At 37.3% G+C, this 72,089-nt stretch overlaps 1 non-coding gene across 1 annotated transcript; it reads right to left on the minus strand.

Annotated features, from left to right (window-relative positions):
* Positions 1 to 25,034: 25,034 nt before the first annotated feature.
* Positions 25,035 to 25,138, minus strand: LOC126025223 (U6 spliceosomal RNA). The gene has a single exon (XR_007501264.1). It is a non-coding gene; the product is annotated as a U6 spliceosomal RNA (small nuclear RNA).
* Positions 25,139 to 72,089: the final 46,951 nt, after the last annotated feature.

Raw genomic sequence — 72,089 nt, forward strand, 5'->3', positions numbered from 1 at the left:
CTGCTTTGGTCCCCTTCCTGAAGGTGGTTCTAGAGGGGGCTGTTGGGTGAGCTTGTTGAACCTAGCTCTTTCTCCTCCCCTTTGCTACCTAGAGGTCAGCCTTTCTGCAGTGGGTATTGTTGCTTTTCTGCTCCTTGTTTCTGTCAGCGGTGCAGTTCTGCTCCTGGCCACAATGGTTGCTGGCGCTGTTGAGCCTCTCTATCCTCCCTGCTCTCTCTGGAAGTCAATGGAGCTCCGCCCCCTTCGAACCTCAGCAGAAGAAATTCCCTCAGCCAAACCCTGTCGGCTGCTGCCCTCAGACCTTGGGGAATCCCAGGTCCTCTCTGGGGCTCAGGGGTGTGGACTGCTCTAGGTCACTCAAAGGTCCAGGTGGCCAGACCAATCTCACCCAGTCTAGTGGTCCTAGCGGCGCAGAGTGGGTCAGGTTCAGGTATCTCCTCACACCTCCTACACTCCACTCGGGCTTGGGGTCCCTGGGACAGGTTGCTCAGGGTGCTGGGGCAGCCGCAGGTCTAGGGCACTCACATGGGGGGAAGGGACTCACCCAGTCTGCTCTCTGCTCGGGCTTGGGGCCTCTGACAACTGTTTTGTCATGATACCTTCATTATACCCCCCTCTAGTTGGGAGGCGGGACTAGATAGTTCAAGTTATGTGGTTTTCTTTGAAGAAGAGAAAAGTAATAAACTAGGGTAAAAATCAAATACGCCGAAAATGGGCGGAATCCTTCTAGAATAATGAAAAATTACTTAGCACCCACAAGCCCATTATTTTATTATGTGTAAATAACTGACAATGGAACCCTCTTTTCAGAGTTCTTGGGAACATTAGCAACTATTAATATCCCTCTCTATATGAATAATTACCAACTTTATTAGTTACAGTTACTATAAAATTCTCAGTTCAGCCTTTTGTTTGTTTGTTTGTTTGTTTTTGGGTCACAGCCAGCAGCGCTAAGGGATTACTCCTGGGTCTACACTCAGAAATCGCTCCTAGCAGGCATGGGGGACCATGGGGCTGCTGGAATTTGAACCACCGTCCTTCTACATGCAAAGCAAATGCCCTCCCTTCATGCTATCTCTCCATCCTCAGTTCATCCTTTGACACACTAAATTGTTTATTAAAGGAATTTAAAATTATTAAAAATAAGTAATTATTATTATTAGGAAAATTCACATTTATCCATTAACTCATGTATTTTTCAAATTGTTATTTAGCTCCATTATGGGCCAAGCATTTGAAATTTTATCAAATTTGGATTTTGAAAGGCATAATGTAACATGTTGAGTTTCTGAAAGGATGTGTATATGCATGCATCTATGGGTATATTAGGTATTTAGGAATGAACAATAAAAATGAGTTGTTTAGTTGAAAATAAATATACCACTACCTATTAGGCTGGACTTTAACTTCCTATTAATTTTTCAATATTTTCTAGGTATCATTTGGTTAAAAAATACTATTCTTATTGCTATGTTGTGGGGAGTTATACAAATAGTGTGTGGAGATTTGGTCACACTGTACTTGCAGTGCTTAAAATTAAACTTCACACATGCAAGGTCTTAAGCTCAATCACTTGAGCACAGATGAAAGTTTTATTATCTGTTATATGCCACTTTGTTGCTGTTGTTGTTGTTTTTTGGGTCACACCAGGAGCTTTCAGAGGTTACGCTCAGCTCTGTGCTCAGAATCACTCCTGGCAGGACAGCAGACCTTATCAGATGCCGAGAACTGAACTCAGGTAGGTCCCGAATTAGTTGCATGCAAGGCAAACACTCTAGTTGATGGCCAAAACCTTTAAATGCAACCTGCTTTGTTTCAGCCCTATATGTCACCTTCTTAAAGTTTCTTGTGATGCATTATGAAAAACAAAACAAAACAAAAAACCCAACCAACATAATAGAATCCTCTTTCTTTCTTCCCTTCTTTTCTTTAAAATGTGTTATATATGTATGTATATATACATATATATGTATATATACTTTTTAAGTTCAAAATTTTTTCTGATAAAGACAAACATTTGTGGATCACCATCAATAACATAACAGATTTCATATTTATGCTTATCTTTAAAGTTTGAGTGAATTGCAAGATAAATTTTTTTCAGTGCTGTGGTTTCAGTTTAGGGCTTCCTCACACATGCAAGCCAGTTCCAGTCCAAGGCTCATTTTAAAAATATAATTTAATTATTATTATATTTTGTAATAATAAATGTATTTGGTCTATTTTATTTTTTATAATTGATATCTTTATTTAAGCACTATGATTACAAACATGTTTGTAGTTGGGTTTCAGTCATAAAATAGAACATCCCGAGTGAGTAAGAAATGGCTGACCAGGGGAACTGCCAGGTGAAGTGCTGACTGACTCACTTGCGGAGTCCCCGCCTGGCGGTGCTTCTTCTGAGAAAACTGAGGACCTGAAGGGAGCCCTGCCCTGTTCTTCTCTGTCTTTCCTGAACTCTGGAAGCACTCCTCAGAGCCCTGGGAAGCGAACCCCCAAAATCTGCATTCTGAAACTACCCAGCGAGCAGCCCTCCTCAGAGCCCTGGGAAGTAAACCCCCCAAAAAACTGCATTCTGAAGCTACCCAGCGAGCAATCAAGCGACCCTGCGCTCTTTCTAAGAAAAGAACACCATTGCAACAAGAAGAAAAAATCACACTAAGAACCGTGCTGGATTTCAGAAGCAAACATTTCTCTCTGGACTGTCGTCTCTGCAGCATGCTCAGGCCTAAGATTTGATCCTGTGTGAGGCTTCATCCATGGAAGACTCCCCTCCCTTAGAGGCAAGTTGGCCCATCCAGAAAGGGCAGAGCCAGAGGAATGTGCTTCCTGCATCATATAGCCAATGAATACCACCACAACACGTAGAAAAACCCACAATACAAGTGGGACAATGGGGAAACAACGCAGGCCAGCATCAGACATAGAGAATGAAGAAGACAATTCTGAGGACCAGATAATGACCAACCAACTAATCAACCTCTCAGATAAAGACTTTAGACTAGCAATATGGAAGATGCTCAAAGAACTCAAAGAAACCATGGATCGAGTTGAACAGAACACTAATAAAAACCAAGAAAATATGAAGACAGAAATCACAAAACTCCAAACTGAAATAACATGTCAACTAACAGGTCTGAAAAAGTCAGTAAACGAAGTAAATGACAAAATGGATAAGCTCTGGGACAGGGTATCAGAAGCTGAGAATAGACTTGGTGCTGTGGAAGATGAGATACATAACAATTCCATACAGCAGGAGAGGTTGGAAAAAAAATTAAAGCAAATGAACAGACAATGGAAAAATTAGTCAAAGAATGGGAACAGATGAAGATAGAAGTCTATGATAAGATCAACAGAAACAACTTAAGAATCATTGGAGTCCCAGAGACCCAGGAAGAAAATTTCCAGGAAGAATCAACGGTCAAGAACAACATTAAAGAGAAACTTCCAGAGCTAAAGAACATATGTAATCAAATCCTGCATGCTCGAAGAGTACCAACCAAAAGAGACCCCAGTAAAACCACGCCAAGACACATCCTAGTCACAATGACAAATCCCACAGATAGAGACAGAATTCTGAAAACAGCAAGATCAAAAGAGGAAATTACATTCAAGCAAGCATCCTTGAGATTTACAGCAGACATGTCACCAGAAACACTCAATGCCAGAAAGCGGTGGTGGGACATTGTGACAAGACTGAATGAAATGAATGCTTCACCTAGAATACTGTACCCCGCAAAACTCACTTTCCGGTTTGACAGAAGAATATATGGTTTCACAGACAAAAACAGCTCAGAAACTTTACAGACTCAAAACCAGTCTTAAGAGAAAAACTGAAAGACCTAATTTAAGACAAGACTACCCAAAAGACACACTAAATTTCGATATAAAGATGGCGTTAAATCCCAGGACAATTCTTTCTCTCAACGTCAATGGACTAAATGCACCAGTCAAGAGACACAGAGTGGCTAAATGGATCAAAAAACTCAATCCAACCTTCTGCTGCTTACAAGAAACGCACCTGAGTAGTCAGAACAAACATAGACTCAAAATAAAAGGCTGGAGAAAAATTATCCAAGCAAACAACACTCATAAGAAAGGTGGAGTGGCCATACTAATATCAGATAATGCAAACTTTATACTCAGGAAGGTTGTAAGGGACAAGGATGGACATTTTTTATTAATCAAGGTGTATGTAGAGCAGGAAGACATAACTCTCCTAAACATATATGCACCAAATGAGGGGCCAGCAAAATATTTAATACAACTATTGACAAATCTGAAAAACAATATCAATAACAACACAATAATTGTGGGGGAACTCAACATGGCTTTGTCAACACTGGATAGGTCAACCAGACTGAAACCCAACAAGAATATACTAGACCTGAGGAGAGAAATGGAAGAAAGAGGCCTAGTGGATATATATAGGACACTCCATCCCCAGAAATCTGGGTACACATTCTTCTCCAATGTACATGGGACATTCTCCAGGATAGACTACATGCTGGCACATAAAACATACCTTCATGATATCAAGAGAATATAAATTTTGCAGACTACCTTCACTGACCACAAGGCTCTGAAATTATTTGTGAATTCCAAAGGGACTCAGAAGAAAAATTTTAACACCTGGAAGTTAAACAGCCTCCTACTGAATAACCAGTGGATCCGAGATGAAATCAAGGAGGAAATCAAAAGATTCCTGGAAACAAATGACAATAAAGACACAAACTATCAGAACTTATGGGACACAGCAAAAGCAGTACTGAGAGGAAAATTTATAGCTTTGCAAGCGCACATCAGGAAAGAAGAAGGAGCTTACCTGAGTAGCTTAATGACACAGCTAATGGAACTAGAAAGTGCTCAACAAAAGGATCCAAAAATAGGGAGACAGAAGGAAATAAAAAAGCTGAGAGCAGAAATCAATGAAGTGGAAACCCAAAAAACAATCTGAAAGATCAACGAAAGCAGAAGTTGGTTCTTCGAAAAAATAAACAAGATTGATAGACCACTGGCAAACCTAACAAAGAAAGAGAGAGAGAGAGAAACTTGATAACTCGTATTAGGAATGAAAAAGGAGAGATCACTACAGATATGACAGAGATTCAAAGGGTAATCAGAAACTACTTTGAGAAACTCTATGCCACTAAAAATGAGAACCTGGAAGAAATGGATAAATTCTTGGACTCTTATAATCTTCCACGGTTGAAGGAAGAGGATGTAGCATATCTAAACACCCCCATCTCCATTGATGAAATTAAAACAGTAATCAAATGTCTGCCCAAAAAACAAAAGCCCAGGCCAAGATTGATTCACTAATGAATTCTTTCAAACTTTCCAAGAGGAACTGCTACCAATCCTGGCAACACTCTTTCATGAAATTGAACAAACAGAGACACTTCCAAATAGCTTTTATGAAGCCAACATCACCTTGATACCTAAACCAGACAGAGATGCTACAAAAAAAGAAAATTACAGCCCAATATCGCTGATGAATGCAGATGCAAAGATCCTCAACAAAATCCTGGCAAATAGGATTCAATGCCTCATTAAGAAGATCATCCATTATTATCAAGTAGGTTTCATCCCAGGAATGCAAAGATGGTTTAACATCCGTAAATCTATCAATATAATACACAACATAAACAACAAGAAAAATAAAAACCGCATGATCATATCAATAGATGCAGAGAAAGCATTTGATAAGGTCCAATACCCGTTCTTGATCAAAACTCTCAGCAAGATGGGAATGGAAGGAACCTTTCTCAATATAGTTAAGGCCATCTACCATAAGCCAGTGGCAAACATTATCCTCAATGGAGAAAAACTAAAAGCCTTCCCTCTAAATTCTGCACAAGACAAGGCTGTCCTCTCTCACCACTCCTATTCAACATAGCACTGGACGTACTTGCTATAGCGATTAGGCAAGAAAAAGATATCAAGGGAATCCAGATAGGAAAGGAATACGTCAAGCTCCCACTGTTTGCAGATGACATGATACTCTACTTAGAAACCCTAAAGACTCTACCAAAAAGCTTCTAGAAAAAATTGACTCATATAGCAAGGTGGCAGGCTACAAAATTAACACTCAAAAGTCAATGGCCTTTCTATACACCAATAGCAATAAGGAAGTAATGGACATTAAGAAGACACCCCATTCACAATAGTGCCACACAAACTCAAATATCTTGGAATCAAGTTGACTAAAAAAGTAAAGGACCTATACAAAGAAAACTATAAAACTCTGCTCCAAGAAATAAGAGAGGACACACGGAAATGGAAACGCATACCCTGCTCATGGATTGGCAGGATTATCATCATCAAAATGGCAATACTCCCAAAGGCATTATACACATTTAATGCCATCCCTCTAAAGATACCCATGACATTCTTCAAAGAAGTGAATCAGGCACTTTTGAAATTTGTTTGGAACAATAAACACCCTAGAATAGCTAAAGCAATCATTGGAAAAAAGAATATGGGAGGAATTACTTTCTCCAACTTCAAACTGTACTACAAAGCAATAGTTGTCAAAACAGCATGGTATTGGAATAAGGACAGACCCTCAGATCAGTGGAATAGGCTTGAATACTTAGAAAATATTCCCCAGACATACAGTCACCTAATTTTTGATAAAGGAGCAGGAAATCCTAAATGGAGCAGGGAAAGCCTCTTCAACAAGTGGTGTTGGCACAAATGGATAGCTACTTGCAAAAAATTGAACTTAGACCCCCAGCTAACACCATGTTACGAAGGTAAAATCCAAATGGATTAAAGACCTTGACATCAGACCCAAAACCATAAAATATATTGAACAACACATAGGCAAAACACTCCAAGACATTGAGACTACAGGCATCTTCAAGGAGGAAACTGCACTCTCCAAGCAAGTGAAAGCAGAGATTAACAGATGGGAATATATTAAGCTGAGAAGCTTCTGCACCTCAAAGGAAATAATGCCCAGGATACAAGAGCCACCCACTGAGTGGGAGAAACTATTCACCCAATACTCATCAGATAAGGGGCTAATCTCCAAAATATACAAGGCACTGACAGAACTTTACAAGAAAAAAACATCTAATCCCATCAAAAAATGGGGAGAAGAAATGAACAGATACTTTGACAAAAAAGAAATACAAATGGCCAAAAGACACATGAAAAAATGCTCCACATCACTAATCATCAGGGAGATGCAAATCAAAACAACGATGAGATACCACCTCACACCCCAGAGAATGGCACACATCACAAAAAATGAGAATCAACAGTGTTGGCGGGGATGTGGAGAGAAAGGAACTCTTATCCACTTCTGGTGGGAATGCCGTCTAGTTCAACCTTTATGGAAAGCAATATGGAGATTCCTCCAAAAACTGGAAATCGAGCTCCCATACGATCCAGCTATACCACTCCTAGGAATATACACTAGGAACATAAAAATACAATACAAAAACCCCTTCCTTACACCTATATTCATTGCAGCACTATTTACCATAGCAAGACTCTGGAAACAACCAAGATGCCCCTCAACAGATGAATGGCTAAAGAAGCTGTGGTTATATACACAATGGAATATTATGCAGCTGTCAGGAGAGATGAAGTTATGAAATTTTCCTATACATGGATGTACATGGAATCTATTATGCTGAGTGAAATAAGTCAGAGAGAGAGAGAGAAAAATGCAGAATGGTCTCACTCATCTATGGGTTTTAAGAAAAATGAAAGACATTCTTTCAGTAATAATTTTCAGACACAAAAGAGAAAAGAGCTGGAAGTTCCAGCTCACCTCAGGAAGCTCACCACAAATAGTGATGAGTTTAGTTAGAGAAATAACTACATTTTGAACTGTCCTAATAATGAGAATGTATGAGGGAAATGGAGAGCCTATTTAGAGTACAGGTGGGGGTCGGGTGGGGAGGAGGGAGACATGGGACATTGGTGATCGGAATGTTGCACTGGTTATGGGGGGTGTTCTTTACATGACTGAAACCCAAACACAATCATGTATGTAATCAAGGTGATTAAATAAAATATATATATATTAAAAAAAAGAACATCCCCCCTTCATCACACCAGTGCAACATTCCCACTACCAATACACCCCATCTCCCTCCTCCCCCATCCCCTGACAGAATTCAAGACAGGTATTTACTTCTCTCACTCACTATCATTGGCATGAGACTTGTCAGTGTAGTTTTTTCTCTAACTGAACTCACCACTCTTTGTGGTAGCTTCATATTGTGGGCCATTTCTTATGTGTACATATGATCCATTTCTCGACTACTGATTCTTTCCCACTGATCTATATTCATATATAAGTTTGGGGAGTATTGGGCCACTCCCAGAGGTTCTCAGGATTTATTTCTAGCTCTATGTTTGAGAATCAATACTAAAAGTGCTTAGTGGATTGTATGCAATGCTATGACTTAACCAAGACCTATACTACATACAAGGCAAGTGCTTTGACCCCTGTACTATCCCTGTAGTCCATTGTGTATATAGATAAATATATCACATTTGCTTGATGACCATACCTTTCAGTACAGTTATTTGCAGTTAGGTACTGCTTTCCAACTAATTTCTTTCTAATTACGTTTATATTTAAGAATAATCTGTCAAATTTTCATCAAACAAAACTCGCTGGGACAATTTTCATTGTAAAAATATTTCACTTTTGTTCTCATTCTTTGTGGTGTGCACCAGTCTCTGTGGCATGAGATGGTACCTCATAGTTGTTTTGATTTGCATCTCCCTAATTATTAGTGATGTGGAACAGTGCTGGTGGGGATGTGGAGAGAAATGAACTCTTATTCACTGCTGGTGGGAATGCCATCTAGTCCAACCTTTATGGAAAACGATATGGAGATTCCTCCAAAAACTGGAAATTGAGCTCCCATATGATCCAGCTATACCACTCCTAGGAATATACCTGAGGAACACAAAAATACAATACAAGAAATCCCTTTCTCACACCTATATTCATTGCAGCTCTATTTACAATAGTCAAACTCTGGAAGCAACCAAGATACATTACAACAGATGAATGGCTAAAGAAACTGTGGTACATATACACAATAGAACATTATGCAGCCGTCAGGAGAGATGACATCATGAAATTTTCCTATACATGAATGTACATGGAATCTATTATGCTGAGTGAAATAAGTCAGAGGGAGAGAGATAGACACAGAATAGTCTTACTCATCTATGGGTTCTAAGAAAAATAAAAGACATTTTTGCAATAATCTTCAGAGACAAAGAGAGCAGGGCTGGAAGGTCCAGCTCACGACATGAAGCTCACCACAAAGAGTGGTGAGTACAGTTAGAGAAATAACTACACCGAGAACTTTCATAAGAATGTGAATGAATGAGGAAGTGGAAAGCCTGTACAGGGGAGTGTGGGGTGGGAAGGAGGGAGATTTGGGACATTGGTGGTGGGAATGTTGCACCGGTGAAGGGGGGTGTTCTTACATGACTGAAACCCAACTACAATCATATTTGTAATCAAGGTGTTTAAATAAAGATATTAATTTAAAAATATTTCACATTTTTCATATATTCATTTTTGTTAAAAATTTACCCATGTATTATATACTTAACAATTTAATTATAAATAGCACTTTTAATATATTGTTTCACAATTTTTCATTGCTCACATATATATAATGTAGTACTTATATATAAATTAATATTTGTGACACTTAAATTCACTTTTAAGTTCTTTCTTTATTATACATTCCTATAATATTTTTATTGTGTATTCTCTTACTAAAGTCACTCTTTATGTTAGATATGTGTTTAGTTTGAGTATGCTGGCCAGAACCTCTGGCACAATGCTGAACTAGAAATAGTGCAAATGGACGTTCTGGCCTTGTTACCCATTGCTATAGAAAATGTGCTTAACCCTTTTCTATTAAGTGTGTTATTTCTTATATAGTTTAAAAATATAATTTCACTAAATTTTATAGGAGTTATGTTTTAGTCTTTTCTTGGGGAGATGTCCATGGGGCAGTACTTACGGCTTACTCCTTGTTCTGCAGTCAGGGATTATTTCTCAGGTTTGGAGTACTAGCGATCAGACCTGGATTAGCCATGTGCAAGGCAAGTTTACTATCCACTATATTATTTATTGGCCTCAGGGACAGTTTAAACTTAATAAGATAAAATGTAAAGAAAATACAGAGAAGTACATTTTCTACATGTAGTTCCTCTACTACTTTTAACATTTCGGGCACGTTTGTTAAAATTAATGAATAATCAATATTAACCAAATTTCTTATTTACATTGATTTATTAGTGTTTATGGATTTTTACACACATATAGTCATATATTGACTTCAACTGTATTTAAATATGCTTGACTAGTTTTTGATAGACAACCTTGATCACTTAAGGAAGTCTATTTTATCTTACGTGTGCTGATATAATTACCATGAATGAATATTAAAAGTTATATGGAATATTTTGACACTAATACCATTTTTTTGGTTTTTCGGGCCACACCCATTTGATGCTCAGGGGTTACTCCTGGCTAAGCACTCAGAAATCGCCCCTGGCTGGGGGGGACCATATGGGACGCCAGGGGATCGAACCGCGGTCCTTCCTTGGCTTGTGCTTGCAAGGCAGACACCTTACCTCTAGCACCACCTCGCCAGCCCCGACACTGATACTATTAATGTGGTTTACATTAGTTTATTTCCAATGACAAACCAAAATTTTACTACAGGTAAACCTCACTTGATCATGAATCATTATTGTTTATAAATATTCTTAAATTTAGTTATGTAGCATATTATTTAGAATAATAATGTCTTAGACATAAAGATTTTTGTTTGTTAGTTTCCTATAGAGGTTTTCTTTTATTTTTATTTTTGCTTGGATCTTGCTGTCCACAAAGACCTTCTTTATTTCTATGATTTCTATATTAGAATACTGGGCCAATATAATTATTTGGAAATAGGATGTTATGCACAAGCCTTTGGGTACAGGCCATGAATTCAATCCTCAGTACTATGTGACTCCCAAGCACTCCTGGGTGTGACCCTCCAGAGATGCTAAGAAGATTCACAAACAAATAATCAATTTGGGAAATAACTTCTACTCTACAATTTTAGGAAATATATTGTGTAGGATTGATATAGATACAAAACTTCCACATACCTTTATCATTTTAATGGTTTAATGTTTTTATGTTCCTTCTTTCATATATACACAAAATGTTTTCCTGTGATTTTTTTTTTATTTTTGGCCACACCTGGTGACACTCAGGGGTTACTCTAGCTATGTGCTCAGAAATTGTTCCTGGCTTGGGGGCCCATATGGGACAAACTCCCTACCACTGAGCCACCATTCCAGCCCCCTGAATCTGTTTATTTTGTTAGTTATTTGTAAATGGATTTGAGTCATTGAAAACACATCTAAAGTCAATATTAGTTTATTGAGAATTCTGCCTTTGTATTCTTTGAAGTATTATATCAATTCTGGTCTAACATTAAAATTTTTGACCTATTTGAATTTCTTTTTTGAACTGTGAGGTACAATTTGTTTTTTTTTAATTTTTTTTTATTTTGCTTTTCTACCCTTTCTTTTTCTCCAATTTTCTTAGGAGACTTTTCTTACTCTCCCTTATGCTCTGGTTCTCATCACCTATTAACTCAATATTTCTGATGGTATACTTATAGGCTGTCATTCTTTTCCATTGTTCTTCCACCAAAGTTCAAATTTGTATTTTTTCTATCAGGGAGATTGTTATTTTCTGTTTGGACTGTACTTTTTTGTGTCATAGTTGGTAATGTTCCCAAGAAAGGAAATCCTGGTAAAATGTAGTTCACTTCATATATTTCCTTCTCAAAGTCACAGAGAGATCTAAATAGCACCGTTAGATTTGTTTACAAGTTTGCTATACACTTTTAAATATAATATTTACATATATTTAGTGTGTTTTGGGTTTTTAGAGTCCTTCAAATGGTGCTTCAGGGGCCTAGAGTTCATTCCTCATTATATTTGACCTGGATAGGCTTGATATTTCAGTGCTTTATTCTGGATATATGGTGCTTTTTTTTTTTTTTTGGTTCAAGGGTGCTGGAGGTTATACTTGATGTTGCCTGGGAATTGATGCTGTAGTGGGAATCAAATTCAGGGCATAATACTCTACCTGGAGCTATCACTCTGGTCTTAGTCTTAACTAGAATTTTTAAATAAACCTTTCCATCAGTAGATATTTCATTATTTTTACTACTACAGACAATGCTTCAATAAAAGTTTTCTTTTTTGGCAAAACATGGCTATCCTCAACTTATTCCTGGATCTGTGCTCAGAGAGCAAGTCTGGCAGGTTGTGGGGGACCGTATAGTAGTCCAGAGATCAAATCTAGATGGCTGAGCACAAAGCAAGTGTTCTGCCCACTGTACTATCTCTCTGGTCTCTGCAACCAAGAGGCATTTTATAAGGCATTTTACCTACTTGGGAAAATATATCATACTGATAGGCCACATCAATGGCAATAGATTTAATGGATCAAAAAATTAGAAATTTTACTGTTTATCAACATCATAGAGACATGCTATTTTCATACTTTTCTTTAGTTATTACATGACAATCTTCTAAAGTAAAAGAGATCAAGTGATATACAACCATGATATAAATGAGTATTAGTGGAAACTTTCCAGTAATATTTTAAGCTGTTATTTTAGTCTGAATTCTTCATATGATTTCTCTAGCAGCATCTTTCAGAGTCTGAGACATAGGAACTTAGTAAACAATTACTCAATTCATTTTAATGTACTTGAATTTTGCATTTAAAATGAAGTTAAAGCATTTATATTATTAGTAAGTTTGAAAAAATAAAGTGTTTTGACAAAAAAATAGTTAATCAAAGCAAAGAAGCAGATATTGTTGGTGAGAGCAGATCAGAATAAAGTCCCTTGGAGAATGTCCAATCAACTCACTGGAGTTTCAAAATTTAAACTCATAATATATATATATATATACACACACATATATATACACATATGTATATGTATATGTGTGTATTTAATCACTCTTCCTTGATTATTTATTCCCTTCTATTCAAGTGGTCAGTAATTCTAAGAAATATGTTTTCACAGCTGTTAGGAAATAAGAGATTAGGTGATTTTGATCAAAAACCTCTTCCTGTGATCAAGGGAAGGAAACAGAGATTTTTTTTCAAAACACTAAGTAAGATTAGCCATACAGGTTGGGACTTGTGTGCAAATACAACACCTCTTTCACAGAATTTTTTTTTATGTTCACTCAGTGTTGAATAAATTAAGTGCAGAAATAGAAAAATATAAGTAAGATGGAAAAGAGGTCACAGTTTTTAAATTTTTTTCCAAATAATTGTAACACTATGAATCAACATACAAGCTTATCCCTTATAGTTAATTACTATAAAATATCATCAAGAAAGTCATAAGTTAAAAAAATCGAAAGAATAACATTTATGGAGAACACATGAACACATAAAAAAGATGTCCAAAAGTTGGGCAAAACATTATACTTCTCTGAGTTTTTTTAATTCTTTATGTCTAATTTTAAGAACACTGAACTCCTCCTTAATGGAAAAGAAAATTCCAGATAGATTTTGATCTTATTTTTGAGGGATAAATAAAATATGTTTGTGCAACAAGAAAAAAAAATAATACAGGTGAAAAAAAAGCACTTCATTCCAGAGGATCCTTATTGCCTAGTCAGAGATGATCTCTCTTCCCTACTGGATTTTGGTTATTCCTGATATTGGATCTTATTTGTGTGAATATCTCTACATCTCCAATATGTAATCCTGATAGGTATTTAGCTAGTGAACATGATAATCATGTCATGGTGAAACAAAAGATTATACCTAATGAAGGCTAAATTTACTTTGTTTTAAAAATGTATTCTAAAAGGTCACTAATAAGCATTTAAAGGCAAGATGCAAAAGTTTATTACCTTTATGTAGCTCAATTCTTAAACTTGATGCAATTAATACTACACATGATTTCCTAAAGTAAAACCACCCTCCAATAATAGTCACTTTGTAACTGAGAAAGGAAAAACAGGTATGGGGAAATTATATGAAAATTTATAGAATAGAAAACTGTCAAATTTTCTATTGTAAAAGTGAAATTTTACAATAGAAGCAAGATCATTTGGATGAAGAGGATAAGGTTTAAAGTGACATGGTAGTGACATAAAAATGTTCATGAGTTTATTTGTAAAAAGAATATTAAAATTATGCCCAGGCAGAGAGTTCCAGTGGTAGAGCGTTACTAGCATAAGGGAGGCCTGGAGTTGAATTCCCGAAGTACCACACCCATGAATAGTGGAAATGGTAGGACCATCTGTGAACCTGACTAAGTAGCCCCTTTAAAAAATTATTAAGCAGTAGTTCTTTGGACCAACACTGGTGAGGAGAAGATTTTCTTTCTTTCTTTTTTTTTTTGACAGTGAAACCACAGAGAGAGAAAGAGAGAGAGAGATCCTTGATAAACACAGATGCAACGATTCTCAACAAAATACTAGCAAAAAAAATCCAACGATTTATGAAGGTTGTAAAATTTGCTTATATGTGAATGGATATGAAGAGTAGCACGCTGAGCAAAATGAGTGAGAAAGAAAGCTGCAGACATAAAATAATCGCCCTTCTTTGTGAAATATAAAAGAGATAGTATGGTAATACTATCCAGAGATAATAGAGACAAAGGCCAGGAGGAGCTCTCCAGTCTAGAAAGCTTTCTACAAATAGCAGGCGTGCATTTAGAGCAGAGAAGGGACCACAATGACAATGATAGCTGGAAATGATCAATTTTAGACAAGAACTGGGTGTGGAAAGGAAGTAAAGTGATATGCATAATCATACTTCAGTGATAATAATATTGCAAGCCACAGAGAGAAGAAGAGAGGGGGAGGGAAGAGACAGGATAGAGATTGAGACAGACAGAAAATGAGAGAGAGAGAGAGAGAGAGAGAGAGAGAGAGAGAGAGAGAGAGAGAGAGAGAGAGAGAGAGAGAGAGAGAGAGAGAGAGAGAGAATGTCTGCCCCAGAAACAAGCATGAGAGAGGGCAAGAGGTGGGTGGGAGGGAAACAACTGGGGACATTGGTGGCTGGAAGTGTGCATTGGTGAAGGGTGTTGTTCACTGTATGACTGAAATTTAATCATGAATAACTTAGTAACTGTGAAAAAAATCAACTGTATTATGAACAATCCTTGAAACAGTGTTTAAAGAATTTAAAAATATTTAAAAAATAAAATAATATAGGATAAAAAAGGACAGAACTAAATATTCAAGCTGCAGAGGCAAGAGCAGTGAAATAATGAGACCCAAACTATAACAACCAAACTTAAAATGGTGCCTGTTCTGATTGCAGGATGGAGTGGGGATTGGTGGTATAGGACGGACTCTGGGAACATTGGTTGACACTGGTGGTGGCATTGGTGCTAAAACATAATATTTCTAAAGCTTAGCTATTATTACTTTGTTAATCACAACACTTTACATAAAAAAGTATTAATTTTCTTTTTAGACAGTAGGAAAAAAAGTAAAAAAAGGAAGAATGTCTTGTAGTCATAGCTAAGAGAGCTGAGCAAGTTGATGTCAAACATTAAATCTTATTCATTTTATTTGCTCTGCAACCCCTTACTCCTCAGCGCATCTTAAAGCAAAATTTCAATTTATTTTAGCTGGATGTTTAAATAATCAGTGTCACAATATATGATGAGTATAATAACTACTGAATAATAATATAAGTACACAAAAGAAATAAATAATGTTGAAAAGTGATAAATAAAAATACAAAATTATATATACAAATGTATACAGCTAATTTTATTTATTTATTTATTTATTTATTTATTTATTTATTTATTTATTTATTTATTTATTTATTTATTGTCTAGTGCTTTGAATATATTCCTAGTTCTGCAAGGTAAGTGCTCTATCCTGAGTTAAATGCCCATCTTCATCCAAGTTCAGTTTAAAATGCATGCAGATATAGGCCAGAGATATGATTTAGTATAGAACTCAAGTTTTCCATGCAGAAGGCTTGGAGTTTTTCCTTGGTACTAACTACCAAAGCAAACCTACATAGAGCATTGAGCTGTAGTAGCTGCTGAGCAGAAATAGCGAATGAGGTTCTGTGGTTCAAATACCCCTCCCCTCCAGATTAAAAAAATGTATATTAATAGCCTAGAGTAAAATGATCTCTAATACAAATTTATAATGTTTACAATTTGGTAGAAGAATCTTGATAGTATTTTTATTTATTTTATTGAGAATCTAGATTATTTAAAATATTATAATTTAGGGAATAGGGTTACAACAGTGTATAAAATATAGTACTAATGTAAAATATTGCTGTGTACCACCATCACAAAAATGCTCTCATGACCCTTCTGCATGACCATGTTCCTTACCCCAGAAAATTCTTTGTTGATTAACAGTTACAGTTTTGGAGTTACTACCTCCATTAGACAACATATTCTCCACCTGTTATTTCTAGTCCACCTCATCATCTTCCCTGCTCTCCCTCAATTATGGCATTCCAGGTCTGTAATCCAATGCTCAATATTTATTTTGGTTGATATTTTTCTACCCTTGATATTTTATCCTTTCACCATAGTACAGTTTTAGTACAACATGAAGTTGTTCTCCTGACTATAATTTCCCATTCATTAAACAAGGCATAATGTGAGTACTACCTTAAATATATTAATCTGAGCATAAATTGATAATATGTCAAACACATTTCAAAAGACTAAGTAGATTCTAATAGATCCCAGTAACATTGCAATAGGTGGATAAAGAATTTCACCATTGATGTCTGGAATTCCTATCTAATGACATAATGTTAGCTCTAAATGACATGGGAGGATCTTAATTCCAGGTTTGAGAGAAGAGAGTTGGGTTAGAAGAAATAGGAAATTGCTGGGCCAGCCAGATATGTGAACTGAAAATTCTTTGTAGAATCTAAAGCTGGAATAAACAATAAGTGAAGTCAATATCGAAAATCATTTCTGGGAGAGAATGGACAAAGAAACAAAATAAAATGTGTTTGGGAAGAGATAGTTGTACTTTCACACAAAATCCTAAATATATATTAAGTCCTCAAAAACAGTTGACACAGAAAAATGGAGTCAGAATGTGGTTGGGAGGAAAGTAAAATTAATAGTTGAAAGATACCAAGAATACTTACATAGCGTTTGACTACAGAGGAATGACCAAAATGGGATTATTTTCTGTTTCAAAGACAATTAGGTTATTTACATATAATTCAGAAAAATTTCAGGAAAGTTGTTAAGTATCCCAGAATAAGTAACAGGAAATTTCTATATGCTTTAGAACATTTCTGAGGGTGATCTCGAAGAACACTATTTTTACACATGGTTCAGCTGTGTCTATATACACAGAATTTGAACAATATTCATTCCTGTTACATGGGGACTAAATGTATTTGCTATCCTAGGTATTTTTATATTATTCCGCCTTATTATCCCTTCTCCAATTCTCTGCTCTCTATTCCCTCCCCCCCTCCCCCATTCTCTTTTCTTATACAGTCTTGTTCAGATATGGGCAGTTTTATCCCTCTTACTATCTTCAAGGATTTCCTGGTTTAGTTATGACAATTACCTTTGTCCTTGGACCCTTCTAATTATCATGGAAAATTTGAGACTGATTCTATCCTCTTGCACTATATAACGCTAATACACATCATTGAACAATGTTTCCATAAAGATTCTGTATTAAATTATGGAAGATGATACTTTTGTTTTTGTTGTTTTGGCCACCTTCATGGTCAAGCAGCTCAAGTAAAAGGCAAAAAAATCTAAGAAAGAAGGGACAAGAGTAGTAGTAGGCCCAGAATTTCTATCAGAAAGGATTTATGAATAAACATTTCCTAGAAAACTTGTTCTAAATGGTACTTCTATATTCATATAATAGAATTATATGAGGAGACCTTTTGTGTTGGGAGGCTTGGAAGTGAGATTATTTTAAGATACCTTATGTGAGTCATTGAACACATACCTTATGTAAATAAGCACATTAAGTGAAGTCTTACTGAGATGCAAATCTGAATCAGATCTTTATCTTCTTTCTTCTTTCTTTTTCTTTCTTTCTTCTTTCTTTTCCTTCTTTCTTTTCTTCCCTCCCTCCCTCCCTCCCTTCCTCCCTCCCGTCCTTCCTCCCTCCCTCCCTTCTCCCGCCCTCCCTCCCTCCCTTCCATCCTCCCTTCCTTCCTCCCTCCCTCCCTCCCTCCCTCCCTCCCTTCCTCCCTTCCTTCCTCCCTCCCTCCCTCCCTCCCTCCCTCCCTCCCTCCCTCCCTCCCTCCCTCCCTCCCTCCCTCCCTCCCTTCCTTCCTTCCTTCCTTCCTTCCTTCCTTCCTTCCTTCCTTCCTTCCTTCCTTCCTTCCTTCCTTCCTTCCTTCCTTCCCTTTTCTTTCTTTCCTTTTTTTTTTAGTTTTTGGGCACACCAGGTGGCGCTCAGGGGTTACTCCTGGCTCTGTGCTCAGAAATTAATACTGACAGGCTCGGGGGACCATATGGGGTGCCAGGAATTGAATTACCGTCCATCCTGAATCGGCTGCATGCAAGGCAAATGCCTTACTACTGTGCTATCTCTCTGGCCCCTGAATCAGATATTTTATAGGTATACTTTATCAGACATATCACTGGATTTGCAATATGCTAGCAAGTAGAAATGTCTCAAGGATCTCTTTAAGTGATCACATAATAACTTCAATTTCATGATTTTAAGAATTTACAGATCTAAAATTAAGACAAAACCTAGAATATCAATATTCATAAAAAACTCTTTAGAACCAAAGTTCTATAAGCCCCAAATTAAAAAATATGATATGAATATCCTTCAGCTTATCAGTTGAATGGAAAATGTAATATATCATACAACTGAACTGTAAAAAGTTCTGATAGAGCTACATCATGAATAAACTTGGAGCATATAGTAAGTGAAAAAAGTCTGATACAAAAAGACATATACTGCATATTTCATCTAAATGAAGTGTCAAGAATAGGTACATTTGGGGCCGGCGAGGTGGCGCTAGAGGTAAGGTGTCTGCCTTGCAAGCGCTCGCCAAGGAAGGACCTTGACCGTGGAGTCCCATATGGTCCCCCAAGCCAGGGGCAATTTCTGAGTGCTTAGCCAGGAGTAACCCCTGCACATCAGACGGCTGTGGCCCAAAAAACCAAAATAAAAAAAAAAAGAATAGGTACATTTATAAAGATATAAAGACTTATGTTTATCAAAGATAAAAGAATTGAAAGCTATGGTCAGTTGTTAATGCATAATATTTCACTTTATAATGCTATGACGGTATTTGAACAATAGTAGCTGTTTAAATCTACTTGTGTGCAAACTTTAAAATGCGAGTTTTATATTCTATGAAGTATACTTCAAATACAATAAATACTATCAAGGGAAAAGCATTAGGTGAATTATAGTTATCTATTTTCCACATTATCAGATGATGTGATGTGACTGCCAAGAGGTCTTAAAAAGATTTATGCTCTTACATAGGGTCAATGTGTAAAAATTTATATTAGTCTTTCATTTACCAAGTTGCTACTTAAATACATTAAGCAAATGGAAGAATATTTTTAGTAATGTCAGTTAAAACAGGTGCTTTAATGGTGCTTTATGAAATTGTCAAGAAACAGAGACCAATCAGTCTTGGTTTTCTTTTGAGTCAGATCGAGATGCAGATATTCCTAGTGAGGCTAGGCCTAGAGCCACGATCCGTTCAAGAACAAGAGACCAGCAAGAGAGGCTCTGGGGGCAATGGCTCTTTGAGTGTCTCAGAGTAAAATGTCTGAGCTCAGAAAGCAAAGCCAAGACGCGGGACAGGCAAGCTGCAGAGAGTATGCTCAGCACCTGGCCTCCTAGAGATCAAGATCATTTCCTCTCCCCATCATTTCTCTTCTAACATTCCCAAGGGCCTCAGAATATTTATCCTGCTTGAGAGTTAGATCAACCGATGCACTGAGATTTTTAAGGAGGGTCCTGGAAGTAGAAAAATAAACTATAGTATGAACAAGAAAGAAGGGTTTGTGGTTTTCCTTGGAAAAGATGTTCTCTCGCCTTCCAGGCTCCAGCTAGCTTTGGGGAAGATATGTCATTAAAAGGAAAATTCAAGTTGTTTTTAAAGCATCAGATTTTTATTAGAACTTGTCTAAACTGCAATAGTATGAAGACAAAGGGCTCTTGGATCCTCTTTCTTTCCAGTACAGTGGAAGAGATTGGAGTTTTAAGCAAATTCCAACCAAACCTAATTTAGAAAGCTAAATAATAATTCAGCAATATATCTCTTTCAGAGTTTTTTTCTGCCTTTTCAAAAATAAGGGGAAAATAATTTTTTAAGTTTTGTGGTAATTTTAATGTATAAATTTAAAGAGTTGGATAAGCTTGAATATACTTCTGTCTACTTGAATATCTCTCTAAATCTGTAAAATATTAGACTGGATACAGAATGCGAAAAGAGAAAGTAAAGCATACTTCATGATATTAGCTATCCAATCTTCTAAAACACATCTCCCAAACTTTGTCCCAAGAGCTCATCCATAAAGAAAACAATGTTGTCTAAATTGGCGTGACATGGGGCCAGAGCTACAGCATAGCAGTAGGGGGCGCTTGCCTTGCACGCTGCCGATCTGGATGTAGGACGGACCTTGGTTTGATTCCCCCAGGGTCCCATATGGTCCCCGGAGCCAGGAGCAGTTTCCGAGCACATAGCCAGGAGTAACCCCTGAGCGTCACGGGTGTGGCCCAAAAAGCAAAAATAAATAAATAAAAATAAATTTGCTTGACAAACTCCTCTATCCCAGAGTGATAATACTGGCAAATGTTAAAGACTTGCAATTATTCATGGAAGTAGCAAAGACACACAGACATGCAACTTCAGGAAGGAAAAATATTAACATAGATTTCCGTTTGCATCACCTTCCAATCACCTAGCGCAAGAGACACTAAGTTGCTTTATTAATGCTGTTCAATAAAACTTCGTGTAGTGTTAGAAATATTCTGTCTGTGCATTATAATATGGTTGGTAGTAGTAACAGGAATCCATACAGTACTTAAAATGTGATTAGTATTACTGAGGAACATATTTTTATCCTCATTGTTTTTAATTAAATTTAATAGCCGTTTTGGCTTAAGTGCCAAAATGAGTTCGTAGCTCTATACCAGTACTCTATTTAATGTACCCTTCAATGGAAATTTAAAAATAATATTTTTACATCAAAAGGGGCTGGAAAAATAGTACAATGGGCAAGGCGCTTGTTTACATGGCTGACGCAGGTTCCTTCCCCAGCATCCTACAGGGTCACCTGTACCTGATCCCCTACACCCTCCAGGAGTGAGTCTTGATTTCAGAATCAGGATTAACCTCCAAGTACCAGTGAATGTGGCTCCAAAACCAAAAACAGTTTTTCACACCAAGAGAGAAAAGTTACAGGAACTTTAGAGTTTATGAGACTTTCTACATGATCTTTGAACATTTGCTTATCCAAAGATGACTTTTAAACATCTTTGTAGCTAAATAACCCTTTGGTTTCATTTTAAAGCACTTTCGAATCTCCACATTTACATCCATCTCAATATTTCATGACTCTTAGCGAGAACTGTCCCTCAACAGCTCTCTGGAATTTGTCTCCCATGCCTGGTCTCCTGGTGTGCTGCACACACAAGCATGTTCAGGATTTTCTTCCCACAGAGCAGCCTGGAGGTGGCCAGGGTTCACTGTCAGATCTAGTCAGGCAAAGAACATTATCAAAAGACTTGGTAAAATATTTTGTTTTGCAGATTTTCTTTGACAAAAGGTATTATTTTATTTTATACCCATCTTGTCATTGGAAACATGACTTCTTTACTTTCACGGTTATGAAAAACATTAATTCAATCACATATTTTCAGTTTCAGTGGAATTGGATGTAAAACTGAGAAGGCTAAGAAAATGGCAGCTTTTATTTCTTTATTCCTTTTGCTTATGGTACTTGGCTTTTGAAGTCTTGAGAGGGTTTTAGAATGTTTCCCTATTTTTCACACATTGGCTCCTTTTCAACTTTCCTGCAGACGTCTGGAGCCCATGCCGCTGCCTCCACAGGCTTCATGCTTTTGTAGCTCAGCTTCACTTCCTGTTCACAAAGCCTTTCTGTTTGTCCCACAGATGCCAGGCCCTAGAAGGAGCACCCTACCCAGAAAGGAAAGACTGTGGTGTCTCTAACCTTGATAACACTCAAGGTCTACACTTCCTCCATGAAGCTTGACTTGAGTTCATTAAACTCAACAGAGGATTAATCGATTTCTCTATTCCTTAAATGTACCCAGAGTTTACTATCAACAAAAGTTAGTAAGGCCTTAGTCCCTCCCACCTGTCCTGAATGTGCTTGTGTTTGCAGTTCACCAAAAAGATTGGACCAGTCGACATACCCGCCAGAAGTAAATGAGAGTCCCATTCTCCCTGCATCTGTGCCAGTACTGGATGTTCTTGTTCTTTTCTTCCTTTTTAAAAATTTTTTTTATTTAAACACCGTAGTTATGAGGTTGTTCATAGTAGCTTTTTGTTTTACAGATAAAGTTGTTCATGATTGAGTTCCAGTCATACAATGCACAACAATCTTCACCAGTGTGTATTTCCCACCATCTATATGAATTTGAAGGTGGAAAGAGAAAGATATGCTTTTACATATACCTTGATAATATATTTAGTATTCTTTATATAGGCAATAGCTTTGGAAAGCAATAGCTTTAAGAACATGAGTTTCAGAGCATTATTAACGCAATAGCTGACAACATCACTAGCCTTTTCTAAATTTCTAAAAATCTTTTATGCAGTAATAATCAAGATAACTGTATAGCATGTGTATATGATCAGGGATTAAGTAAGTATGGGTTCTTCATATAGGCTCAGAAAGAACCTATAAAGATAAGAAAATTAACACACAAAATATGAACTTAACAAATAATTTTAGATTGTTCATAGTTTGAATGGTCAATACTTTCTATATTTCTTTAACTATGTATTAATATATATATCAAATATATATCAAATCTTTCAGCAGTGTGAATTTATCTAATTTTTTATATTTTACTTTTTATGTTTTTTTTTCTTATAGCGTTTGCTTTAAGTTAACATCTTACTATCAGCTGTATTCATCAATCATTTGTCTTGTGAGAGAAAAATCCAACTTTTCACCAGGGAGGTGGCGCTAGAGGTAAGGTGTCTGCCTTGCAAGCACTAGCCAAGGATCAGGACCGTAGTTCGATCCCCAGGCGTCCCATATGGTCCCCCCAAGCCAGGGGCAATTTCTGAGCAATTAGCCAGGAATAACCCCTGAGCATCAAATGGGTGTGGCCCGAAAAACCAAAAAAAAAAAAAAAAGAAAAAAAAAAGAAAAGAAAAACACCTAAAAATAAAAAAATGTCTTAAATACTATAATTTTGGGGGGGGCAGAGGGATAGCATGGAGGTAAGGCGTTTGCCTTTCATGCAGAAGGTCATCGGTTTGAATCCCAGTGTCCCATATGGTCCCCCCATGCCTGCCAGGAGCAATTTCTGAACATGGAGCCAGGAGTAACCCCTGAGCACTGCTGGCTGTGACCCAACCCCCCCCCCAAATAAATAAAAATCCAACTTTTCATGTGAATGACCTTGTGAGAGTGGCTATGAAGAGAAGTCTCAGATTATATACATATGAAGGTTGATGAATGTCTTTGGGGTATAAAGAAGAAAGCAACTTTAAAGTAAACTGAGGTTTATGACTTAAGCCTTCATTACTAGATCAATATTCTAGAAACAGGACTTGTAATGACAATGTATGGTTTAAAATATGGCTATAAGGTTTATTTCTTTTAGTGGCAGGAAATTCATCCAAGAATTAATTTGAACATGCCTTGGATTTCAGCTTCAGCAGATAGAGTAAAAGAGTGATTATATTTCAGCTCCAGTATCAGTCCAATTATCAGCTATGTCAAAACACATAATTGACCATTTTTGAGTTACTGCCAATGATTAGCAATAATCTACAATCTTCTTGACATTTGTGAAAAATACCTTATGGTTTCTAAATTACAGTCACTCAACTTCAAGAAACTTAGGTGAAAAGATAATAAAATAGATCTCAGAGAAAAATAGTTTACTTTAGAATTTCATTTCTTAGCCAGCTGGGAAGGGTATGTTAAAATCTTATCTAGCATGGGTTTTGGTTAAGAACAGCATGCTTACTAATCCCTTTGGAATTTAAAGAGAACTATGCTGATCTTAAACATTAGGATTCTAATTTTATATTGCTTAATTGTGAGAGGGTATTAAGACCACTAGTAACTGAAACTACTGTAAATGTTGTCTGATCATTTCCTAACTTATTTATTCCTAATTATTTAAAATATTCACCTTTTTAATTTGGGAAGACATTCCATACACAAATAAGCTCATGTGTCAGACAATAAGTCAAAAGCGTCAACTCTGTTACTTTTCCTGAAATTTGAGTTTTATTTACCCAGGGAAGCTAAAGATGTTACATGGTCAAAAATGCTTCCATCTACTGGTCAAACTCTGGAATACACCAATATTCTGCAGCTTAAAATCAACTAGTTAAACAAACAAAACAATCCAAATCAGACGAAAGTGACATTGAGGTTCAGAATTTCAGAATGCTCTTTTAATATCAAAAGTAAATTAATAATAATTGAAAAGTAGACTATTTAGAGCATGGTAGGGGCAGCAGGTTAATTTTGCTGAGTGTCTTTTTGGGATTTTCTCTACCACCCTAAAAATAGCCAAACAACTGTGACTGTGTTAAAATATTTAGATACAAAAGTGCTTCTCTAGTATTATTTAACTTTCTATGCTATAATATTCTGAATCTGAAAGCTATAAATGAAATAGAGGTAAATTGACTTTTCTCAATATCTTGTAAGATTCTTGTTTTCTTCAGTTTTCGCTCCTTATAAGAATATGTAACTGTTTCCCTTTCTGAAAATCACCAGGAATTGATTGTGATGGTGTGTAGTTGCAAAATAAGACAATGGAATTTGTTTTTCACGAATTTGCGTGTCATCCTTGCACAGGGGCCATGCTAATCTCTGTATCATTTCAATTTTAGTATATGTGCTGCCGAGATGAGCACGGAATTTGTTTTTCATTCCTGGGATAACTTTAAATATAAAATGCCAAATTCCTTGACCTTGGGGTAGGTGCTGTAGTTACTGGTATAGTGGCCAGATCTCCCAGCACCTTTTGTTCCTTTGACAGCAACATTCTGGAGCAGTGATCTAGCTGAATTAATTCTCAGCTGCCAGTTATCAGGACTTCATCTGCATTGTTAGCATTCCTTCTAACCTGCAGCCTCTGTTCATTTAATGGTTATCTGATGGGGACCAATATTAGGTGGAGGAATGCTCAAATCACACTGGTTGTTGGTAGGTAGGAGCTAAAAGAGTAGAACTTTATTGTAAGATGGGAATATTTGTTCACTGATATGAGGCTTTTGATAGAAAAGTTGTCAAACAGGAGGAGAAAGATTCCAGAGAAATATTCTGGCAGAGGGGACTTGAAAAAAATGAGTCTCTGTGACCTTTATTTATATGGTCAAAGACATAAAAATCAAGAAGGTAGTTGAATAATAGGTATGATCAGAACACATTCACCTAAATTGTTTTGATTAATTTTCAGACATAAAGGCATCCAGAAATGAATGGGTGAGATGAAGTATAGGTAGAAATTTTGCAGGAAGCAAAAGCAATGATTATTTATAAAACTGAATGTTCTTAAAAATGCCACATTACATGACATATTGATTTGAAAGCACCTTTCTGTTTAAAGCAGACATTTCTTGACTTGTCTGGTCTACCACTTCTTTGCAGAAGAAAAAATCCCCAAGTGCTCCCCTGAAAATCTGCTTTCATGAAAAGAGCTATCAGAAAGCAGTCCCCACTTGCAACTGGGGGTCCTACTGTCCCCCTAGATCAGTTCAGTAACCCTGATATCATACTCTTTAAGAAACACTCGACTTGCAGCAGATTTACAGGGCTGCAAGGAAGGCACAAAAAATACAGAAGTAAAATACTTCAAAATGCAAAATTAATTAAGATTTATTCAGAAAGAGGTCAAATACATAAAGATCAAAACAAATCACAGTAAGTTTATATCACAGAAGCATCTTATATTTTTCAATATTTGTCTTATACTTGCCAAGAACATATTTTGTCAATATGTTTTTTCCAAGAATATATAATTATGAAAAGGTGAATGGACATTGCTAACGTATATGCTAATTTATAAACACATCAGTGAGGTAAAGGTGTGGTACATGGGTAAATCTAAGACACAGAGCCAAGAAAACCGAAAGAATCATAAAGAATTAGATTCAAACTTAAAAATGTTCTTGTTCAAATGGCAGGCCAGCTGAACTCTGCCAAAGGCCTTTCAAGCCACTGCTACCCTTACCTGCGGCTATGGATTTTGAAGCCAACCCCACTCAGAAGCATCTGAGGAAGCCACGTGATTGGAGGTGAACTTGCACTGCCCAAGAAGAGTAGAGCCTGATCACAGCTGAATGCTGCCCTGAACCGCAGCTGTGGGTTTGGGGACCAACCCCATCCAGAAGCGTCTGTGCAAGCCAGGCGATTGGAGGTGAGCTGGAAACACTCAAGAAGGGTGGAAACAGAGGAGCCCAGCCACTATGCTTTGCATACATCACCTAGTCAATGAACCCTAAACAACATGCAGAAAACATCACACTACAGGTGTGATGGTGGGGAAACAATACAGGCCAACAGCATGCATAGAAAATAAAGATGGCAGCTCTGATGACCTGAAAGGTGTCAACCACCTATTTAGGCTTTCAGATAAAGAGATTAGAGAAGAAATACGGAGGATTCTCATAGAACTCAAAGAAAGCATTGATCGAGCTGAATGAACCACAAATATGAATCAAGTGATATGAAAATAGAAATCAGAAAACTACAAACGGAAATAACAGGACTGAAAAACTTGGTAAGTCAAGTGAAAACATCACTGGAAAACCTCTCCAATAGAATAATAGCAGCTGAGTACTGAATCAGTGAGCTGGAAGACAAAGTACATAACAAATCCCTATAACAGAAGAGATTGGAAAAAGCCTTAAAGCAAAAGATCTGACAATGGAAAAAATCCTAAAAGAATATGAACAGACATAAATAGAAGTCTTTAATAAATTCAACAGAAACAACATAAGAATCATTGGCATCCCAGAGACCCAGAATTAAGTCAACCATCATACAGAGAAACTCCCAGAGCTAAAGACTGCACACAACCAAATCCTTCATGCCTGAACTGTACCTGCTAAAATAAAAGCACCCTAAGACATATCCTAGTAATAACGACGAATCCCACAGATAGGGCTAGAATACTGAAATCAGCAAGATTAAAAACAGAAAATTAAATTCAAATGACCATCGTTAAAATTTACAGCAGGTCTGTCACAAGAAACCCTCAAGTCCAGTAGGCAGTGGTGGGATATAGTGACAAAACTCAATGAAATGAATGCTTCACCTAAATACCCATGACGTTCTTCAAAGAAGTGGCTCAAATACTTCAGAAATTCCTTTGGAACAATAAAAAACCCACAAGTAGGAAAAAGAGGATGAGAGGCATAATCTTCCCCAACTTTAAATTGTGTTACAAAGCAATAGTAATTACAACAGCATGATATTGGGATAAAGACAGACCCTCAGATCAGTGGAATCGACTCAAGTATTCAGAGAATGTTCCCTATAGATATAATCAATTAATCTTTGTAAAAGGGGCAAGAAATGCAAAATGGAGCAAGGAAAACCTCTTCAACAAGTGGTGCTGGGAAAAATGATCAGCCACATGCAAAAAAGCGAACACAGACTCCATCTATAACACCAGGCACAAAGTTCTTTTATTCAAATGGATAAAAGACCTTGATATCAGACCTGAACCCATAATGTATATAGAAGAATGCATAAGTAAAACACTCCATGACTTTGAGACTAATGACATCTTCAAGGAGGAAACAGCACTTTCCAAACAAGCGGATGTGAGGAGAAACAAATGGGACTATGTTTTAAGAAGAGAAGCTTCTGCACCTCAAAATACAAAGGCCACCCACAGAATGGAAGAAACTATTCACCCAATATCCATCAGGTAAAGGGTTAATATATAAGATATATAAGGCACTGACAGAACTTAACAAGAAAAAAAATCTAACCCCCATTGAACAGACAATTCCTTAAAGATGAAATACAAATGGCCAAAAGACATATAAAAATGCTCCATATTAATAATCATTAAGGAAATGCAAATCAAAACAACAATGAGGTACCATCTCAGACCACAGAGACTGGCTCACATAACAAAGAACAAGAACAATCAGTGCTGGTGGGGATGTGGGGAGAAAGGAACTCTCATTTACTGCTGGTGGGAATGCTATCTAGTTCAGCTTTTATAGAAAACAATATGAAGATTCCTAAAAAAACTGGAAATTGAGCTCCCATATGATCCAGCTATACCACTTCTAGGGATATACCCTAGGAACACAAAAACACAATACAAAAAATGACTTCTGCACACCTATATTCATTGCAGCGCTATTTACAATAGTCAGAATATGGAAACAATCCAGATTTCCAACAACAGATGAGTGGCTTTCAAAACTCTGGTACATACACACAATGAAATACTATACAGCTGTCAGAAAAAATTAAGTCATAAAATTTTTCTATACATGGATCGATATGGAAACTATCTGAGTTTATGAGTATATGGAAACTGCTGAGTGAAATATTTCAGAGGAAGAGAGATAGGCACAAAATAGTCTCACTCATGGGTTTAAGAAAAATAAAAGACATTATTGTAATAATACACAGAGACAATAGAGATGAGGGTTGGAAGGACCAGCCCTTGATATGAAGCTTACCAAAAAGTGTGGTGAGTTTATTTAGAGAAATAATTACACTGACAACTATCATGACAATGGTAGTGAGTGAGAGAAATAAAATGCTTGTCTTGAACACAAGTAGGGGGTAGGGAGGTAGGAAATGAGGGGCTTGGTGGTGGGTGAAGGGGTATGTTCTTTTTTTATAACTAAAACCCAACTACAAACATGTTTGTAATCATAGAGCTTAAATAAATATTTTAAATAATATAAATAAATAACATTAATAAAAAATAAAATAAATGGCAGTCCAGGAGGTAGGAGGGAATCTGGGAACACTGTTAGAGGGAAGTGGAGACTAGAGGTTGAATAGATGCTCAAACATCATATGCCTGAAACTCGAATATAAATAATTTTTTAAATCTTGATGCCCCAATAACATATCTATAAGGCTAGTATATGCTTTATAATTGAGACTCATTTAAAAATACTAGGAAAGGCAAATATTCAAATGCAAAAAATAAGACCACATCCTAATACCACTCATAAAATTTATTCAAATTAGATTAAAGACTATAAGAAATAGGGCCAAATATATAGCTCAACCTGCTGGAGCACATGATTTCACATGCAGGAGACCTGACGCTCAATCCTAAGAACTGAATGACCCATTCAGTCATTCAGCACTGCAGAATGACTATCAATCAATGATCTAAGAAGCCCAGGCTTCTCAATGTGTGTTATATGAGATATATATCTATAAAGATATATGTATGCATGCATATATACCTCAGATTTTATATAATAAAATTACTATAAGAAAACAGAAAGAAGACTTCTTACTCTGGGTATGGTAATGGTTTTATGGATATAAATTTCTTAGTTCAAGAAACAAAATAAACAAGAAAGTATAAATCAAACACAAAAGTTCCTACACAGCAATGGGGAGGAGAAACAAAATTAAAAAACTTTATATAAAATGGGATAAAATACATATGTACATCATATATTTTATAAAATATCAGTAATTTAAAAAATACAAGAAAATGATATAGCCCAAGAGCAAAAAAATTTAAAAAAACCTTTCCCTTTTATGTAATGTCTGTCATAGACCTGTATATATGATTTTTAAAATTTTCTACTTCATCATGTTCCCATTTGACTCATCCATCATGTCATTTGTGACAAAACTAGTAGTACTTTTATAGCAGGATTATTTTCAGACAACAGTAGTAGGCAAATCAGAGGCCTTCAAGGTCATGTGAAGAGCAAGATGGAGGCCTCTACTATTGAAGGGATTGGAGATGGTCATTTACCTCTGCAAAAACCCTTTGGAATGGAAATTCCTTAATAGAGAATAAAAGGAAACCTATGTTTCTTAGTGAAGTAAAAATTGTGTGCTTGTTCTTCCTTCCTAGAGAAGTCATGAAATTTAGAGGCTTAACCAATGTTCTAAAAATAGAAAAATAAGTTCTAGTCCTCTAGTCCGGTATAGGACTGAATGTGCTTATGTGATGAAGTTTCCTAGAATACTAGACAAAGAGATGCTAAAACAAATGTAAAATTAACACCTACCAGCTCTGGGACATTGCTGTATAGTTTCTCTGTGCTTAGTTTCTATCTTTTATGTGCTACTGTGTGGTCTGAGAGTGCTAATGTACTTAACAATGATTAGAACAGTCTCTAAATTATTATTATTTATTATTATTATTATTTGCTTTTGGGCCACACCCAGTGATGCTCAGGGATTACTCCTGGCTCTGTGCTCAGAAATCGCTCCTGGCTTGGGGGACTATATGGAACATCGGGGGTTTGAATCACGATTCGTCCTAGGTCAGCCGTATGCAAGGCAAAGACCCTACTGCTGCACCACCGCTCTGGCCCCAGTCTCTAAATTATTTTAAGAGCTCTGTAGAAGATATGATTTGTTACCTATGTGCACCATGACTTTGAGTTAGACTTATCCATCTCTGAAAGATCTCCAACATGCTAATCTTTCTTCCTGTTCCAGCTACCTGATCAACTGCCCCAATGCCCACCTCACATAAAGCCAGAAAGAGGCCAAATAAAGGAATAAATAACAATAAAAAGCATTGGGAAAGTAGCTCCTTTGCTTGGAAAAGATATTGGAGAATCAATATGAAAGGTATTTGGTCTCTAATTATCTGGAAAAAAAAAGTCTCTGCTCTCTTCAACAAACTGCTGTTTTCCTGAGTTTTTATTAAAACCCGTGTTAACACTTTCTTATAATATGACATTTAAAGGTACATTTCTTATTTGCACACAGTCATTTGTAATGGCTTACTAGTAGACTCAAAGAATGCAGCTAATCTAAGCAGTGCAAATGACAGGAACATTCTGGAATCATGCCCACTTTTTATCTCAAGCACAGAATTCTGGAAGCTTATTTGCCTTTGGTAAGTGAAGTTAAGAGCAAGAAATAGAAGATGAGTTATGCAAAAGGATGATTAAGGGAAAGTGAATAAAACTGTTGGGTTATTCATTTCATTTAAAAAAATTCTCAATGATGAACAATTACTTCCATTTCTCTGGAGTGGACATAATATAAATACTGGGGAATTTACTGGGAGAAACTTTTATGACTTTCAATTTGACCAAAGTTCAAACAGTGTCTGGAAATATTGCCAGGAAAGTTCTGTTTAAACTGATCATCTAAGGAATAACTACTTTTAGGAAAAAATGCTATGTGTTATATTTACTTGATGAATCTGTTGTATATGCATATAATACTATTAACATATTAATGTTTTAACCTAATAGCCAATCTCTAAGATTAAAATACTGATAGTATTCCATAGTATGTGCTAAAAAGAACTGGTAGAAATGGTGAAAAAACAGAGGGCATTGTCCACAGATAGCTTACAATCTTGTTGAGAAAAAGTATGATAAAAAAGCACACTGTAATGTACATTTAATCATAAATTAAATGTGAAGACATTGTACAAATAAGGAACTGAAAGACGATCAATATGAACTCAGAGAAGGAGAATAAAGGTGATGATGATGAGGAGGAGGAGGTGGAGACAGTGCAACTCAATTTTTCCCTAATATTTTCCAAATGATCTTGTTTATTATTTTTCTGTAACTTCCTGTCCTATGATTAGGTCATTACTTTAAATTTACAGAAAATATATCCACAAGTATAGAATTCAGTAAAAATGAGAATATTTTTAAATTAAAGGCTAATGTAAACAAACATATAAAAGCACAAGTGTTTTATTGTAACAAAGCGATGTTAATCCTGTTTTTAGCCACACACTTCATGGAATACTCAGGATTTACTCTCGGCTTTGGATTCAGGGATAACTCATGGTGGACTATAATATGTGTTAGGAATCAAAACTGGGTCTGGCACTTGCAAGACAAGTTCTATCTCTATAGCCATATAATGTTGATTTTATGTCAAAATATAATACATTATATATAAGTTTTAAGTGTCTCTATTAATAAGTACAAGAGAACATCTCAATAGATATAAATCACCAGAATAGTTATATAAAGAACATCAGTGATATAGAGGCATGGTATGTATTTAAAGTACAGATCCACAGCACTGAAAGCATGAGATACAAACCATAACAACCAAACTTAAAAATGTGCCTGTAGAGTAATTGGCTTTCACAAAGCTGACCTGGGTTCAATCTCTGGTAGCCTGAGTAGTTCCTCGAGACAAGTTAAGGAGTGATTCCTGAGAATAAAGCTGGGAACAATTCCTGAACACCTCCATTTGTGATGCCCAAAGACTGTGCTAGTTCAGGAGACAGCCTGGAGGTTGTTGGAAGGGAACCTGCAGACACTGAACCTTGGACACTAGTGGGAAGTGGACACTGATGATGGGATTGGTGTTAGAATATTTTATTCCTGAAACTCAACAATGAATAACTTTGCAGAGATTTTTAATAAAATGAAAAGGAAAGAACAAATACATATAACATACAACATTAAGTCATTATTTCAAAGTACAAGCCCTTAGCAAGCAAGCGAGTAATGAACTCATCTTCCTTAAACTGGGAGACAGAAGACAATCATAAGTACCATGAGCAAATGCCATTCTTAAAAGCAAAGTGTTGGGGACTTTCTTTTCTTTTGAAGAAGCTCTTCTAATGTTTCTTCAAAATTGAGTTCAAAACTATGAACTGCCTTAGTTGTTGCTCATCCTCTTTGTATCCTTTATTCAACTCTGAAGAATAATTTAGGTAGAGTATTTTTTGAGATGTTTATGAGGTATTGCGATTTTTTTCTCCCACCATATTCCCCCATTTTTCACTTGGTAAGTACAGTCTCATTTGATAGTTCTACTATGATTCTTATTAGAGTTTATATGTAATTTCCTTCTCTGATCTTCTACTTTACTATATTATGTTTATGCCTTTGGCATTTGTCATTCTGATTACAGTATATCTTAGAGTTTATTTGCATCTGAGGCTCTTTAGGTCTCTTAGATCTTAATAAATGCACTCACTTAATTCTCTGATATGTGGTTCAGTTTTTTTAGATCTTTCCCTATCTTCAGTTGCTTTCTAGAGGTTTCCTACATTTCATATTGGGACTCGTTTAAGCTGCTATTTTGAATGCTATACTGAGTTTTATTCCACCTACCACAATTTTTAGTTCTGTCTCATATGATAGCAGCTTTCTGACTTCTGCAATTCTACTTTCTTGTGGTGACAACCTGCACAATTTGACCTCATTAAAAGTTCTTGCATTGAGTCTAAAGGTATCTTTAAAGAGGAAGTACCACTCTCCAAGCAAGTGGAAGCACAGATAAACAAATGGGACTACATTAAACTAAAAAGCTTCTGCACTTTAATGGAAACAGTAACTGGGTTATAAAGGCTACCTATTGAATGGAGAAACTATTCATCCAATTCCCATATTTCTGATAAAGAGTTACTACGTAAGGTATATAAGGTAATGGTAGAATTTAACAAAAAAACCATCTAGCCCATCAAGAAATAAGGAGAAGTTGGGGCCGGAGAGATAGCATGGAGGTAAGGCGTTTGCCTTTCATGCAGGAGGTCATCGGTTCGAATCCCGGCGCCCCATATGGTCCCCTGTGCCTGCCAGGAGCAATTTCTGAGCCTGGAGCCAGGAATAACCCCTGAGCACTGCCAGGTGTGACCCAAAAACCAAAAAAAAAAAAAAAAAGAAATAAGGAGAAGAAATGAACAGACATTTTCTCAAAAAAGAGATACAGATGCTAAAAGGCACATGAAAAAATGTTTCACATCACTAATAATCAGGAAATATCCAAAACCAAAACAATAAAGAGGCATCATCTCACACCACAGAGACTAGCACTCATCACAAAGAACAAAAACAACCAGTGCTGGTGAAGATGTGGGGAGAAAGAAACTCTCCTTCACTGCTAGTGAGAATGCCGTCTAGTCTAGCCTTTCTGGGGAAAATATGAATATTCCTTAAAAAATTGAAAAGTAAGCTTTCTTATGATACAGCAATACCATACCTAAGGATGTACCCTAGGACCACAAAAACACAACACAAAAATGCTCTCTGCACTCCTATGTTCATTGCAGTGCTATTTACAATAGCCAGAATTTGGAGGCAATTAAGGTGCTTGACAACAGATGAGTGGCTAAAAAAACTGTGGTATATCTACACAATGGAGAACTATTCAGCTTTTAGGAATAATAAACTCATGAAATTTGCTTATACATGGATGGTTATGCTGAATGAAATGAATCAGAGGGAGAGGGATAAACAAAGAATGATTACACTTATTTGTGGGATATAAGAAAAGTAAGATATAGATGTGGCGATGATATCCAGAAACAATAGAGACGAGGACTGGGAGGACCAGTCTATGGTAGGAAGCTTGAGCAGAGAGTGAGTTAGATGGAGTTTACTATGAAAGGTCTATACATGGCATCGCTTCATTAATAGTAGTGCAAACCATACTACTGTAGAAAAAAAATGAAGAGTGAAGTAAAATGCCTTCCCCAGAGACAGGTGGGGGAGGTTGGTGGGATGGTAAAGGGCATCAGGGATGGTGAGATGTGTTGATATTGGTGGTAGGAAATTATCACTGGTGAAGGTTGTTATACATTGTATGCTTGTACCTTAATTATGAACAACTTTGTGGGAAAAAAAAAACCTGGAGTATAAGTAACCTTGTAACTATGGTGTTTAAATTAAAAATATTCTCATCATGGTGTCTCTAGTCATTATCTGACAGGTTACAGTGCTGGTTGGTACTTCCATACTATTAGATTCTCTTGATGAGTGTGGCATGTTTCTACAGGGCTTTCTCATTTTTTATCTGCTGTGCTGTGAGGGTGAATCTCTCTAGTTCACCACTATGAGGACTCTCTGAGGGAATACTGAATGTGCTACTCTTTGCTTTCTCTACTGGTCTTCACTCAGTGTCAGGCACAATAAGTCTGTGTGGTGTGAGATATGGTATTAGATGTCTTATGCTTACATAGTCTCATGTTTCATGGTATGAACACCGGGTGTGAATGCGGGTCTACAGAAATAACAGAAGTCATGTGTGGAAGCTGTCAGGACCCAGGTAAAGAAGAAGGGGGTCTGTTTCCAGTTTTTAAGGAGCCCCAAAGGCATCATCCAGATCGACCTCACCTGGGAAATGAATGTGTAAGCAGTAGTCTGGGGTCTGGATCTGGACCCTCAGACAGCAGAGTGTAGTAATCTCTCAACCAATTATTTTAGCTAGTCATTTGAATATCCTGCTTACTTTTTTTGAATGTTCTTTTGGATACCCTGCTTTCTTTTCTTTCACCCCAATATCATGGGTGCTAGTTCAACTTTCCAGCTTGGGGTCAGGGGTTTACACCCAACAGTTCTTGAGGTCCTTGCTGGAGATTAGACATTGTTGCTGGAGATTGAAGCTGAAATTCCCATATTCAAGGCACATGATCTGGTTCTTTGAAACTTCTTTCTAGCCCATCTGATTACCGTCAATCAAACTTAATTTTCTATGGCTGATGCTGGCAAAAAAATGAAGGATTTTACAGTCATATCTTTTATATTATTGTCATCTGTAAAAGGCTTCTGGCTTCTTATCCCCATTCATTTACTTCTGCTTATAGTGTAAGAATAATTAATTCACTTTTTAAATTTAGTTATACAATAGATTACTTAAATCTATTAGTTTGAGGGGCTGGAGAGATAGCATGGAGGTAGGGCAATTGCCTTGCATGCAGAAGGACGGGTGTTTGAATCCCGGCATCTCATCTGGTCCCCTGTGCCTGCCAAGAGTGATTTCTGAGCATAGAGCCAGGAGTAACTCCTGAGCGCTGCTGGTTGTGACCCCCCAATTTTGTTTTTTTTTAGTTTGATACTCAAATCTGCCTGTCTATTGAAAAGCCCCTTCAAGCCTGATTCTTATGTTCTCCAATCATATGTTGGTCACTCTCTGAATTTTTGTCATTATAAGAACACTTAAAACTCTCTCTGTTTTTCCTGTACCAAGGATAGAATAAGCATATTACCACTAATTCAAAGTAATAAATCAGTAGGTTAGAGAAAAATAAATATGTTTTGATGCCAAGATTTATGTGCTGAGCAATAAGGGTACTAGGAGCACTTTCTCAGGAAGAAATCTATCAGCTATGTTCTACAAAAAGGTTAAATATTCCTGTTGTAGGATTTGGGTACTAGAAGAAAGAAAATATGAAGGAATGGATAATAGTTTTTCTTTCATGTTTGGATAAAACAGACATTAATTTTTAACTTTTAAGAGAATTTTTAAATAAAGTACAAAGTAACAGACAGAAAATGTGAAGAGATGAATTATTTGTAATTAAAAATATAACAAGAAGTAGAAATGTATGCTGTTATTATTGTTTAGTTTCTAAAAGATGAACACAAAGTTGAATAACTATAAAGTTATTCTTTATATGTAAAGTGAAGAATTTTTAGCTGCTGAAATTTCTATAAAAACAGTACTTTTAATGACAGGTCCCTGACTCTGTTTTTTCCTGACTTATGATTTGAAAATGGGTGTTTTGTTTTCTTCTCCATTTCACATTCAGTCTGGAATCTTTTCTCCATTCCTTGGGCTATATTTCAGCACCAAGCAGCTCATTATTACAAAGTTAAAAAGCCATAGCAAGGGCAGTTCATAAAGCAAACTATAATAGAGGCACAGCTATCTTCTTACCATCATAACCACTCTGAATTACTGGGTGGCACCGGAGAACTCACTGGTACCTTGGCATATGGCAGTGGGAATCCAGTAATTTAGAGTAAATATTGGTGTGGAAATGACATGAGGCTGTCATCCAGTTACAAGTGTATGTGTATTATTCTGTGTTATAACAAGAAATGGGAAGAGAACATGAAAGGGAAGAGGAGCAAATTAAATATGTTATATATTCTATTACATTTGTTTAGATGGAATAACCTGGAGGGGTTACATCTCCAAATTTATGGTCTATTGCTTTGAACATCAGCATTCTGCTAACAACTGACCATTCTCTTTGTCCCTTTGCTGAAGTTTACCATTTTCCAATTCTAATTCTTTATTAAAGGAGTATTATGCAAGAAGGAGTGAGGTTTAAATTTCACAATGCATGGGACTTTCAAATAACCAAAGAAAATGATAAGCAAAGGAAAAATTAATACTAGGGTCAGGAGGAAAGATGTGAGAAAGAGTTGCTAGATCTTTACTTATATTTGGTTAACATGTGTGTCCACAAGTTTTTGTTTAAAACCTGAATCTTAACATTTAGCAACTCGTTGAGGGGCTGGAGCGATAGCATGGTGGGCAGGGCATTTTGCCTAGCACTCGGCTGACTGGACTTTTTCCCCTGAATTCCATATGGTTGCCAGAGCCTGCCAGGAGTGATTTCTGAGTTCAGAGCCAGGAGTAACCCCTAAGCTCCAGTGGGCATGCCCTCTCCCCCAAAAAATCCCTCTTGAGGTGTGTAAATATCTAGGGCAAGCATGCAAATAATTTAACTACTTTTCAAATAAAATATGAATGTATAACATGAGAAAAGATGGTACCTGATTTATTCTCAAAGCAGAATGACTGTGGATTCAGACTATGTACCTAATCTTGTAGCCAGGATACAGAAAAGAATTGAACTCAGTCTAAATATTGTCTGTGGTGTAAATGTTAAAAGCTCTAGAGTCCAGTGAACCAAAAATTATAGAGGGAGTAATTTCATGCTTATTTTAAGATATGCAATTTCAAATTTAGTTAATAAAGAGATTCTTTGCAAGAACATGATGATATACCTCCTTCTGGTCTTGAGAACAAAATTCCTATGGTTGTAAAATTCAATAACTTTTTATTGCTTAAATAGAGAAACCTTAGAAACTGGATACATAGTACAAAGGATATGACTCTTGCTTCCTTGTACACAGTCAACCAGGGTTCAATTCCTGTCACCCCATGTGGTGCCCAAGGCCTCCAGGAATGATCCCTGAGCGCAAATAATAAGCCCTCGGGGTCTCTGAGTATGAACCTTCTTGGAGATCAATCCCAAAATTTGCTTTACGAGCAAATCATCCTCTCAATGATAGACTCTTGTATTAAATTGAGAAGCAATTGCCTGGGGGCATAGGAACCCAAGCTGGAATATTGTTGATGTGATACTTGGTGTGATCGTGGTTGATATTGGTGGTTGTGTTATTAGTGATTTCTGTATTTTCTGATGGCTTTGCTAGAAGACTCTGGCCTCCTTCCTACATGTTCTGTCCTATTGAACAAATCATTTCACAGAAAATCTCTATCTGGCCAGAGTCATTCCTATGCCATGACAGGAGGAAGGTATTTGTGTTACAAATCTCACCCCAGAAATCTGTGGACCACTCACATAGGGTATTAATAGTGACATATATGACATGAAAGTGAAGAGGCATCTTATGTCTACAACAGGTTCATCAAGAATTCATCCTGAACAAAGAATCTTAAATTAAATGTAGGTTCAACTCAATTATCTTCCTTCAAGACTTCTGTCCCTGGGATAGTGTGGAGAAAGATATTTTTCCTTGGAGCCTTTCTGACTCAGCTATGCCTCTTATGTCTTTCCTGGCTTCCTTCCTCTCCCATCTTAGTCCATCATTGCATTTTCACATGCCAGTTTGATGACTCCATTATATCTGCAATAACAGTTACTTCACTCAATTACTTCTCTTGTATTGAAAAGTAAGAAAAAAGCTCATCCTAATCTAGAATAAGGCAATAAAAAACTTCTTTGCTGAAAATAAGTCATCTAAATGTGAGATATTCTAATTCAACTTAAAACTAATGATTGTATCCCATAAAAGTGAAACGTCTGCAGCGTGGATGGTAGAAATCAATGTCAAAGAATAGAGGAATGAAGGGAGATTGATGCTAGTTACTCATGCACACAGTTGTGACTATTATAATAAGACTATGCTAAGGAATAGGCTTTTGTATAAAAGAGATCCTTCAGTAATACTTATACAAATTGTGTGCCCTGGCTTTAAGACTGACTGAAAGAGTGTTTGCCTAACTATGAGCCATAAAGATAATATAATAAGCTATATTAAACTCCAATGAAATATGTGTATATAATCTCACCCACTCATAAAACAGGAATTAGTAGTCTTTCTTTGCTCCCCTTGCAACAGTTGTTTCTTAGTAGACCAATTATTCTTGTGACTATTCATTTCATGAACTGCAAGAAGGTCAGATACTTCCTGCAATGATAATAAAAGTATAGACACCTATTGCTGTGCATACTCAAGGTACAGGCACAAATATATCCATGTCAGTATTCTCACAACCTGATAATGATAGCATTATTGTCATTCCCCATATGGAAACTCAAAATGAAATAGTGAATAAATTATGAAGGAAATAAAACTAACAGTAGTTGGCAATTTTCATGGGCCACACTGTCACTAAACTATATTACATCTTAACTCTTAAGCATAAGATAGATATCTACTAATGAAGCCCATTGTAACACTAATCTTGAAATTTTAAAATCTTTTTGATTCTTTAAAATATCTGTGCCATAATGTTTAGCAAAACACATCTATAGGTTAGATAGATGGACAACACTTTATATAAGAGGCCACTAGAATGCCTATAAATTTCCCCCCTTTACTTGCTAAATTACAAGTTTATAGTGGGCTTTAATGTTGAATAACAAAACACAAATTTTGTTATTTGTATTTGTAATACCCTTTATTAATCCTGTCGCTGATGAAAAGTATTTTGACTGAAATAATGAACTATGTATTGGGACTTAAGAGTTTACAAAGTCCATCCATATAAAAAACCATCTACTTTTATTTATTTCATTGGTCTGGGGGCCAAATCCAAGAATACTCAGAAGCTACCCTAAGCTCAATGTTCAGGGCTTGTTCCTGCAATGCCAAGGGAACTAAGATGTAATGGAGATTGATTACAGACCTCCCACATGCATAGAATGTGCTCTAGTGCTCTGAACTATTTTTCCATAGTTCAAAATAATGAAAGCTAATTATTACTATGACAATAAAATGATGAAAGTAGTTTGTTAAGGAGTAATAAATTATTTCCCCAGTCTATTTTTTAATTATACAAACAGTCCATAATTAGGTTGTCATAGATAGTTTCTTTTAGGCTGTGACAGAATAATTTATTCTCAAAATTGTCCTAGTTCAAGGGATTAAATTATAGTATCAATGTACTCCAAAGTATGGAAGTAAATGCAGAGTTTAATTTTCTAAAAGGAAAAATCATAGTTCAGAATATTCTCAGTCAGAAAGGGAGAAATTGCTCCATTTTGTAGTGAAAGACAAGGGGTCAAAGAAAGGCGAGGGACTGAGCTGAGGTCCATGCAGTGAGGCAACCCAGACATTGAATTTGCAGTCAAATGCTCTGTGAGAATTTGGGCATGGTGAAAAAGAAGGTTCAATACTTTTTCAATTCCGGAAAGTCTTTTAAAAGAAGTGTATTATTAGACCAATTTATGATTAGTTATTGCAATAAATGTTTATTTTGCTTTGAATCTACTAAATCACATTCTAATACCTGCTATAATTTTCCATGGAAAGAAAATAACGTTTTGGTTGATTTAATTTCAATATGCTGGGGCTCAGGCTCTTGTTTCAGGTTTAGTTCAGAACCAATGCTGGAAATACAAGTCAGGCTGGGCACTTGAGCCTCTTTAGTGCAGATCAGTACAGTGTAGAAACACTGCAGGAAACAGGAGGCAGAAAGATCGGAGTGGGAGCTTGTCTTACACATCCAAGGACTTGAATTTGATCCTTAGCACTTTGTGGTCATATGGCATGAAAACTGTCACACCATTAAGCTAACGCAGCAGTGCATTATCATTAGATCCAAGCACTGAAATGGCTGGAAACTAGGAGTAGCTCCTGGGTTCTCCCTGAACACTGCTTGGGAATGCCCCCCAATACTCACCAAAAATCAAAATTAGTTTAAAAAACCCAGAAAATAATTAGGAAGTTTTCTATGAAATGCTTCTAAGGGACTGGTGTTGGAATATTATATGTCTAAGTTCAACTATCAGTAACTTTTTAAATCATGGTCCTTTAATAAATATATTTTAGTTTTATTTTATTGAAACCACTATGATTTACAAAGTCTTTCATAGTTGAATTTTAGATATATAATGAATCAGGGCCAATCCCACTACCAGTGCTGACCTTCGTCCACCAATGTTCCCAGTGTATCCTTTAACACTGCCCTTTGCCCCTTGCCTGCCAGTATAACAGGCCCATTTAAAGTTTATATCAGTATGGGGCTCTTTATTTCATTGTTGTTGACTTTGGCTTGGATATTTAGTTTTGTCCTTTTTTTTTTTTATTTTTTTTTTATAATCTCCACGATATACACCTGAAACCACTTGCTCCTTGGCCCCAATCCTTTCTTTTTTTCCCTTCTTAATTTTTTGTTTTTGTTTTGGGGCCATACCCAGTGACCATTCAGGGGTTATTCTTGGCTCTGCGCTCAGAAATCGCTCCTGGCTTGGGGACCATATGGAACACTGGGGATCAAACCCAGGTCTGTCCTACGTCAGCTGAGTGCAAGGTAAACGCCCTATCACTGCGCCACTGCTCCAGCCCCTCCCCTCTTTAATTTTATGGAAAATACAGAAATATGAGGTAAAACAAAGTAATTCCTAAGGTTCTATAAAAAGGGCCAGAAACCCTATTTAAAAGATAAAATAAATGGTGGTAGTTTTTTTTTTTTTTTTTTTTTTTTGCATAGATGCAGCAAAAGTTTGGGAAAATAGAATGAATAAACCTTTGACCTAAAAACAGGGTATCCCTATCAATGAATCATTCTGCCATAAGATCAACTATAGGCTCCAGATATACTAAGTTGTCTAACTCCAAAGTCTTTCTTCATGGTCCCAGAAAAAGTTAATACTCAATCACGGTGGTCACAGTCAGTCTTAATTCGAGTAACTAATTACTCTAATTAATGACAGTCACTAGAGATCTTGATTTTGGTGCAGATCTTATCTCAAAGTCCAAGTGTCACGAAGTGTCTTCTGGCTCCATCTCACCATTCAGTTGTAGGCAGGGAAACCCACCCTGAAAGCAAGTTGTTGCTGTTTGAAAGTCCTCAGAGTATCCTAGGAACCCAGCCTGGAGCAAGTTGTTGCCAGGGCAGCGGTAGGATCTTCCCCAGTAGAAATTCAATTCCTGGTGCTGGTGCAGAAAACTGTGCTGGTTCCAAGAGAGGATCCAAAGTTCAGTTGAATGGCCAATGTCTGATAGATGGAAGCTTCTGTCAAGTCACTATGACACGTGTTCGAAGAAAAATGCAATACAAGTGTCTGTGTTCCTATCTCTATTAGATAAGAACTTCTTTCTATGCATATGATTCTCCCCATTTTAATGTGCCTATGCAAAAAAGGAACAATGTCACAAGATACTACTAGTGCATATGAGGGTAAAAATAATCAGCTAACAGTCCCTAGAACCTGGTTCTAACATGAACTCAGGATCCAAGAGACACTTATCTACTAGAATTTTCTATTAAACAAATCCAGGGAAAAGGAGTGGGGAAAGCTGCATCCACATAAGAAAATACATAATAAGAATTTATATCTATTAAGGAAATATACATATACCCTTTAAGTCTTTTGAAATAGTTGGGGGGATATAATCTGGAACACATCTTCAGCCTGTGACCTGGTCTTTTAGGGACTGAAGAAAAATTAAATTTAATTTAAAAATGCCTTGCAACAGTCACAGATCAAAAAATCTCTCAAGCTGAGGGTTTCTACAAAGCTAATCCTTTTTTTTTTTGTTGTTGTTTTTGCTTGTTTATTTGTTTTTGGGCCATACCCTGTGAAGCTCAGGGCTTACTCCTAGCTATGCGCTCAGAAATTTCTCCTGGCTTCAAGGACATATGAGACACCGGAGGCTTGAACCTCAATCTGTCCTAGGCTAGCATGGGCAAGGCAGACACCTAACTGCTTGCACCACTGCTCTGGCCCCTTAAAAGCTAATTCTTTTTTTTTTTTTTGTGGTTTTTGGGTCACACCCGCAGTGCTCAGGGGTTATTCCTGGCTCCAGGCTCAGAAATTGCTCCTGGCAGGCACGGGGGACCATATGGGGCACCGGGATTCGAACCAATGACCTCCTGCATGAAAGGCAAACGCCTTACCTCCATGCTATTTCTCCGACCCCTAAAAAGCTAATTCTTGTAGCTAGCAATAGTCCACAGTGAAGGGAGGTGGGAGTAAAGGGATCTCTGAGAGTAAATCAGCAAGAGCTTGAAATATTATATGCCTAAAGTTCAATTATCAGAAACTCAGAAAATTCTTAAATCAAGATACTTTAATAAATGATTTTTTAATGAAATGTTGGGGCTGGAGAGATAGCACAGTGATAGGGCATTTGTCTTGCACTGGGCCGACCCTGGATAGACCCAGATTCAATCCCCGTTATCCTATATGGTCTCCCAACCCTGCCAGGAACGATTTCTGAGTGTTGAGCCAGGAGTATCCCCTAAGCCCCACTGGGTGTGGCCCCCAAAATAAACAAACAAAAAAGAAATGCTTCAGCAATTCCACATTATATATATAATGGACTACTACATAGATGTAAGGAATAATACAATCATGGAAGATATAATATTAAACGAAGTAAGCCTGAAGAAGAATACAGGATGATATCACTTGTATGTGGTTTTCCATGAAAGAATGTAATGGTTTAAAAAGGGTTGCCTAGAATATTCTAGGCCCCAGACTATAGAGGAGAAAGACAGAAATTGCATGGAGAGAAGAGAGACAGATATGGAAAAATGGGGGACAGGAGCCAAAGGTGCACTGATGTAAATAAAGGGTAGAACTAAATATCTAAGCCACAGACTCAACAGCAGTAAAATCATGAGACATAACCTGTTAACAACCAACTTAAAAAACAAACTGTTCTGATGGCAGGCTGGGGCAGGGGTGAAGAAGGTCTGAGTGAAATGATATGACCTTTGGGGTCTTTGGTGGAGGGAAGTTGATGCTGGTGCTGCAGTTGGTGCTGAAGCATTGCATGCCTAAACTTTAACTATGAATAATTTTTTAAATCATAATGCTTTAAATAAAAAATAAAAAAGAAATGCTTCCCAGGTTAGCTGGTAAAATCTGGGTGTACTTCTTGAAAGAGAAAGCTAAAAAAATACGTTTTTGAGTTACTTTTAAATACTTAAGAGAAAAAAAGAAAGACGAGAGCAGAGTAGTTGAGAATGGATAGAGAGCAGAAGAATTAAAATTTCTCCTTTTTGGTTTGTTTTTATTTTGTTTGGGGGCCACATCCAGTGATCCTCAGGGGTTATCCTGGCTCTGCACTCAGGAATTACTCCTTGTGGTATTCAGGGGACTATATGGGGTGCCAGGGATTGATCTCACGTTGGCTGTGTACAAGGCAGATGCCTTACCCACTATACTATCTTCTGGGCCCCAAATGTTTCCTTTATCAACTTCTCAAGGGTCAGAGGTATTCCTTCTTCACATTTCTCCTTGACCAGTGCCATTAATGAAGAGAGGTGTTCTTTTTATCACTAAAACCCAACTACAGATATGTTTGTAATCATGGTTCTTAAAGATATTATTTAAAAAATTTCAGCTTGATACATTATAAAAGCTTAGTAAAGGATAAATGAATAAATAAGTGAATAGATGGTGTATTACTGAATCACAATTGGGGGGCATTTACTATAACAGCACACACAGCAGCCATGGTGAGTTTAGAATGTTGTTTGTGACCTTCACTTTCCCCTGGAACTCATGATAGTACTGCAGACCATTTTGTCACCTGCAAATCATGCTTGCTTTTGTTTTTTGGAGGAAAGACAGCAGTTAACAGTTAAACTTATTTTAAATTTAGCAACAGTGGGCAAGAATAGAAATGTTCTAACCCTGTCTCCTCCTACGGAATGTGAGTTGTGGTCACAATAATATTTTTTTGCCTTCTGTGATTTAGATCAAATTTCCCAGGCCAGACAGGGCGTAGGGAGCTCAGCTCAGCAGCCAGTCACCCTGGTAAACAGTGTCACACCTCCCTTGGACCGCCCAAGGCACCATGTGTGCCCTGGCTTTAGACAACTCACCCTGGCCAGTCTGCTCTCCAGGCCTTATTTCTCTGCCCAGTGTTCATGTGGCATTTGGCTTCCTTCCTTAGAATCAAGTAATTCAATGATGTACAGGTGTGAATGGTCCACACACATGTACAGAGCAAAGGATGCCCTACCCAAGACCTAAATTTGACTCTGAGGCACGTCTCCATTCTCCATGTCACTGCTTCTAAAACCTCTAACATGGGAGTCTGAATGTCTACTTTATGATGATGCTATCTAGTAGCAGCTCTGATTCTGAAAGTCAGAGAAAGGATAATTAAAGAAGGGCATGTTTGCAAGTAAATACAGTTTCAAAATCTGCCTTCTGTCAAAGATACTAAGGAAATAAGACCCTGCTATCTGCATTGAACACTATTATATCCCTAACTTTTTGAGTTCAGTTTGCTTTGAAGCAAATGGCTCACCGCACCCATTGTGTTTTGGCTCTGTCAAACATGTTTCTTGCTACAACTTTTAATATTAACCGTGGAAAATAATTCGTAAAGAAGGGCTACATAAACTATACATTTTTTATTATAGGAAATAATTTGACTATAGTTCAAGTTGATTTGGAGTCTCTAAAAACACAAAATTATAATACTAGTAATGGTGTTAACTAGGATCATCTGCTCTCATCATGATTTTCTTTTTCTTTTTCTTTCTTCCTTTCTTCCTTTCTTTTTTTTTCTTTTCTTTCTTTCTTTTTTTCTTTCTTTCTTTCTTTCTTTCTTTTTTCTTTCTTTCTTTCTTCTTCTTTCTTTCTTTTCTTTCTTTCTTTCTTTCTTCTTTCTTTCTTTCTTTCTTTCTTTTTTCTTCTTTCTTTCTCTTTCTTTCTTTTCTTTTCTTTCTTCTTTCTTTCTTTTCTTTTTCTCTTCTTCTTTCTTTCTTTCTTCTTCTTTCTTTCTTTCTTCTTTCTTTCTTTTCTCTATTTTTTTTTTCTTTCTTTCTTCTTTTTCTTTCTTTCTTTTTTCTTTCTTTCTTCTTTTCTTTCTTTCATCTTCTTTCTTTCTCATTTTTTCTTTCTTTCTTTCTTTTTTTCTTTCTTATTTGTTCATTCTTTCTTCTTTCATTCTATTTTGTTCTCCCTTCCTTCCTTCCTTCCTTCCTTCCTTCCTTCCTTCCTTCCTTCCTTCCTTCCTTCCTTCCTTCCTTCCTTCCTTCCTTCCTCCTTCCTTCCTTCCTCCTTCCTTCCTTCCTTCCTTCCTTCCTTCCTTCCTTCCTCCTTCCTTCCTTCCTCCTTCCTTCCTTCCTTCCTTCCTTCCTTCCTTCCTTCCTTCCTTCCTTCCTTCCTTCCTTCCTTCCTTCCTTCCTTCCTTCCTTTCCTTCCTCCTCCTTCCTTCCTTCCTTCCTTCCTTCCTTCCTTCCTTCCTTCCTTCCTTCCTTCCTTCCTTCCTTCCTTCCTTCCTTCCTTCCTTCCTTCCTTCCTTCCTTCCCTTTTTCTTTCTTCTTTCTTTAACCACACCTGGTGACACTCAGGGGTAACTTCTGGCTATGTGCTCAGAAATCGCTCCTGGCTTGGGGGAGCATATGGGATGCCAGGGATTGAATCCAGGCTTGTCCTGGGTCAGCTATATGCAAGGCAAGTGCCCTACCAATGTGCTCCAGCTCCAATAATTTTCTTTCTTATGTGTTCCTACTTAAAACCTACCTTCAGTAAAATGGCTATTAAGGTAACCTGTATAATGACTTACAAAAAAAACAGAGAAAAGCATTTTTTTCTTTTCGTTTTTTCGAGCCACACCCGTTTGATGCTCAGAGGTTACTCCTGGCTAAGCGCTCAGAAATTGCCCCTGGCTTGGGGGAACCATATGGGACGCCAAGGGATCGAACTGCAGTCCTTCCTTGGCTAGCGCTTGCAAGGCAGACACCTTACCTCTAGCGCCACCTCACTGGTCCCAAGAAAAGCATTTCTATTGTAATATAATGTAATACACAAATACAAAATATGTAGGCATAAACTCAATAGTAGAACATGAGGCATCAATATGGGGCAGCAGATAGAGGAAACTACTAATGGCCTTAAATCATGTAATTTTAGATTATGCTTAAAGCTTATATCTTGCTAAAGCTAAATATACTGTCACTAAAAGGATTATGGTTCTTAAACAAATAAATAAATAAATACTTGGTTACAGGCTAATGACATAGAAAATACAAGGGCCTAAGAGACTTTATCATAAAAAAAGGTTTCAAAGAATGATAGAAAAATGTCAGGTATTTGCCAGCTTGCATCAGTCCTCAGTCATCAAATCTGGGACAGCTGGTGTTAATATATTTTAAGGGGATTACTGGTTTTTATTACATAGTTACTTTATTAGATGTGAGCATGCATAAGTATATCACGTATTTTATACATACATATATACACAAATTCATACAAGTTGTGAGAATATTAGAGCATTAACATGAGATCATCTGTGATCAAATCTAGGCATTGACACCTATAAGTCATCTGCTCTACAAATTGAATCACATCCCTAGCCTCCTCCTCCTATCTTTTTTATCTCTTCTTATTTTCTCTTCTCTTCTTATTATTTTTCTGCCTCCTCCTCTTCTTCCTCTTCTTCTCATCCTCTTCCTCCACCTCTTCCACCTCTTCCTCTTCCACCTCTTCCTCCTCCTCCTCCTCCTCCTCCTCCTCCTCCTCCTCCTCCTCCTTCTTCTTCTTCTTCTTCTTCTTCTTCTTCTTCTTCTTCTTCTTCTTCTTCTTCTTCTTCTCACTCTTCCTCTAACTTCTCTTATTATTATTCTCTTCCTGGGTGTCTGGGACTTGAATGATTCTTATGTTGTTTCTGTTGAGTTTATAAAATACTTCTATTTTCATTCGTTCACATTCTTTGAGTAGTTTTTTCATTGTCTGATCATTTGCTTTAAGGTTCTTTTCCAATCTCTTCAGTTGTATGGAGTTGTCCTGCATTTTGTCTTCCAGCTCATTGAGTATATCTTCAGCTGCTGTTACTCTGCTCAAGAGGCTTTTCATTGAGGTTTTCCTTTTATCTACCAAGATTTTCAGTCTTGCTGTTTCAGAATGGAGTTTTCTGATTTCTATCTTTGTGATCTGTTCCACTCGATCTATGCTTTCCTTGAATTTTCTGAACATCCTTCATATTTCTACTCTAAACTACCTATCTGAGGGGCTAACCAGGTGGTTGGTAAATTTTGGGTCATCAGAGCTGCCATCTTCATTCTCTACGCATGGTGTTGTCTTCTGTAGTTTCCCCACTGCCACGCTTATAGTGTGGTTTTTACTATGAGTTGTTGTGGTGTTCATGGGCTAGAAGATGTGCCAAGGCACATTGCAGGAATCAGCCTCCACCCTTATTAGGTACAAACAGCTTACTGGGTATTGGTCCCTAAAGAGATCATATTTGCTGTTGTCTTCTTGGCTGCCTCGCACAGGAAAGCAGCAGGGATTTCTGTTAATGTATCTTTAAGGGGTTATAACACCCCCCTGTAATGGCAATTGGACTGAGGAATGCCCCCTGTAATGGCCAACTGCCCAGATTTAAAAGAGGAAGCACGTCATTTAGAAAAGGGACCATGAAGAAGAGCTGTGGGCCAGTGCCCAGAGGCCCAAGTCTCCTGGCCAAGTCAGACTTAATAAGCATCAGTATTAACAAGATGTCAAGATGTAGCTTGCTCTGCCTTTCTCTCTCTTTCCCTCACATGAAGTATAGCAGTACATCCCTCTAGAGCTACAGGCCTCCTACAACTAGAACTCTTACTGGGTTTCTCTCTTCTCTCTCTCTCTCTTTCTCTCTCTCTCTCTCCCCTCCCCTGTTGGACTGCTTATGCTATGTTTCAGGTTGCTACAAACTAGTAAATAAATATGAAGATAAGGAAAACTACAAGCAAATATGGAAAATATTAGCATTTGAGAAGTTTGATGAAAGTTTATATAAAATTTGGGGTCATATTCACAATTTTTCTAAAGAGAAAATATTGCAAAATTAAAAGTTGCATCTGTGAAACACATATATGGAACAATACATGAAACACTGATTTGATAAAACTGGATATTGTTAAATTCAAGTTAAATTTGTATTGGTGATAGAGACAATACTATTTTTCTTATTGTATGCACATTGAATAGTTTTTACTAATAAAATGAGAAAAACAAGAGTATTTGTCATTTTAGTTTAATAAGGTTTCTAAGTCTCATGGTACCATGGTCCTCATGCATTATTTCATGGTGTTAACATCGCCTTATATTCACATCTTTAGCCTTAATTCTTCCTGGGAACTATATGAATGGTACACCCTGCCTACTTATAATATGAGGATGGTCCACCTCCTTATTCATTATCAACAGAAAGACAGTCTTTCCAAAATATTTTATTTCCCTTATAGCACACATAAATTTTTAAATTGCTTTAATTAAGAACCATGGTTACAAAATTGTTCATTGTTAGGTTTCAGTCATAGAATTTACAACCCTTCAGTGCACACTTCTCACCAACAGTGTCTCCCATTTTCCTTCCACTCCTCAGCCCAACCTGTCTCTGGGCTAGCAATTTGCTTCTCTGTCTGTCTGTCTTTCCTTTATGACACTGTTGTTTACACTATTGCTAATGATGTCTTGCATCCCCTTTCAGTATCGAGTTCTTGCCTAGAGTGATCAGTTTCAACTATCCTTCTCGTAGTAGTTTCTTCTCTACTTTAAATGCACTCACCACTCTTTTTTTTAATACATTTTTATTTAAACACCTTGATTACATACATGATTGTGTTTGAGTTTCAGTCATGTAAAGAACACCACCCATCACCAATGCAACATTCCCATCACCCAATGTCCCAAGTCTCCCTCCTCCCCACCCGACCCACGCCTGTACTCTAAACAGGCTCTCCATTTCCCTCATACATTCTCATTTTTAGGACAGTTCAAAATGTAGTTATTTCTCTTACTAAACTCATCACTCTTTGTGGTGAGCTTCCTGAGGTGAGCTGGAACTTCCAGCTCTTTTCTCTTTTGTGTCTGAAAATTATTATTGCAAGCATGTCTTTCATTTTTCTTAAAACTCATAGATGAGTGAGACCATTATGCGTTTTTCTCTCTCTCTCTCTGACTTATTTCACTCAGCATAATAGATTCCGTGTACATCCATGTATAGGAAAATTTCATGACTTCATCTCTCCTGACAGCTGCATAATATTCCATTGTGTATATTACCACAGATTCTTTAGGAATTCGTCTGTTGAAGGGCATCTTGGTTGTTTCCAGAGTCATGCTATGGTAAATAGTGCTGCAATGAATATAGGTGTAAGGAAGGGGTTTTTGTATTGTATTTTTGTGTTCCTAGGGTATATTCCTAGGAGTGGTATAGCTGGATTGTATGGGAGCTCGATTTCAAGTTTTTGGAGGAATCTCCATATCGCTTTCCATAAAGGTTGTACAAGACGGCATTCCCACCAGCAGTGGATAAGAGTTCCTTTCTCTCCACATCCCCGCCAACACTGTTTGTTCTCATTCTTTGTGATGTGTGCCATTATCTGTGGTGTGAGGTGGTATCTCATAGTTGTTGTGATTTGCATCTCCCTGATGATTAGTGATGTGGAGCATTTTTTCATGTGTCTTTTGGCCATTTGTATTTCTTCTTTGTCAAAGTGTGTTCATTTCTTCTCCCCATTTTTTGATGGGATTAGATGTTTTTTTTTCTTGTAAAGTTCTGTCAGTGCCTTGTATATTTTGGAGATTAGCTCCTTATCTGATGGGTATTGGGTGAATAGTTTCTCCCACTCAGTGGGTGGCTCTTGTATCCTGGGCACTATTTCCTTTGAGGTGCAGAAGCTTCTCAGCTTAATATATTCCCATTTGTTAATTTCTGCTTTTACTTGCTTGGAGAGTGCAGTTTCCTCCTTGAATATGCCTGTAATGTCCTGGAGTGTTTTGCCTATGTGTTGTTCTATATATCTTATGGTTTTGGGTCTGATATCGAGGTCTTTAATCCATTTGGATTTTACCTTCATACATGATGCTAGCTGGGGGTTTAAGTTCAATTTTTTGCAAGTGGCTATCCAATTGTGCCAACACCACTTGTTGAAGAGGCTTTCCCTGCTTCATTTAGGATTTCCTGCTCCTTTATCAAAAATTAGGTGATTGTATGTCTGGGGAACATTTTCTGAGTATTCAAGCCTATTCCAATGATCTGAGGGTCTGTCCTTATTCCAATACCATGCTGTTTTGATAACTATTGCTTTGTAGTACAGTTTAAAGTTGGGGAAAGTAATTCCTCCCATAATCTTTTCCCCAATGATTGCTTTAGCTATTCTAGGTTGTTTATTGTTCCAAATGAATTTCAAAAGTGCCTGATCCACTTCTTTGAAGAATGTCATGGGTATCTTTAGAGGGATAGCATTAAATCTATTTAATGCCTTGGGGAGTATTGCCATTTTGATGATGTTAATCCTGCCAATCCATGAGCAGGGTATGCGTTTCCATTTTCACGTGTCCTCTCATTTATTTGAGCAGAGTTTTATAATTTTCTTTGTATAGGTCCTTCACATTTTTGGTCAAGTTGATTCCAAGATATTTGAGTTTGTTTGGCACTGTTGTGAATGGGGTTGTTTTCTTAATGTCCATTTCATCCTTATTACTAGTGGTGTATAGAAAGGCCATTGATTTTTGTGTGTTAATTTTGTAGCCTGCCACCTTGCTATATGAGTCTATTGTTTCTAGAAGCTTTTTGGTAGAGTCTTTAGGGTTTTCTAAGTAGAGTATCATGTCATCTGCAAACAGTGAGAGCTTGACTTCTTCCTTTCCTATCTGGATTCCCTTGATATCCTTTTCTTGCCTAATCGCTATAGCAAGTACTTCCAGTGCTATGTTGAATAGGAGTGGTGAGAGAGGACAGCCTTGTCTTGTGCCAGAATTTAGAGGGAAGGCTTTTAGTTTTTCTCCATTGAGGATAATATTTGCCACTGGCTTGTGGTAGATGGCCTTAACTATATCGTGAAAGGTTCCTTCCATTCCCATCTTGCTGAGAGTTTTGATCAAGAATGGGTGTTGGATCTTATCAAATGCTTTCTCTGCATCTATTGATATGATCATGTGATTTTTCTTTTTCTTATTATTGATGTTGTGTATGATGTTGATAGATTTACGGATGTTAAACCAGCCTTGCATTCCTGGGATGAAACCTACATGGTCATAGTGGATGATCTTCTTAATGAGGCATTGAATCCTATTTGCCAGGATTTTGTTGAGGATCTTTGCATCTGCATTCATCAGCGATATTGGGCTGTAATTTTCTTTTTTTGTAGCATCTCTGTCTGGTTTAGGTATCAAGGTGATGTTGGCTTCATAAAAGCTATTTGGAAGTGTTTCCGTTTGTTCAATTTCATGAAAGAGTCTTGCCAGTATTGGTAGTAGTTCCTCTTGGAAAGTTTGAAAGAATTCATTAGTGAATCTATCTGGGCCTGGGCTTTTGTTTTTCGGCAAACATTTGATTACCATTTTAATTTCATCAATGGTGATAGGGGTGTATAGATATGCTACATCCTCTTCCTTCAACCGTGGAAGATTATAAGAGTCCAAGAATTTATCCATTTCTTCCAGGTTCTCATTTTTAGTGGCGTAGAGTTTCTCAAAGTAGTTTCTGATTACCCTTTGAAACTCTGTCATATCAGTAGTGATCTCTCCTTTTTCATTCCTAATAGAGTTATCAAGTTTCTCTCTCTCTTTTTCTTTGTTAGGTTTGCCAGTGGTCTATCAATGTTGTTTATTTTTTCAAAGAACCAACTTCTGCTTTTGTTGATCTTTTGATTGTTTTTTTGGTTTCCACTTTGTTGATTTTTGCTCTCAGCTTTGTTATTTCCTTCTGTCTTCCTATTTTTGGGTCCTTTTGTTGAGCACTTTCTAGTTCTATTAGCTGTGTCATTAAGCTACTCAGGTAAGCTCCTTCTTCCTTCCTGATGTGTGCTTGCAAAGCTATAAATTTTCCTCTCAGTATTGCATTTGCTGTGTCCCATAAGTTCTGATAGTTTATGTCTTTATTGTCATTTGTTTCCAGGAGCCTTTTGATTTCCTCCTTGCTTTCACCTCGACCCATTGGTTATTGAGTATGAGGCTGTTTATTTCTATCCTCTTGATATTATGGAGGTATGTTTTATGTGCCAGTATGTAGTCTATCCTGGAGAATGTCCCATGTACATTGGAGAAGCATGTGTATCCAGGTTTCTGGGGATGGAGTGTCCTATATATATCCACTAGGCCTCTTTCTTCCATATCTCTCCTCAGGTCTAGTATATTCTTGTTAGGTTTCAGTCTGGTTGAGCTATCCATTGTTGACAAAGCCATGTTGAGGTCCCCCACAATTATTGTGTTGTTATTGATATTATTTTTCAGATTTGTCAACAGTTGTATTAAATATTTTGCTGGCCCCTCATTTGGTGCATATATGTTTTGGAGAGCTATTTCTTTTTGCTCTACATACCCCTTGATTAATATAAAATGTCCATCTTTGTCCCTTACAACCTTCCTGAGTACAAAGTTTGCATTATCTGATATTAGTATGGCCACTCCAGCTTTTTTATGGGTGTTATTTGCTTGGATAATTTTCCTCCAGCCTTTTATTTTGAGTCTATGTTTGTTCTGACTATTCAGTTGCATTTCTAGTAAGCAGCAGAAGGTTGGATTGAGTTTTTTGATCCATTTAGCCACTCTGTGTCTCTTAACTGGTGCATTTAGTCCATTGACATTGAGAGAAAGAATTGTCCTGGGATTTAATGCCATCTTTATATCAAAATTTGGTGTGTCTTTTGGTTAGTCTTGTCTTAAATTAGGTCTTTCAGTTTTTCTCTTAAGACTGGTTTTGAGTCTGTAAAGTTTCTGAGCTGTTTTTTGTCTGTGAACCATGTATTTTTCCATCAAACCCGAAAGTGAGTTTTGCTGGGTATAGTATTCTAGGTGAAGCATTCATTTCATTCAGTCTTGTCACAATATCCCACCATTGCTTTCTGGCATTGAGTGTCTCTGGTGACATGTCTGCTGTAAATCTCAAGGATGCTTGCTTGAACGTAATTTCCCCTTTTGATCTTGTTGTTTTCAGAATTCTGTCTCTATCTGTGTGATTTGTCATTGTGACTAGGATGTGTCTTGGGGTGGTTTTTCTGGGGTCTCTTTTGGTTGGTACTCTTCGAGCATGCAGGATTTGATCACATATATTCTTTAGCTCTGGAATTTTCTCTTTAATGTTGTTCTTGACCGTTGATTTTTCTGGAAATTTTCTTCCTGGGCCTCTGGGTATCCAATGATTCTTAAGTTGTTTCCTTTGATCTTATCATAGATTTCTATTTTCATCTGTTCCCATTATTTGACTAATTTTTCCATTGTCTGTTCATTTGCTTTAAGTTTTTTTCCAATCTCTCCTGCTTTATGGAATTTTTATGTATCTCATCTTCCACAGCACCAAGTTTATTCTCAGCTTCTGATACCCTGTCCCAAAGCTTATCCATTTTGTCATTCACTTCGTTTACTGACTTTTTCAGGCCTGTTAGTTGACATGTTATTTCAGTTTTGAGTTTTGTGATTTCTGTCTTCATATTTTCTTGGTTCTTATTAGTGTTCTGTTCAACTTGATCCATGTTTTTTTTGAGTTCGTTGAGCATCTTCCATATTACTAGTCTAAAGTCCTTATGTGAGAGGTTGATTAGTTGGTTGGTCATTATCTGGTCATCAGAATTTTCATCTTCTTTCTCTATGTGTGATGCTGGCCTGCGTTGTTTCCCCATTGTCACACTTGTATTGTGGGCTTTTCTACGTGTTTTGGTGGTATTCATTGGCTATATGATGCAGGGAGCACACTCCTCTGGCTCCGCCCTTTCTGAATGGGTTGACTTTCCTCTAAGGGAAGGGAGTCCTCCGTGAATGAAGCCTCACACTGGATCAAATCTTAGGCCCGAGCATTCAACAAAGAAGACAGTCCAGAGAGAAATACTTGCTTCTGTGATCCAGCACAGTTCTTCATGTGATTTTTTCTTCTTGTTGCAATGGTGTTCTTTTCTTAGAAAGAGCGCATGGCTGCGAAGCGAAGCGGCCGTGCTCTGCTGGAGCCTCTTTTCGGCCCACTCCCGAGACGTTCACGCAGTAGGACAGTAGACAGACATACACAGGTGATCTCACAGTATTTCACAGTCGAGCCCCACTGGGCAGGCGTAGTTTTATGGATTTTCCCAGCCTGATGTCACAAAGAGGGGACCCGGCTTCTGCAAAATCTAGCCGGTTTTTATGTTCTGGAGTCCTGCCCTGAAAATGGTCTCTGGGAGAGTGAGTTTTCTGGAGCTCTTTTTGGCCCACTCCCAAGAGGTTCACGCAGGAGGACAGTAGATAGACATACACAGGTAGATCTCACAGTATTTCACAGTCGGGCCCCACTGGGCAGGCGTTGTTTCGTGGATTTTCCCAGCCTGATGTCACAAACAGGGGACCCGGCTTCTGTAAAGTCTAGCCGGTTTTTATGTTCTGACTCACCACTCTTTCTGTTAAGTTTCCTACACTGAACTGGATCATCTAACTCCTCCTCTTGATTGTCTCTGGGTATTATAACCATACTGTCTCTTGTTTTTCTTATATTCCACAAATGAATGAGGTTATTTTATCATTTTCCCCCTGACTCATTTCACTTGACATAAGCTCTACATCACTCCATGTTATAAGCAAATTTCATGACTGCATAGTATTTCATTATGTATATGTGCCACAGTTTCTTTAGCCACAACTCTTTTGTTGGGTACCTGGGTTGCTTACCGATTATGGCTATGGTAAATAAAGTTGTGATGAATATAAGAGTGCAGCGGGCATTTTTGTATTGTGTTTTGAGGTATATCCCTTGAAGTGGTATTATTAGATCATATGAGTGCCCAATTTCCAGATTTTTGAGGAATGTCCATATTGTTTTCCAAAAAGACTGAACCAGTAGACATTCCTACTAGCAGTAAATGAGAATCCCTTTCTGCATCCACACCAGCACTGGCTGTTCTTGTTCTTGTGATGTGTGCTAGTCTTTGTGATGTGAGATGATAACACATTAATTTGCATCTTCCTGAAGATTATTGGTGTGGATCATCTTTTTCTTGTGCCTTTTGGTATCTATATTTCTTATTTGAGGAAATGTTTGTTCATTCTTCTCTCTATTTTTTATGGGGTTAGTTATTTTTTTCTTGCAAAGTTCCATCAGTGCCTTGTATATTTTAGACAGTTACTCCTTATGATAGGTATTAGCTGAACTCCCATTCCACGGATAGCCTTTGTGGAAAATGTAGGCAGAACAGTCTATGACATTGAAGCTAAAGATATCTTCAATGGGGGCTGGAGCTATAGTGCAACAGAAGGGCATTTGCCTTGCACATGGCTGATCCAGGATGGCCCTGGGTTCGATCCCCGGCGCTCCATATGGTCCCCAAGCCAGGAGCTATTTCTAAGCTCATAACCTGAAGCAACTCCTAAGTGTCACCGGGTGTGGCCCCCAAATCAAATATATATATATGAATGTATATATGGATGAAACATCACTGCCCAAACAAGTGGAGGCAAAGACAAACAAGTAGGACTACATTATACTGAGAAGCTTCTACACTTCCAAAGAAATAGCACACCGAATTCTTACTCCCCATTCAAGGGGAAAATTCCTTAGCTTTCATTTCTAAGCTTTCAAGATTATTTATAATTAGGTCCTGCATACTTTCACAACTTCATCTTCTAAATTTATGATATGTATATCCTTCATTAAACACTGTTTTCCTTGTTCTGTCTTAAGGGCTCTATGGTCTAGAAATATGCCCACAAGTTTCTATTTTTCAAATATTTAATATTCATTAGGGTGACTGATAAGGTTCAGGATTATTTTAAAGGATTAGAACATGACTTTTACCTACTAGAACTGACTGGTCATTTATTTTGTAGGATTATAGCCTTGGAATTGGATCTTTGAATCTGCTGGAGGTCCATAAAAAGGCAGAGTTAGATTTGCTGGGGTTGTATTTAATAATTGCAATTGTTTGTAAGAGTCTAGGTACCCTATTCAACAGTTATTCATTAGAGAAGTTTTACTTACTGTAAAACATTCCATTTTTAATCCTATAACTTTAATTTTTCCTCAACAACTGTCTGTTTTACTGAACTGTCTTTCAAGAGTCTGAGACATACATCGTCATTGGTTAGATTAGATATTGTTAGCATGCCAATATTTGGAAGGTACCTTCTTTCTTCTATTTGGTTTTCATCTAGTGATGCTGTTTCAATTCACTTGGTAATAATTTTAAAAGTAGAGATATTATGAGTGGCATATAAAGCTTGTTATAGTTATTTCACACCTCAAAGCAAATGTTTGTATAATTAGATGTTCAAATATTTAATGAATGATCTACGCACAGTAGATAATTTATTCATAAATGTTTTCAATCACATTTCCCTACTGCAAAAAAATGCTGAAAACCACAAAGTGAACCAGTGAAGGAAAGAATAACCCTAAAAAAGCTCATTTATATATATATATATATATATATATACATATCTTCACATTTTTGATGATTTCAAAATGCCTTAACATCATGTTCTCTTCAGCACCTCAATATTTTCTTTTAATGCTAATTTTGATTCGATTATCATTGGACAATTTTCAAAGCATGTGAATTCAAAAGTAGTTTTAATAACCCTAAACTCCTCTTTATATACAACTTTGGGATACATATTATAAGGAAGTTTGCCCAGTTGACAATTTCTCAGTTTCTTTAACATAATTAATGTATTATCCATGATGCAAAATTTTTAACACTCTCTTGGAAGTCCTCTAAATTAATAATCATTGTTAATCTTAGGGAACGTTTATTTTACTATGCTACATGAATGTCACAGTAAAAAATATATATGCATGCTTACCATGTGCCAAACCTATTCTACATGTTCTACCTGAATTAATAAATTTAAGTTAATTTTTTTTTGTCTATCAACTAACTAGCCTCTAAGCTAAATCCTCAGAAACATTTTAGGCAGCTCTTAAAGAATCCTTTGCCAGAAATTCTAGCACAAGCTAGAATTGGAAATATATCGAGCCAAGTCTGTGGTTTGGTAGAATAGTCATTTGTGATTAAAAAATTTAAAGAAATGCTATTTATATTATAAAAACTATTTTTATTAAGGTCCAAAGAAAAAGCCAACATCCCAATATATTTTGGTGATTGGAAAATAGAAAGTAGAAATGATTTTTTAAAAAATAGGTAGATACATCTTCAAATTGGTACTTTTAAATGAAAAGAATATCAGATGGACTTGGATACAGGGCAAGCGTCTCATCTCAAACACTTTCAGTTCTGTGGTCTCAAAATACCTCCAGAAAAAGCGTCTTCAGAACATGGTTTGATACTAAATAAATACTACACATTTTATGGTTTCAGATCTAAGCCCTAGGAAACAGATTAAGCAGTGGCACAAGTTTGTGGGCTGGGAAGTTTGGATTCACTATCAAACTACAGCTCCCCAATGTTGACTACTGAATAAAGTAGTTAACTGTAGGAAGAATCACCTTAGAGCTGTTTTCCTGTGTTCCACTAGACTATAATGTTTCTTGATCAATGAGGTCTCTGGTTTCATGATATCCCATGATTTACTTGTCCCACTTAGTACTTGGCCTCCTTCCTTTCTAATACCACTGGGTCTGTGTCTGCTTGATTTATTTTCTCCATATTCCTAAGAGTTGAGTTTGAACCCCATGCTTTTAAATCATGTCTCTAACTTGCATGTAGTATGCAAATCTTTATTCCTAGTTTCTATTATTTGTCCTATGAAAGTAACTCATAATTCATCATTCCAAATCTTGATTATCTCCTTAATTCTACTCTTAAGTGTCTTTTCTCTTAGATTTTATAAAAATCAATTTAAATCCTGATCAATAGTTGGTCTTGTTTATTCTACCATGAACCAGGAATTGTAATAGGCATTTTATATTTTTACTAACTTTTTTATTAAATAATATAATTTTTATTTTGATCATAGTGGCTTACATATTGTTGACAATAATATTTTAGCTTATGCTAACTTAATATCGGGAGATTCCCATCACTGAATTGTTCTCCCCACCCCTCCATTCCCATCCTACCTCCCATATCTTTTTTCCTCATCCTGGGGCCACAAGAATGCATGGTCTCTTCTGTGCCTAGCATGCTACTTAATGGTCTTACACCTGTTTGGTCTTGGTACCTCCCTTATTTACTCCTGTAACTGGGAGGCGGGACTAGATAGATCAAGTTACATGGTTTTTTTTTGAAGAAGAGAAAAGTAATAAACTGAGGTAAAAATTAAATACGCCGAAAATGGGCGGAATCCTTTTAGAGGCTCTCATCATCAGTTTGAGAGACGAAGGGGAAAAAGGTGAATCACCCCAACAGTACAAAAAATAAGTGTCAAATAAAATATCCAGTGAGCACTCCAACAGTAAAGGTAAGCACCACATAAAAGCCATAATCTTGAGATAAAAAACATGGCAGAGCACATAAAGAAAAGAAAGAAAGAAAATAAATAAATGAATATAAATGAAGACAACAGCTTCAATAACCACACCAAAACCAAGAAATCGACAATAACTAGATAGATAAAGAAAAAATTGTTTTGTGCTTTTTTTCCCCTCCTGCACAGGCACAGTAAATATTGGGGTCATTCGAAAAGGAATTCCCTTGGCCTAAGAGATACAGGGTTTCTCCCCCCTTGGAGTATATTGTCATGGGATTAACTATAGACTCCGTACAGGTTCATTTACTCTTCCCTTGGTGCTTTCGTGCCTTTTGGAAGATTTCTGCTCCATCCTGGGTGATAAAGTCAGACCTCTGTATTTAAAGATCTCGGTATCTGCATAGGTCAAGGTGTGGAACTTATGATGAAGTCTTTCTTTGTGGTTTTAGAAGTTCTGCTCCCTCAGAGTCATTTTAATTCGTCTTCTGTGGTTGGTGGTCTTGGACCTTTGGAACTGGAGATAATGCTTGTTGTGCAGGCCATAGCTCAAATTCTAAGCTAGGGCTTTTTTATTGGCCCCAGAATGCATATAGTCCGGTCATGGTTCTGTCAGCCAGTCATCTGTAGATCGCTATATTGGCTTTTGGACAGACCAAAGGTTGACAAGTCTTCTGATTTTGTCTTATCATTAGCTGGTGGGGTAGGATAACCTGCTCTTAGGTCAATTTGTTCCCATTTTCCTTTTTTTTTTTTTTTTTTTTGGGTCACACCCGGCGGTGCTCAGGCGTTACTCCTGGCTGTCTGCTCAGAAATAGCTCCTGGCAGGCACGGGGGACCATATGGGACACCGGGATTCGAACCAACCACCTTTGGTCCTGGATCGGCTGCTTGCAAGGCAAACGCCTCTCTCCGGCCCCCCCCCCCCATTTTCCTTGTTATCAGGATAACATATTAGAGCTGGCACTTGATGGTGTCCCAGCAGTATTAAGGATGTCCCAGATGGGATTTGTTTCCTGTAGCTGTTGTGAAGAACTGTATTATTTCTATGTCTGGGATCCAGGGTTCAAGCATAGATAAATGATGTCTAATCACCTGGGGTCTAAGTTGGGTCCACGTGACATATTTTCAAGGTGGGAGATGCCCCTGTATTGTAATCAAGTATGTGTTCTTATCCCTAGTAGATAAGAGCTTGTTTTATATGTAAGATTTTCCCTTTCTTTAGTGTGTCTTTGCAGGGGGAAATGGTACTACATTATATTGCCAGTGCATTTGGGGGTGGAAAGAGAAGAAAATAGAAATATGTCACACACTCAAAAAATATAAAAAAATAGAAATAAAACTATATGTGCTCACATAAATATATAAAAAACAAAGATTAAAAATAATGAAATAACAAGGTAATTAAAGGAACAAAATCATGCGATAGACTATCTTACATTTGGAGGAAAAGCAGGTAAAGAGGTACTGTATACAGGTCTTATACTTATGATGGAAGTGTAGGTTTTCCCATTGTCTTTTGGAATTTTCTTGTGGTGTAAGGGTTCCCAAGTGCCTTTTCATCACATACCCTGACCTTCTTCAGATTGGTAAGAGAATCGCGGCAGGAAGGTCTTGGGAAGAGTTCTTGAATTGGGGGTACTTTTAGATCTAAGTCAGTTTTCAAGTAACAGTCCATGTTAGGAAGAGTTGGTAAGGAGGGACGCTCAGCATAAGTCAGCAGGGGAGTTGGTTGGCTCTTCTTGCTGGGGACAAGGTGTGGGTTTGACTGGGTGTCCCTTCGCTTGGGTGCTGGGTACTGGTTCGTTGGGGTAGGAGGTCAGTCTTGATGCCTAATGGATTAAGAACTGAGGGTGAAGAGTTTTAATAAAGTGGAAAATCTGATGGGATTGAGAGGTGCAGGGATAGTCAGATTTCCAAAGGAGGGCAAGGGGAAAGTATATAGGAGGGGCAAGAAAGAAGGAAAGAGAAAATACATTAAAAGGAAAAGGAGAAGAGAAAAAAAGAAGAAGAAAGAAAGTGGTGAGGAGAGAGGAGAAAAGAGCAAGGGAATTCTAGTTTGCTTGAGTGTGTTCAATAAGTAGGGCCTGTAGTATAAGTCTGTAGGTTACTGCTGCTGCTTCGGTGGTCTGGCTAGTCACGTGCTTCAAGTCCTAAAAGAAGGTATAACCTAGAGATAAAGTGTATGTTAAAGAGTTTTCTCGGGACATTCTCGTAGTGCAAGCTGGGTATGGTATCTCGTGTGACTGATCCCCGAGATGCCATCTTAGTTTGTCCATCCTTTGTATCCAAAAATGCCTGTGGACAGAAAAGCTGAGAGGTTATTTTAAATATAGTAAGATTAAGGCATTAAAACATATTGTTATGAGATGTTTCTTTTGGAGTCAGTGATTTCCCGTGATTGTATCATTTCTGACTGCCATGTAGTATTCCATTGTGTATAGATACCACATCTTACTGATCTATTCATCTGTTGTTGGACATGTAGGTTGGTTCCAAGACTTGCTATTATACTTAGTGCTGCTATAAATAGTGGGGTGCACACATATTTTGGGATGAATGTCCTTCCGACTTGGGGGTAGATACCTAGGAGAGCAAATGTGTCAAATGGCAGTTCAATTCTGAGTTTCTTGAGCACTCTCCAGACTGTTCTCCATAGGGGTTGGACTAGGGGGCATTCCCACCAGCAGTGGATGAGAGTGCCTTTCATGTCATGCTGCATCCCCGCCAACAGAGGCTGTTCCCATTATTTTTGATGTGAGCCATTCTCACTGGTGTGAGGTGGTACCTCATTGTTGTTTTGATTTGGATTTCTCTGATGATAAGTGAAGGTGAGCATGTTTTCATGTGTTTGTTGACCATCTTTTGGTCTTCTTCAGAGAAATGTCTATTCATTTTGTCTTCCCATTTTTTTATGGCTTTATTTGGTTTTGGGGGGCTCAGCTTTCTGAGTGCTTTGTATATTCTGGATATCAGCCCTTTATCTGATATGTTGAGTGAAAAGATTTTTTCCCAGTCAGTTAACTGTCTTCTTGTGTTAAAGAGGGTTTCTTTTGCCATGCAGAAGCTTTTTAGTTTGATGTAGTCCCACTTGTTTATGTTTGACGCTAAAGTTCTTGTCATTGGTGCTCCATCCTTGAAGACCTTTTTGATATATAGGTCTTCGACTGTTCTAGCTATTTTTCTCAATAGACTTTATAGATTGGGGTCTGATTTCAAGTTCTTTTATCCATTTTGAGTTGACTTTTATATGAGGAGTGAGGTATGGGTCAATTTTCAAATTCTTACATGTGGTTTTCCAGTTGTACCAACACCATTTGTTGAAGAGACTTTCTTTGTTCCATTTCAAGTCCTTGGCTCTTTTGAGAATATTGGTTGACTGTATATTTGTGGGTTTATGTCTGGAAGTTCTGTTCTAACACACTGGTCTGAGGTCCTGTCTTTGTTCCAGTACCATGCTGTTTTGATCACTATGGCTTTATAGTATAGTTTCAAGATAGGTAAAGAGATGCCACCCAGCTTCTTGTTTTTCAATATGTGTTTGGCTATCCTGGGTCTTTTGTAGTTCCAGATGAATGTTATGATTGATTGTTCTAATTCTTTAAAGAATGATGTCTAAATTTGGACTGGGATTGCATTAAATCTATATAGTAGCTTGGGTATAATAGTCATTTTGACTATGTTGATTCTATCTACCCATGAGCATGGGATGTTCTTCTATTTCCTTAGATTGTCTTCAATTTCTTTCTGGATTGTTTTGAAATTTCCCTGGTATAGATCCTTCACTTCCCTTGTAAGATTGATTCCTAGGTACTTTATAATTTTTGATACTATTTTAAATGGAGTTGTATTTTTTGATATCTCTCTCCTCAACTTTGTTATTTGTATAGAAAAAACACTAAAGTCTTTTGTATAATGATTTTGTAGCCAAACACTTTGCTGTATTGGTTAATTGTTTCTGGAGTTTTACTGTGGAATCTTTAGGGTTTTTGATGTATATCATCATATCATCTGCAAAAAGAGATAGTTTGAGTTCTTCTTTTCCAATTTGGATTCCTTTGATTCCTTTCTCCTGTCTGATTGCTATTGCTAGGACTTCTAATATTATGTTGAATAAGAGTGGAGAGAGTGGGCCGCCTTGCCTAGTTCCTGACTTTAGTGGAAATGCTTCTAGTTTTTCTCCATTAAGTATAATGTTGGCTGTGGGCTTTTCATAGATAGCTGAAACTATATTGAGGAAGGTTCCTTCTAACCCTTTTTTGCTGGGTGTTTTCAACATGAAAGGGTGTTGGATTTTGTCAAACACCTTCTCTGCATCGACTGTTATGATCATGTGGTTTTTGTCTTTCTTGTTGTTGATGGGATGTATGATGTTGATTGATTTGCGTATGTTGAACCAACCTTGCATTCCTGGGATGAAACCCACTTGGTCATGATGTATGATCTTTTTGATGAAGCACTAGATTCAGTTTGCTAAAATTTTGTTGAGAAGCTTTGCATCTATGTTCATTAGTGAAATTGGTCTGTAGTTTTCTTTCTTGGTGGTGTCCTTGCCATCTTTGGAAATGAGTGTGATATTAGCCTCATAAAATTAGTTGGGAAGGATTCCTCTTTCTTCAATGGTTTGGAGAGCCTGTGGAAAGTGGTAGTAAGTCTTCTCGAAATGTTTGATAAAATTCGCCTGTAAATCCATCTGGACCTGGACTTTTGTTCTTAGGGAGTTTCTTAATTACATCTTTAATTTCCTCTGAAATGATTGGTCTGTTTAGGCTTTCTAAGTCTTCCTTATTCAGTCTCGGAAGATGGTATTTTTCTAGGAATCTATCAATTTCTACTGGGTTTCTAGCCTTACTGAGTATAGTTGTTCATAATATGATCTCATGATATGTTGTATTTCTTGGGGTTCTGTTGTAATCCATCCCCTTTTATTTGTGATCCTACTGATTTGGGTGTTTTCACTATTATTTTTGGTGAGTTTTTCCAATGATTTTTCTATCTTGTTTATTTTTTCAAAAAAAAAAAAAAAACAACTCCTGGTCTCTTTGGTTTTTTGTATTGTTTTCTTAGTTTCTATGTTGTTTATTTCTGCTCTGGTTTTTATTATTTCTTGCCTTCTGGTTGTGGTTGGGTTTCTTTGCTGTTGTTCCATTTCCTTGAGGTGATCCTTTAAACTGTTTGTTTTGTCATTTTCCTGTTTCTTGACATAGGCCTGTATTGCTAATCCCCCTAATTACTGCTTTTTCTGTGTTCCAGATTTTGACAGGTTGTCTCTTCATTATCATTTGTCTCAAGGAATCTTTTTATTTCTTCCTTGATTTTCTCTTTGATCCAGCTCTTGTTGAGCAGAATGTTGTTTAATCTCCAGTTATTAGTTTTTCTCCATTGCTTCTTCTTGAAGTCAATTTGACCTCTGTTGCATAGTGATCTGATAGGGTGCTTCTAATGATCCTTACATTTGTGGTCTTATATAGGTTAGATTTGTATCCTAGGACATGGTCTATTCTGAGAAGGTTCTATGTGGGCTTGAGAAGATTTTGTGTTATGCTTTCTGGGGATGGGGAGATCCTATATAAGTCTATTAGCCATAGATCTTCAATTTTTTTCATTTAGGGCTCTTATTTCTCTGCTGTTTTTATGTCTGGTGGATTTATGCAGTGGTGATACTGGACTATTGAAATCTCCTACAATTATCACATTTCCCTTCATGTGTTTCTCCAGGCTTGTGAGCATTTGTCTCACATATTTTGCTGGCTCTACATTAGGTGCATAAATATTGACTAGAGTTAATACTTCTTGGTCTAGTGTTTCCTTGATCAGTGCATAATGTTCCCTGTGTCCCTGATCACTTTATTGAGGTTGAATGGAATTTAGTCTGATATAAGGATAGCTGTCCCTGCTCTTTTTGTTTTCTATTAGCCTGAATAATTAATTTCCATCCTTTTATTCTAAGCCTGTTTTTGTCCTGTAGTTGTAGGTGTGTTTCTTGCAGGCAGCAGAAGTCTGGTTTATGTTTTCTAATCCAGTTCTCTACTGTGTCTCTTGAATGGGAGAGTTTAGTCCGTTAACATTTAGGGAGATTATTGACAGAGAGGACTGTTGTGCAGTTGTGTTATGTTGGGTGGTTGTTGTTATAATCGGGGGTTTAGAGTGTGTAAATCGTCTCTGAGTAGGTCGTTTAGATCGGTTTTGTTTGCGCAAATAATGCAAGATCGTTTTTGTTTGAGAATGTTTTTAGTCTGCCCTCCCATGTGAATGAGAGTTTTGCTGGATATTGGACTCTAGGTTGTAAATTTCTTTCATTCAGGCATTCTACTGTCTTCTTGCTTGAATTATTTCAAATGGGAGATCTGGTTTGATTCTTATGTCCCTTCCTTTGTATTTGAGGATTTTTTTCCCTCCCTTATTGCTTTAAAGAGATCATCTTTCTCTTTTTTTTTGTCATTTGGATTACTATATGTCTTGGTGTTGGTTTATTGGGGTCTATTTTTTTAGGGATTCTCTTCACTTCCTGGATTTGGACTGGATTTTCTTTTCAGAGGGTGGGAAAGTTTTCTTTTATTACTTCTCTGACTACTTGTTCTTCCCCTTTTCCTGTTTTCTTCCCTTCTGGTATACCCACAATTCTTAGCTTATTTCTTTTGTCCTTGTTCATTAGATACTGGAATTCATCTAATGCTTTGCCCTTTATTTCCTTGCTGGATTCTTGGTCAGTTTTTGTTTGCAGTTTTTCTTCAAGTTCTTCAATGTGCGTCTCCATCTGTGTGATCATGCTCATTTGGCTTGTTATGGTGTCTTTTAACTCCTTTATTTCCCTTTGTATGAAATCTTTGATAGTTCTTTTTTAATTTGGCTGACTTGTTCCTTCATGGATTTCTTGTATTCGTTGGCTAGCGTTTCCTTCATTTCTTTTTTTTTTTTTTTTTTTTTTTTTTAGTTTTTGGGTCACACCCGGCGGTGCTCAGGGGTTACTCCTGGCTGTCTGCTCAGAAATAGCTCCTGGCAGGCACGGGCGACCATATGGGACACCGGGATTCGAACCAACCACCTTTGGTCCTGGATCGGCTGCTTGCAAGGCAAACGCCGCTGTGCTATCTCTCCGGGCCCTCCTTCATTTCTTTTTATCAATTCTTGCATTTCCTTTCTCATGGCTGCTTTCAGGTCTTCTTCCAATGGATCTGTGTGCTTTGGTGGACTTCAAAACTTGCTAGGGTTTGTTTTCGTGTCTCCAGATGTTAGGGTTCTCCTTGATTTACCCATATTTCTTTGCATTTATTGGTGTGGCTTGGAGTGCAGCGCCTTAGAAATTCAGCCTGCTTTAGTCCCCTGTTACGTGGGGATGGGTCCCCCTCCCTGAGCGTGGTTCTAGAGGGGGCTGTTGGGTGAGCTCACTGAGGTTTGGGTCCTCCTGTGATCTCTATGTGGTCTGATCTGTTGCTTTTACCTTTTGTTGCCGGCTAGTGCCACACACACACACACGCACGCACACACACACACACACACACACACACACACACACACACACACACACACACACACACACACACACACACACACACACACACACCGTCCTCTACCTAGAAGTCAGCCTTACCAGTGGGTCTGGTCACTTCCCTTCTTATTTCTGCCAGCTGGTGCAGTTCTGCTCCTGGCCACAATGGTTGAGGGCGCTGTTGAGCCTAGCTCTCTGTCCTCCCTCCCCTATCTGGAAGTCAATGGAGCTCCGCCCCCTCCGAGCCTCAGCCCAAGAAATTCCCTAGCCAAACCCACTCGGTTGCTGCCCTCACCCCTTGGGGGGGGTCTCAGGTCCACTCTGGGGCTCAGGGGGGTAGGCTGCTCTAGGTCACCCAAAGGTCCAGGTGGCAGGCCCAATCTCACCCATCCAATGGTCCTAGCCTGTCCCTGTGGCACAGAGTGAGTCAGGTGCAGGGTTCTCCTCACCCCTCCTACACTCTGCTCGGGCTTGGGCACTCTGGAGAGGGGCACAAGGGCTGGTGGTGGGTGCGGGTCTCGGTCACCCACGTGGGGAGTGTGGGACTCACCCAGTCCACTCTTAGCTCGGGCTTCTAACGTTTTTGTTTTATTTATTTATTTTTTGTTTGTTTGTTTTTCGGCCACACCCAGTGACGCTCAGGGGTCACTCCTAGCTATGCGCTCAGAAATTGCTCCTGGCTTGGGGGGACCACATAGGACACCAGGGGATCTAACTGCAGTCCATCCTAGGCTAACGCATGCAAAGCAGACACAACTTACTGCTTGCTCCCAAGCTTTTGTTTTATTAATTAACATTCTGACTATACACTTGCATTTTATTTTTAAATATAAAAAATTTATATGAAAATGTAGGAACATATATAAACTTAATTTATTTCACAGACTATTAGATATAATTCCTAGAAATCTAAATTCATAATAACCTAAAATTATTATTAATTCATTTTCTTGTTTTTAATAATATGGCTTCTCTTAGTCCTGGTGCTTGTACGGGACTTTGGAGGTAATAAAATTTAAAGTAGTTTCTCCTTCAGAAGTCTGGAAGAAAAGGAACGGCATGTAAAAAACTACATTTCTCTTTAGCCTTAAGGTAGTAGGAGGAAAGGGAGGACATTATTAAATATTTGTTTTGTTCAGGAATCATCAGACTAAGGTGGTTCTTGATTAGAGTGTGGATAACCAGTGGTTTCTCCAGGAGCAATCATGACATGAAATTCTGTCTTATTGTTAACATTGGCAAAGTTGCTTGTTTTCAAGTGACCATAAAATTCAAGAACATGAACCATTTTGCATGTTCTCCAGATGCAGGAATTTTGTTTTAGCTTTTAGTTCTTATAGTTTATGTCCTAGACTAGATACCCAGCAAACCCTTCCCTGCTACATTTGGTATGTTATGTTTCTTTATTTTTTCCTCTACCCAAGGATCTTCAGTCTTATTTAGCAAAATAGTTTGTGAATGGTTTTCTAAGTATTCCCTAGCCTCAATGTCCTATTCTAAGTCATATTATGTGCTAGAGCCAGATTAATTTTCGTTATTCATTCCAATTTATACTCCCCAAATCTCTAGGCTCTCTATTAAAGATAAAGTGCAAGTATTTTGGGAGCATCATTTATAATATTCTATAAATAATTTCTCTCAATTTAGAAACACTTGGTTCCCAGCTTTTTAAGTTTCAGTAAAACTTTTGAACTCATTAGTTATAGGTATGTAATAATACCCTGTCCTACTACTACCTACTTTGGATACTAGTGGATGCCTATGTATTTGAAAGCATATATCTTGTTTTGTATACTGAACCTTGTTAAATGAATGATGCCCTTGAATTTCTTGTCTAGTCTAGTTGTTCAACAAGGAGAGTCATTTTTAAAAACACTTTGATTCCCACACCTCTTCTGAGGGGCATAGGGAGAAGGGGAATGAAAGCTCTTTCAACTGATCTCCAAACACTCTGTTTGTTATTGTAACTGGTTTCTATGGTTAAACTTAGATAACTTATAGCAGCACATTCTCAAATTTGCACACATTAGTAAAATTGGAATTTTCCCCACAGGCACACCAGACAATATCTCATGGCACACTAGTGTGCCACGGCACAGTGCTTAAAAAACGCTGGTTTATAGGATCATTTGATGCATACCCAGAATTATTTCTAATCATAGACTTTTTCCGTGCTCTGTTCTTAGTTTTGAAAAATTCCCTAATGGTTTTATGCACTCAGATTTTAAAATCTGTTCCAAGCAAATTCAACTATTGCTATCAAATGTTGGAATTCAGACTGCACAGTCATTATCCAATGATTTATTTGAATACTTATCTTTTTTCAGGGTGGCTTCACTTTTAGGCTGATCTCATCTCTGAAGATCTTTGTGCACTATAAAAGAATACTTAGAGATAATGGCAAACTCTGCCTTCAGTTGCAGTCAGACCTGGAGAAAATGTGCCAGAGGTCATGTGCTAGACATATGGCATTTAAAAATCATGAAAGACTATAGGCAGATAAGGATACAGTCCTTCTCAAATACCACATAATTTCTAAGGTCAGCAAGTTTAACTATTCATAAGCTGGATATTTTTGGCAGAGCACTCTCTTAAGACAATCCAATTAATAATTCAATTAAAGTAATTGTTTTCCAAGTATCCGATTGCTTGTTAGATACATATCAGCCAAATCTGTTCCAGTGATTAATGATGCAGAAAGATATTAAGTTCATGCCAAAGATAAATCCTTGAAAGTGAACTTGAAAATTATTGCACATTCAACTTTCTTCTTGAGTAGCTTGGGATCTTTCACAAGAGCTCAAATCTTAATTATATTCCTTCATTATATATTTAAGCTAGTAAAGAGATACTTGGGCCACAAGTGAAGGACAGTTTCCACAATTCTATACTGATATTTACATAGGGTTAGAAAATTTAGGTAATGTATTTTTCTTCTCTTTTTTATATTTTATTTACCCTATTTGATAAACTCATGTACATTTCAAATACCTTGGCTATTCTATTTTCTTTTTTGGTTGGTTAAGCAATGTTCCCAAATACTGACCCACAGAAAGAAAATATCCTATTAACAAGTGTTTTTAACCATTAAATATATCTTAAAGAGAAATGCCTCAGACCAGAAAAGTAGTACAACAGGTGCTCGTCTTTCATATGGCTGACCCAGTTCAAGCCTGATCCTTAGCACTACGTATGGTTCCAACTCTCTGTGCTTAGGAGTGAACCCTGAGCACATGGCCAAGAGTAATCCCTACATAGTGCTAGTATGGCCCCCAGAATAAAAACTAAAATAATTTAAGGTAAAGTGTGATTATTTTGTACCCATATATAGTTTAGAGATAAGTTTGATGACTGTTTTCTCTAAAAATCATCATAGAGGTGGTTTATAGAGGTCGCAAGTATTTGTGAAACAGGTGTTTCTTGCTGCCCGTTTTATATTAATTATAATATTACAACATACACATTACTGAAAGGATAACCTCTGAAATTTTTCTAGCTATCAAGTCAGTTATTTTTATGGTTCAGACGTAGGGAAGACGGTGCATGGGTATCACTAAGTACACATAAGGGGCATTCCACGCTGAGTTCCAAGTTCTTAGGGGTTACTGCTGGTAGTGCTCAGATGACCATGTGATGCCAAGGCTCAAAATTGGGTCTCAGCATGCACTCACTGAGCTATATCTATGGCCTTAGTTGACTTTGTTTGTTTGTTTGGTGAGTGAGCACACCTGGCCATGCTCAGGGCTTACTCCTGGCTCTGCGCTCAACAATCACTCTTGGAACCCAGGACAGACCTGGGTTCAATACCCAGCACCCATATGGACCCCAAGCCTGATAGGAGAGATTTCTGAGTGCAGAGCCAGTAGTAACCCTTGAGCACCACCGGGTGTGGCCCCAAACAAACAAACAACAACAACAAAAAATGTATGATCATTCCTGGAGAGTTAGAGGACCATATGTTGGCTGCATGCATGGCAAGCGCACACTCCATCTTCTAAAATTGTTTCTGTAGGGAAAAAAAAAGTTCTCTGGGTGCTGTCAGAAGCCCTAGGAAAGGTCAAAGGATTGACATCATTCAGGTTTCTATGTTTTTCATTATATAGACCTGTGAAAAGGCAACTAACCAATGTTGCCAAAACACATAAAAGAGCAAGCTGGCCTAGAAATCCTCGACTCCAAGCCAAAAATTTATTTAACCTTTATTTTTGTGAAATACTACACAAAATTGTCAATGAACTCTAATTGGCATTAATTTTTCAAGCAAGGGTTTACCATAGAGGGCTTAAGGGGTTGTGTACTGAAATCTAATTAAAATAAAACAAATCAAAATAAACCTTAAAAAGTTGAAGGAGAAAGCCTAAGTTACATTCAACAAAATCAGGTGAAGAGGCAACAAAAAGTTGGCCATTTTGTTACTTCATTTGTTTCTAGTTACTTCAGATACAGATAAATTAGCATATTTCTACAGGGATGGTAGTATTAAACAAAAATGGAGGAATTCCCAGCACTATTGATGATATGGCAGTTTTGGGGGGGCATGTTTTCTGGTATCAGATCTTCAGAAAGTACAAGAAGGTGTGGGGAGGATTCCATTCCAGAAGGAGGCATCATTCTAGAACATGTCATAGTGATATCATCCCAAATACCAGCATACTGGGAATTTTGGTCAGATTAGTATTTCTGCAACAGTCAAGTAGCACAAAAGTTTACTAAA

This window comes from Suncus etruscus, chromosome 12 (genome assembly GCF_024139225.1).
Source record: "Suncus etruscus isolate mSunEtr1 chromosome 12, mSunEtr1.pri.cur, whole genome shotgun sequence".
Taxonomy (NCBI): Eukaryota; Metazoa; Chordata; class Mammalia; order Eulipotyphla; family Soricidae; genus Suncus; species Suncus etruscus.